This window comes from Chenopodium album, chromosome 2 (genome assembly GCF_948465745.1).
Source record: "Chenopodium album chromosome 2, dcCheAlbu1.1, whole genome shotgun sequence".
NCBI classification, from domain to species: Eukaryota; Viridiplantae; Streptophyta; class Magnoliopsida; order Caryophyllales; family Amaranthaceae; genus Chenopodium; species Chenopodium album.
The window spans coordinates 6,228,644-6,293,217 of NC_137835.1; the positions used below are offsets into that span (position 1 = coordinate 6,228,644).

The window sequence follows — 64,574 nt, forward strand, 5'->3', positions numbered from 1 at the left end:
GTTGATTCGAAAAATAAAAATGATTTAGGAATTAGGTGGGAGACATTATGATATATAAATACTATTTATCTATGGAGTTAACAATGATTAGTTTAATGTGCAATTTGAAGCACTCAATTATATACGTAGATAAGATATAAACTAGTTAGATATAATACAATTTGTTATTAATTGTATCAAAAATTGAAGAAAAATTTTATATACTTACTACACTAGCTAATGTAATACAAAGATTGATTGAAAATACAACAAAACAAAACAAAAAAAAGAATTCAATAGTGTACATACTAGTATATACCAAATTATTAATAATATCTAGCTATATCATCAAATTGAACTAGAAAAATACCCTAATCAAATTCTATAGCTACACCTTAATTATATGATTTGGATTATTGCTAAATATAATGTAATTTAATAACATTGACCTAACACACAATTAAGCTTGTCATGGGGTTGTTACGAGATTTATTTATAAAATTAGTAGTAGTCAACACCAAACAACAATCATTCCTTTGCATGATATACTATATATATGTACCTAAGACATGGCCCTATAGTCAAAGTAGCAATTACTATTTCTAAGAAAGGTAACCATTTTTCTTATAATTATCTTGTTTGTATTAGCTCATTCAATTCGATCCACAAATTTCAAACATAGTGGTACATATAAAGCTACACTCAAAATCCACACTAGTGTTAAGATAACTCGCTATTTTTTTATCTATTGCAATAGCATATTCTTCATGCGTTATCTACTTATCTCCTACCTTCACCTAATTAGTTTCTCCTTTAATTTGGCTTACCCCTCAATGGCTCAATCGTCTTTTCACAATTCATCTTGCTTGACTATATATATGCTAAGATTCTAATGGTTAATTGTTGCAAGCAATTGTGTATTGTACTATGTATATGTTGACATATTGATAATTATCAGTCGTGTGATACATTAAGATATGTATATACCTCGTAGCTACTAGTCACAATGCATAAACTTGTAATGTATGCATTAATATAATGCATGTAGCTCCAATAAATAAAATATGAAAAATATTACGAAAATCCAAATGTAATTTTAAAATCTATCTTCACTTGAGTAATCTTGTACTCCGTATATCTCTTGACCTTAAACTAAACATAGCGCAGCCTAAGCCAGAAGAGGACCTTCCACCGAGGCCATTTGGGCCCCCCCCCCTCCCGGTAAATTATTGTAATTAATTAGTTAATGAAATTAAATAACCTACATTTAATTATAAAAGCCTAAGTTGGGTGTGTACAACTGTACAAGCAAGGGCACAAGTTAATTATGAAAAATTTAAATACTGTACCAAAATATGAAATGCAAGAAATCCAAATTATTTCACAAATCAATCAAATTGATAATTTGGTCAAATATAAATATAATGTCAAATTGTCAATTGTCAAGGCACCATGTCCTGTGATGATCTCTAGGCGTAAAATGGGTGCATCAAATCAAAGTTTGACAATGCAACAATATGTCAAAATCCCAAATTGAAAGGTTAAGAAGAAGATCTTCATTATTCCTTTGGATAAAAGATTCTCCCCAACAAATTACCACTAAATAAGCTGGCAAAAGAACCTCGGTTGTTACGTGACCTTGTCCTATTAATGCATGCATATATAGCGATATAAATACGTATAATTTCTAGTATATATTTTGTATGTATGTACAATATACGGAGTATTTTCTTATTTACTTCGTATATACTCCCTCCGTTTTTAAATACTTGCTCTATTTATCCATATATGGAGTTTTAGGAGAAATTGGAGAAAGTAATAAGATATGGAGGTAATGAGGTAGGTAGAAGAATAAAAAAATTGTAAAAAGCAAAATTAGTGGAGAAAATTGAAGGAGAGAAAACATGAAATTAATAAAAATATAATCCATATGATTAATGGTGGGTCCTCTAGAGGAGAGAAATTAATAAAATATTATAAAAGTTTTTCAAATAAGGAAATGGAGCAAATATTTAAAAACGGCCGAAAAGGAAAGTAGAGCAAGTATTTAAAAACGGATGAAATATTGTGTATCTTTTCCGTCTCATTTTAATTGTCACAAATTATATTTTAAAACATTTTAATTTTAATTATGTAAAACAAACCAATTTTATAATAGGGGCATGCATGTTCTCTTTAGCTTAATTCAATCAGTTCAGTTCAACACTTCATCTCAACTCCAATCAGTTCAGTTCAACTTCTAATTTCTTTTTTAATAAACAATTCATTTCATCTCTATTCAGTTCAATTAAGCTCAGTTCAGTTCAATTGAGCTCAGTTCAGTAAATCAGAATAGCCCTAAGGGGTATTTTCTAGGTCGTAAACACTTTAAAAGTAAGGGAGAAACTGTAAGGAAACCCCAGACCACCTCCATAATGTATCCAATGAGAATTAAACCACCAACCTCAAAATTCAAAATTACAATCTTTTCCATTAGGTTGAGTATAGCATGGTAATATGATAAGATAGTGCTACACATTTATAGTCCCCTTTCTTGTTTTATTTATTTATTTATTTTTATTATCACTTTAACTTTTGCACTATTACATAATGTTTAACTTATTTTTTACTACGGTGTATTATAATTTTTTTTAAGAGAATAAATATTGCTACTCCGTATAAATATGCCAATAATTAAACTGATGCATTAAAAAAAAATGCTATTAATACGAGTAAGGTAAAATCCAAAATAGTTACAGTCCCAGTATCCCACAGTCCACAGAGGCACAGACATATACGAAGTATGTGGTTTATTTTGGAGGAATTTTTTTACAAAAATAGTTTAGGAGGAAATTACAGTAGTCATATAATTAAAACTGACGGCTGTGACGGGTGACTTAACATTACAAATGATAGACATACAGTTGTCTACATTTACTGCAGCAGTCACTCAGGAAGATGTAATGTGTTACTGTCTCTGGTCGGTATTTGTCACCTTATTTATTTCTATAATTTCTACAGTTTATTATTTTAGTTACAATTATCATTGGTCTTTTGTATTTTTTTTTTCTTTTTTAAAAAAAAATATATAAAGAAATTGCACCTGGATACATCAGTAATCCAGTACGGAGTATATGGGACGTTACATGCAAGAATAGTAAAAGCACGTCATCTGTATTTTATAGGTACAACTGTACAATCACATATTCAGTGTCAGTTCTCAGTTTTCCTTTAATTTTTCAAATTAAAGATTGAGATTAATGAGATAATTAAAAATTTATGGGGATGACCTATTACGAGTAAGGGCATGTTTTCATTGACTGAACTGAGCTGAATTGAACTGAAGTGAGCTGAATTGAACTGATTATTTTATAAGAGAAGGAAATTAGGAGCTGAACTGAACTGAGCTGAGCTGAACTGAACTCAACTGAACTGAACTAAACTGAACTGAATTGAGCTGAACTGAACTAAGCTGAACTGAACTGAAATGAATATTTTATAAGAGAAGGAAATTAGGAGTTGAGCTGAACTGAATTGAATTGAACTGAGCTGAACTGAACTGAACTGAATTTCAACGTAAGAGAACAGACCCTAAGTTATAATGAGTATTCTTTTATTAGATTAAAGATTTAGATTAATGAGATAAATTTATAAGGATGACTTGTGTTTTTGTGGCAGAGATTTGGGTTGAATATGGTTACTATGAAGTTTGATTGTCACATAGATTGATGAAAAAGCCCAAATTAAAGCAGCTTATTGAAAACGAGCTTATTTGGTGAAATAAGCCTTTTTAATTAATTAGCTAATCACCAAACATTTAAATTAGTTTGTTTTAACAGTCAATCAACTAATATTGATTAGTAAACTAACGGTGCCCTAATAATCTCTTACCCAAACTCCCTCAAAATGAGTTGAGAAGGCTATAGTCCGTTTTTTTTTTTTTTTTTAGAGATCCACAAGGGTGGGGCGATAATCAATTCTAGGATCTCCTGGAACCGAGAAGGATGTTCTAACCACTTGAGTTATCCTTCACTCTATAGCCTTGTGTTGTCGAGTCAAATAAAATCTACGCATTAAAAATAGTCAAAGTAAGATACAAACATAATTTTGTAAGCATTAGCATTATTGTACGTACTGAATTTGCTATATTGTTCCTAATAATGGAGGCCTTATTGCACTCTTTATTTTGGTAATTTTTAGGAGGCAAGATGAAATAATTGCCTTTAAAATCATCAACAAATTCTAAAAAGCTTTAAATTTATTCTTATGATCTCCTGCCCCCTGGGCTTTACCTGTGTCTGACTTAAAGCAACGAAGCATCTTCTCTTTCTCACTCTCATGTTCAAACCAAGAAAAGCGTTACTTTTTCTCCCCTTAATTAAAATGGACCCACTAATTAACTTCTTCTAAAAGAAGAAAAGCATAGTCTTGGTCCAACTAACAAAGGTACTAAGTAATCTTATTGTATGATTTTATAAACCTTAACAGTTTAATTGCAAGTTTATAACTAAGCATTTATGGCCACATTTTTTAAGTTGAAATTTTTTAAAGCTTTAGTTTTGCTGTTTTTGGTCCGTTCCCTAATCTCAATGTAGATTTGTGTAGGACTTAAGAGGCCCAATATCATGATCACCAACTTGGCAACTTGTATTTGTCTCTCCAATAAACTCTCAATAAATGTGTAATTTCGGTTCAAATAAGATTAATAAATCATTAAAAGTAAAATGTGTAACCAAATATTATTCCCCGATAAAAGTTTAATTTGGATAATACAACTAAAAGTAAATATATCAAATTAAAATGAACATTAATTATCTCGATCGATGCGTGATTTTGTCATACTTTTTAAAATTAATACGGAGTACAACTAGAAAGTATTTTAAATGTTTATGAGTTTATCTAATGTCTCGGGAACGTTTAAAATTCTTATTCTTTTACATTTAGAACTACATGCAAACTTAATAATATCTTCATCGACTACATGTATTTACATATGGATTACGGAGTAGTATGTTTTCTTTCTACTCGGATCCATATCATTTTTTATACTAGTAAGTTAAATTTTAAAAATAGAAAGGGGTTTTTAAGTTTATGTGTATCTTTACTTATTTTAAAAAAAGGAGTATAAGTACAAATGCACTAACCTATTACATGTATTCTAACTTTTACAAAACTTTGCCTTTATCAGTGCTTAAGTGTTAAGAAGGCTAAAAGATCATTCCTATAAGTTTAACTTGTCTTTGGTTGATAACTTTGACTAAACTTTCTTTCATCTTAGTTTATGTTCTTTTACTTATTTAAATTTTAAAAATATATCTTCACAATGTTTATTTTGGTGTTGTGTGTTTGGAAGAACGTCCAAGAACCCCTAAAATTTGAATTATTATGGTGTTATCCAAACTTTGGTTATCTAGCTAGCAAATGTAATTAGTTGGTGGAGTTTGTACTCGTGACCTCAAAGTCACAAAGATAATACAATCAGCATTCTTTAAATGAAATCGAGTACGTATATTTTTTAAAGGAGAGTACATTTATAAGTATTGTAACACAAAATCGATATATAATATTCCATAGTTGAAAACACTTTCACATCGCATACTTGAAATACAAAAAATTCTCCCGGTCTCTTGATTGATCCGTGCGCTAATCATCCAACTAGTACACATACATTAAGCAAAAGAGCATTCAACATATTGTCAAAAACTACTTTGAGAACTTTAACTTAACGTTAGGAATGTTGGGGTTTCATGGGGAACAAAATAAACATATATAAATATGCAACTTTATAAAGGTACGTAGTTTGCCAAAAAGATATTGAGTGATCATGTCTTAAAGTAGAAATCTCAATCCCCAAGCCATTTTATTATGTTTCCTTGTTCCCAAGGTTGTTTTATTTGCTTTGCTTCTTCAATGTGTTTTGTGCTTTGTCTTTGTTCGAGTAATGTAGTCTACAAATAAAAGTATACTTATATACTTAAACTACTATCTTCACCCTTTTGTTTGCCCATCCTATTGAGGTAAGGCAACATTTTTATCTTTTGGTTGGGAACTTGGGACTTGAGAAGAATTGGTGAGAGGGAAACAAAAAAGAATAAAAAAAAAAATCAAGATAATTAACTTGAGAAAAAAAAATATTGAAATGAAATCTAGACAAATAATAAGGAATAATGGAAGTGATACTTTGAGTACAAAAATATTGAATGTGTCAAAAGAAAAGAATTATGTAAAACATAGATTTATAGGAGAATAAGTTAGCTAGACATATAGACTATGGTTAACAACTTGACATTTTTTTTTTTTTTTTTTTTTTGAAGAAGGTTAACAACTTAACATATTGCATGCAATTGTGCAAAGTTTTGATAACAAGTTGACTTGACTCATACTTCATATATGATACCATAAAAATCTACCCTATAAGTAAATTAAACTACGAGTGCCTATTATGTACATTCAGAGTCATTTATGCTCATTTAATCAACATATGAATAAAAGTTATTTGCTCATTTGTTGATTAAATGAGCAAATGACTCCGCGTGTACGGTACACCCGATGTATATATAACAAATTCTGTTACTCGTACTTTATTTATCACAAAGATACAAAGTTAAATCAAGAAGAAGCAAGCATGTTCTCATGAGTCTCATGGTCTTTCATCTCATCTCAGGAAAAAAGAAGAAAAAAAAGAGAGAGAGAGAGAGAAATGGCTTTATTTGTGCACAGATTAGGCCCAACACAAACTATATGCTCAAAAGCCCAAACACACAAATTTCCATCAAGATTTCAAAATTTTCCATCAACTTCTTCCCTATATAAACGTTACCCGAGCTCCCGCCATTCATTTCACCATTCACACAAATCATCATTTTCAGAGAGAAAACTAGAGAGAGAAAGAAAGCTAGAGAGAGAATTCTAAAGAGAGAGAGAGAGATGAGGAAGAGAGGAAGAGCAGCGACGAAGAAGACATCGGCAGCCGATTTCCTAGCATCGCCACCAGAAGGAAATGCAGTGAACACTCGCAAGAAGTCTACCGAATTATCGCCGGAAAAATCCTTCGAATTCAAGCTCAATTCTCCGGCGTCAAACTCTGGAACTCGCCGAAAATCGCCGCTGAAGTCTTCGCCGCAACGCAAATTGGAGGCGTTGTCTTCAATTTCGGAGTTGAAGGAAATGGTGTCGTCTCAATTGGACTCGATCAAGCGACAGGCTGATCGCTCTCACTCTGATATAATCAAGGAGGTTGAATCCACTAATTCTCGCCTTCACAAACGTTTGAAGGTATCTCTCTCAAATTTGTCTCTGAAATTTTTCTCGAGGTTTCGGTTGATATTTTGCTGAATTTTGAATTGAAAGTGAAATAATGAAACACTAAAATTGTGTGCAGTTAGGTTAATTCGTTTCGGAAATTGTTTTTAGGTTTTCGCTGATATTTTGTTCTGAATTTTGAATGTGAATAGATGTAAATTCTAATGAAATGCTGGAATAGTTTGATTTGTTCAAGCGACTAGGTTATTAATTGTGAATTTTGTATTCTTTTGCTGTTAATATGATTGAGATTTGAGTTTGATGCGAAATAATTTGTAGTATTAAGAGAGGATTTAGTGCAATTTTGAACAATCAGCATCTTAATATCAATTAATTGCCTGAATTATTTGATTTGCTCAAATTAGCGATTTGGATACTATTCGACAGTGCTGTATGCTTTTGTTGTTTCCAGCGACTGATATTTCATTAACGGCGAAGTTGTTTATAATATTAATAGCGCCTAAGTTTAATTTTGAATTGTTAGGGCTTGATTTGGTTTTGGACGGTTTGATTTTTTTTTTTTCCCCTATTGATCTAGTATAGATTTTAGGTGCAATATGAAGAATCGCGTAAGGTAAATGTCAATTATTGTGGAATTCTGGATGCTTTTGGCTTTTCATTGAATTTGCTGAGAATCATTGAGAGTCTGAGAATTGGTTTTCTCTTACAATAATAAGCTATGTCGATTCGAATTGAATGATGGAACTCTGCAGTTACAACTCATAAGCTTATATGAATGTGGGTTAAGATTTGAGGAATCAGTGTATCTGCCATCTCCGTAGGTAGTTTAACTGTTGGACACTGATTATCTTGCTTATTCAGTGTCTATACAATTAACTTACAATTTGTGTAAAAGTGGAAATATGGTGTCTAAAATGATTCTGTTAATTTGATCCTCTGAATGTTTTACATAAAGTTTGCTAATATTGTACACGAGCTACTTTGTATCATATATCTTGATCTATGCTGAATTAATTAATCTAATAAGGCTGGAGACTAAAAGAGCTTATATGAGTTTGTGTGTGCAGACAGCACTTGATGCATATTTATCTCATATCTCTGAATCTTGTAGCTCTATTTCAATAAAAATTTCAAACTCATTTGATTATGCAGATTTAAATACGAGATGAGGCAGAGGTCCTTAATGAATGCTATACAAAGACTTTGTATCTGATTGCCTTGAAATCCAAATTTCAATACAATTATGTGCCTCTAAATAGAGTAATGTATGATTTCATTTCTGATATTGAGATTAGCATGGAGTACACTCCATCTAAGACTAGTATCGAAAAGTAAACTGTTTGAGACTTTGTGACTCTATAAAACTATCTATAAAGCTGCTATGTTAATAATTTTGTGTTTATTATTTCTACAGATTCAGGCTCAAGCATGTCAGCAACTCATGGATGAGACAGATAAGGAATTTAAGAAGATGTCTGAAAGGATTGCTGAAAGCTGTGATGCAATGAAGGTATTACACTATTGTTTTATGCAGTAAGTGTTGCTAATGTATTGGAAGATTGGTGTTGTTTGATTGAAGTTAATTGAGATTATTTTATACCCACAGAGTTCATATGCTGAGTTTATCGGGGATGTACAAACCACTGCAACTCGTGGTATGTAACTGACTTTTAATACACTTGAGCGACATTTATTATCTTTGTGATTGTCTTCCATTTTGCGCATGATCTGCTGACGAGAGTATCCTGTGTTTTTATAACAGTACAAAAGTGTATTTTTTTCCTCTGCAGTTTAACTTCTTTCTCTTATTTTTTTTTATAATTGGTGTTTGGGGTAGTTTTTACTTAGGTCTCTGACTTGGATACTGTTTGCTTGCTGTAGGGGATCCTTAGAAATTTGTTATTTTTATAATTATTTCAAGTGTGGTTAAAATAAATTCTGCAATAGGTTTTAAGGTTTTCAATTTTCTCCGGACTGTTTGGAGGATAGGTTATACAAGATATTATAGAGCTCTTGATCAGTAGTGCTTCATGTAAAGTGTATTGCAATTCGACTCAGTCAATGGCAGCGTTAAAGAACTGGTGACACTAGCTTTGTTTCAAGCACATGCAAAGGTGTTGCAGTTCAAAATTTCAAATAAATGATTGCTCAAGATTGAAACCCTGAACTGCTGAAGCATTTTTTTTGGGGGTGGGGGTAGAATTCATTCTTTCCTCTACTTCATGTTCTTTAGACTAAAATAGGCTCTCGATACCATAATCAAAATCAACTCAAACAGACAAGGTTTATAGAACTATAGAAGTCATTCAATTAGGCTTAATTTGCTTATCAGAAATTTGCATGAGACCTATAGAATTGTAGTTAATGAGCGGGAATACCTTTCAATAATGCAGTGCATTGAGCTCTTGTCATCTGTGAGCTTTTAGATTTCATGATACCCTTTTGTTATTGTATGCAGTGTGTAAGACAACCATCCCTGAGAAAGCAGATTTTTATGAGAAAGCTATTAATTCTCTGCGGAACCGCCATGGGATCTTTCCAGCTGCTTAAGCTGCTTTGTGCTGTATCCTGGTGACCTGGTAAGTAGAAACTAGTCAAATCACTGTCACTTAAGTATGCTGCTTATAATTTGGAATACTTGTTTGTGGATCAGTTAGCATTGGCATGACTAAATGGTTCTTTGATCGCCTTGTTGATTCTGTGTATCCACTATTCCACTCTCTATATTGCTTTCTTAGCCTGGTATAGTACAGTCACATTGCTGAGTTTTGAAAGATACCTTAGTTTCATATGATTGTTCCATATACGTTGTGTGCCACAAATTTTAGGCTGTTTGCTTTTTATCCTTCAACTTGAATCAACTCTTCCTACTATGGTATCTTAGGCCTTTTAAAAATAAAAATAGTATCTTCGGTGGAATTTCAGGGACAAGCTGCTGCAAATCTGCAATTCAGACAGTTTGGTGTCAGAAGTATCGAGTGAGAAACTTATGTAGATGCCCTGGCCTATCTAGTCATTAGTGTCAGTACAAAGGATTATAATCACGTAGAGAGCATTCTATTTTAGCAGGTAAATAGGTGAAAAACATATTACTGCAGTAAGTTGTGAAGGAGAAACACATTCATGAGAAAGGGCTATAAGAAAACTAACACAAACTGAGGCTATTCTATATTTCTGGAGCTCTGTTTAAAGTCAGATCAGTGTTCTGTTAGTGTTACTTGAGGTACGAATTATATTCTAATTCTTGCTTTGCTTTATTAGATTTGCTTATTGCATTGTTGTCTTGTCCTGGAACATAAAATAATATTTCTCAAGCCATAGAAATACAGAGTAGCTTAGCAATCTTTGACATGTTATGCATAATTTAAAGTCTGACAAGTTCTTATTATAGAAAACTTAGCTGTCAAAAAAGAAAAAAAAAAAAAAAAGAAAAAAAAAACCTTACTGTCTCAAATTGTTTGATTGTGTTATTGAGCTGATTGGATTGGACTGCAACCCAATAATGTCAGCCCAAATATAGAAACCCAACTAGTGAACGACGATTCTAGCAATGTAGGTGTATTTCCCTAATTTCACGGTCTCACTAAATCTATTTTTAGTAATTTGTCAATGCCTCAGCTATAATAACTAGTAATCCCATAAAATCTGGAATAACAAGTGGGCATGGAATTTATTTGGGTCCTTGCATTGACTTTAGGGATGTCAATGGGGTGGGGCGGATGTTGGCCTTCCCATCCCCATCCCCACCTAATATTTTCATCCCCATCCCTATCCCCATCCCCATCTCCGCGGTGGGTCCAATTTTCATCTCCATCCCCGCCCCACCGGGTACAACTCCAAAACCATCCCCGCCCCACCCCCCACTTGGATATCCATCCCCACCAAAGACCCACCTAATCCCCACCCAAGAAGGCCAAGATCCACCTAATATCCGTATCTCAAATACACAATCTTAAAATCCACCCCCGCCCCATCACCCATGGCGGGTATGGTTTTTATCCCCATCCCCGCCCCACCACCCACCAAACCGAGACCCATCCCCACCCCATTGGGGCGGGGATGGGGCGGGTTTCCTACTTGACCCGCCCCACTGACATCCCTAATTGACTTGCCAAGTATAATACTGTAAGTCTGTAATATGTATGTAATAACTCTTTTAACTTTTTTTATAGACAGCATTAATCATTTTTTTTAAGTTAACAATATACTGAACAAGATGTGCTCAAAATACTCGGAAGGAACCTCCATAGTATCGGGCAAGACCAGCTAATATCAGAAATATCTTAAAACTCTTGGCATGATATGGAACTTTAACTTCAATTTTAATTTATTTATTTTTAAGTTATGGTTTTTTGCACCATTGACGTATGATTGTATAATAACTTGATAATGCTGAGAAACATGGAGTATTTTTTTGTTAAATAATTAACGGAAATGAGATGCACTCAAAATAAGAAGCACCGTAGTTTATGGGCACAGCAAGGCAATTCTTAACTAGAAGTATTTATATCTTCCATGTTGGCATGTTGCATTCATTACAGTATGCTGCTAGATTCAGTTAAACGTGTTGCAAAAAAAATTGCTCAATAACCTTAAGTAAAACTAAATTACTTCATATATACTTGCTTAGTTGCTTGTAATGTACGGAGTAATTTTTTTTCAAAAGTATTAAGATAGGAGATTAGAGTAGTTGGCTATCTCCGTCTTCCAAGCATTTATTTGCACTCGGCAATTCTTTCATGATTTCAGTATTATTATTCTTTTCCAAGTATGCATTGTAAATCAGCGTCATTTTATTCACCTTGGAATGGAAGATTAGGATAAGAGACAGATTTGATTCTAGGTTACAGACAACTCTCTTCTCCAGTTTTTCTATTGAATTAATTGCCTTCCACTTGGCCATAATCTATAATATATATGACGTTTTTATTCAATTTGAATTCCAATTTAATCCTTGTTCATACAATTTGTTAAGAAAAATAATTATTTTTTATTAGCAATACAGCTAACACCGATTTACCTTGCTTAAACCTTGAGCATCATCTTATTCTTTTGTTTTCTTTTAAATAATTTAGATAAGATATGACTGAGCTTAAACTCATCAGGATCATATATGCAAATGAAACTAATTTCTAAACCACTTTTTTTTCTTTTTTTTTTTTTTTATTTATTATTTTTTATTATTTTTTTTTGTTCGTGTTAGAGATAGTTTAGCAATAGTTATGTTCAGGTTCCCATGATTAAGGATACTATATGATTGTGATTGGCTCTTTCTTTGTTGCGAGCATCACTAATCACAACCATATTAAACTACTAAATTAATTTGCAAACAGCCTATAGTATTAAAGATGCATCAAGATTCACAATCATATGTATTAAGCTACCTAATTATATTTTACACAGTCAAATAATTATGCCAACTTGACAATTGCGGAAGAACAGCTACTGTTAATTTCAAGAAAGTATATACATCAAGTTTAGTTGTTTAGATGGTCTAAATATATACACATAAAAATATTACTCTATCAAATGCTTTGAATTAAATAATTATATTTCTATAGATATACTGAACAACTCAGACAGTTGCACAAGAATGACAGCTACTATTACAATAAACAATCTTCATACGAAATGCACTTGCAAGTATAAATGAAACCCACTTTCCCCAGAAACTGGAGTGCAGAAGCCTAAACAATTCCCATTATATCTCCTATTCTCCTAGAAAGGGTTTCCAATCACTAAACCAAATAAAAGAGAGCATACCAAAAAAAAAAAAAAAAAAAAAAAAAAAGGAAACAAAATAAAAGACTCTAAAATGTCCACTGATAATTACAATGGTGGTTGTGCTAGTGCTAGGAGCTTCACAGTACAGCTCCTAGCAGGGCGCTTCTTCATTGTATTTTCTACCCTCATGATCCTCGGCTTTATTGGTGCTGCCTATATCTTTGGTTTATACTCAGGTGACATAAAAACAAGCCTTGGGTATGACCAAACCACTCTTAATCTGCTTAGCTTCTTTAAGGACCTAGGCACTTATGTCAGTGTCCATGCCGGTCTCTTAATGGAGGTGGCTCCACCTTGGGTGGTCCTTTCAGTAGGAGGCGTGGTGAACTTTTTCGGCTACTTCATGATATGGCTTGCAGTCACCAACAAGATCTCCCAGCCCCCAGTTTGGCTGATGTGCCTCTACATCACCATTGGTGCAAATTCTTTGGGGTTTGCCAACACCGGAGGGCTTGTGCCCTGTGTCCAGAACTTCCCTGAGAATCGAGGGGTTGTGATTGGGATCTTAAAGTCATATCTTGGAATAGGTGGGGCTATAATGACCCAATTCTACCATGCTTTGTATGGGGATAACTCTAACACTAGTGGGGTCATCTTGATCATCTCTTGGCTACCAGCAGCTGTTTCGCTGCTCTTTGCGTTTAGTGTTCGAGTCCTTGATGTTGCCGGAAGAAATATCAAAAGAGACAGGAAATTCTTTAACGACGTCCTTTGCATGTCTCTTGGTCTTGCTGGGTTCATCATGGTGATGATCATAGTACAAAAACAGGTTGAGTTCAGCAAAGCTAGTTATAGTGGAACCTTTGCTGTCATTATTGTTCTTCTCATTTTGCCTATCTTTTTAGTCTTCAGAGAAGAATATGCTATTTGGAAAAGCAAGCTTTCTAATGCTTCCAGTACCCTTTCCGAGCTAAAAATCGTGCCTGAAAACCATGTATCTCCTGTAAAAAATCAAGCTTTAGCAACTAATAACTCTCCTGAACACGTAGAATCAGCTTGGAATAAAGATGTGTTCCGTCCTCCAGCTAAGGGGGAAAACCACTCTATCCTACAGGCCACCTTTAGTGTCGACATGCAAATTCTGTTCCTTGCCACAATATGTGGGATAGGAGGGAATTTAACCACCATAGATAACCTAGGACAAATCGGGACTTCATTAGGATACCCAAAGAAAAGCATTAGTGCGTTCGTGTCATTAGTTTCTATATGGCAGTTTCTTGGGCGTGTAATGGGAGGACTAATCTCAGAGCGCTTGTTAGACAAATACAAGTGGCCTAGACCTGCCTGTCTTAGCATCGTTCTCTTCGTATCGTGCATTCCTCACCTTCTCATAGCCTTCAATGTGCCGTATGGCCTCTATGTGGCATCAGTCATCATGGGATTCTGCTTTGGTGCAGAGTGGACTTACCTCTTTACCATAATATCCGAGCTCTTTGGGCTCAAGCATTATGGTACTTTGTACAACTACGGCTCATTGGCCGCTCCACTAGGGTCTTTCATATTCAACGTGAGAATCGCCGGGCATTTGTATGACCGGGAGGGATTAAGACAACTCAAGGCGCAGGGCCTCACTAGGAAGCATGGCGAGGAGCTGCACTGTTATGGAGTCAAGTGCTATCAATTGGCCTACTTCATAATCACCGCGGCTACATTTGTTACCGCGCTCGTGTCTCTGATTCTTGTGGCTAGAACTAGGAAATTCTACAAAGGGGATATATACAAGAGGTACCAAAAAAAGGATTCTGCCTCAACTAATGTGACATTGAGAGGGTATTCAGGGAAGGAAGATGATGAGATGAATTAATAGTTGTACCGGTTTTCATTTGTTATTATCTAAATGCATTAAGTGGAAAAATGTAGTAGCGATTGTATGTAAGTGTGCATTTTTAGTTCATTTTCAGACCAATTTTTTCAAATAAGCCATTCAACCATACGTAATAAAATTACACAGTATGTAATATTATAAGGAATTAAGGATTATTATTAATTTTTGCAATATTAGATTGGTTTATATTTTATCAACTTTAACAAATTAATCTATGCTTTGGATAATCATAAATATATTAATGTCTATAAAGGTCGAATATTCGAATTTCTTTTAATTTGTATGTAGATTTTACCAACATACTTCGTATTAGCTTAGTCATATAACTTTACTATTATTGACTACGGAAGTACGGAGTACTACAAAGCCAAAATATTATTTGTATAGCTGTATGTATATACTCCCCCAGACCCTACCTTATATTAACAAGTAGGAAGATCTAGCCTTGGTCAAATACTTATACAGTTAATGCGTTGACTTTTCCCCATGAAAGACAAAGTAGAACGTGTATTAACAGCTTCATGGCTTAAGGCCTTAATTTAAGCAAATCTTAAGCAATGATTATATTTATTATTATGCGGGTTAAACAATGACCATTATGGCAAGTGATTGGAAACATGCCTTGAAAATTGAATTCAAATGCCACCTTACTCGACAATCAATTCAAGATGCTAAAATAACTTTTTTTTAAAAAAAAAATTATTATTACTGGTTTTATATTACGGAATATTGGTTTTCGAATGATTGTCACTATTTTTTAAAATGATTTGCCTATGTATATGTATTGAAAGATTCTTTATGTATTTAAATTGAAAATAAAATGTAAGTTTAACAAGTGTTCATGAATGCTATTTATAAAAGCTGATTGTCGTCTTTTATGGAGTAATATGCACATAGTATAGTATAGTCTATAGTGTGTTGGTATAGCATGTGAAAACGTATATCCATTATCCATAATGTATATCATGTAAGTTTTATTTTTCTTATAACGTGGTAAACATGACTTCGATAGGTTTGAATTGATCAGTTGATCATCTACTTGATAGCATGCCCTCATAATTTTATACATTTAAATGTATAAAATTATTAGTGTGCAATTCATGGAGATCTTTGTTACTGCCTTTCATGATATGGTGGTTAAAGGAATATTCAATGCTGTATCAATCGCAAAAGATCTGGAATATAGAATCATAATTGAGCATGAATGTTATAATCTTCAGCTTGAATATTCTTGTGGTTTATGCAACGAATTTTGAAGAATGATGATAGTCCAATGTTATGACACGTATATTGATGTGAGTATTATATAGTTTTAGCAAAGATTTGCGTTGAAATGGAAAGATTGCCATGGTATGGGAGTTGCCGTTGTCATCAATATCACCATGTAATCAAAGTAGTAATCTTTAATTTCCAAGTTGCATACATATGTAATGTTGATTGTCACTCTTTTGATGGAGTTGACTTGACATAGTCAACTTGGGGGTTACAAGACTTACAATAGTGATAAATGTATCACTCCTTTAACACAAAACTATGAATGAAGTAATGTTTACCCATATCGTCATTGTTATGTATTAATTACGTAATACCATCAAATAAATAAACCCTTAAAAAATATGAATTTGACTCGACTAAAAGTTTATAATAAGATGTAATACTGTAAGAGTATGTGTTCAAGTGTCAAATATATATGACAATTAAAGGTAGTAGCAACCTAGTAGAATTTTTTGCAAAACAAAATGTATTAATTAACGTTACATCTAGTATGATTGTCAAGTATTCGACACGAGTATTAGGAAAAATAAAGAGTCAGAGTACTCGATAAATATCAAATTGTTTATTGTGATTGTGTCTAAATTTATAATACGAAGTACTATTACTTAATCAGTGGTGTTATAACTGATGTTCACTCTAGAATTTTTTCAGGGGCAGTTGTGATCAAAGTCTTTGTGCTCCCGTGAAAAAAAATACTACCTCCAGTTATGAGTTGGTCTCTTACGTTATGAGCATCACAATTTATGACCAAATTAAACTAACAAATTATATTGTTGATAGTCAATTAGTGATGCCAACTTGAAAGTTGCAGAAAATCTACTACTGGAAGAATTGATAAGAAGAAAAAAAAAAACCATATTAGCCCGTCAAATTTTAAATCGAAATCATTTAATTGTCTGAAATCGACCGAATTAAATGAAAATCGAAAACCGATTAAAGACCAGTTATTTGAAACCGAAAACCAACCCAAACCGTATTATAGTTAACCCAAAACCGAACCAATCAAATGATGTTAAACCATATTAGTACTGAACCCGTTAACAAATCAAACCAACTTTAAACCGAATTGAAATAGCACCAAACTATGAAGGATAAATAAAAAAACGTGAAAGTTGCATAAAATATTTTGACAAAAAATCTACGTAGTACAAAAGAGAATAGAGCTAGTGGGCCTAAAATAGCTCCAAAGATAAGATAAAGCCATAAAGGTGATAAGGGATTATCAAATACTACACCATAATCCATAACTAATTAACTACTTATGATTATGAATGTTAATTAAGAATTTTAGAGCCCGATTCTTAATTGGACCCAGTCCAAACTCGCAAGGATTTTGTTTCATCCGAATTCAACTCCCGCTTGCCATCACACAAAACCCAGGTAAACACAAAAAAGGGAAGAACTTGATTTTGGAGGTGAACTTTGCTTTGATTTTCATCTGCAATTTGAATGGTATCTTACTATGTTTTAACTAATTAACTTGTAATTTTCATGTTGTTTTTTTATTTTTCTCAGTGTTTGTATTGTATGAATTAAGCTCATTTTACACTAGTTTATCTGGGGTTGATGAAGAATGACTAGAGGTTTTCTGGGTATTTATTCAATTTTTAGTTTCATAACCCCATTGTTGTATAAGAATGTTCGATCATTATATAAGTTATACGTAGTGTGACTATGTTTTCCATGCTTTGTACCTTGTTATTTGATGAGCATTTGTATGAAATTTCAATCAGTATTGAGGGTTTTGACTGGCCCCCTATTTTAAAGAATTACCATTCTATCAATTTAAGAATAAGTTATAATCAGCTTGGTATTCTATGATTATTATAACTAAAATTTGAGGATATGTGTGTTTACATGAAAATTGTAAGAGGGGTGGAGATATGGTGTCTTAACCCCACATTGATCCAACATCAGCCGTGTGAGACTACGAGCGCGGTCTCCAGTTCAGCATTTTGCTGTTTATACCAACAATTTCTCTTCTATTTCATGCTTAGATGGGACATTGGGAGAATTCGACGAGTGTTATTACTTGACCTTGCCTTGGGTGGGACTGTGGGAGCCTTGTTAGAGGCACTTTTTTCTTGGTATTGATAATGGTGATTGCTTGTGCACATTAAGTTTGCTTGTGTACACTAGGGTCTTAATCGTGAATAAGCACTATTAGCATTTGCCTGTAAAAACCATTTAAACCACTTTTCTAGACATTCTAGTATGTAGAGTGTACCAATTGCGGGGGGTTGTATAGTGAGTTGTCTTCTATGGGTGTACAGGGAAGAAACCTAAATGATGTGATTTAGAGCAATCACGAACTTCCTTTGGATGGCTTAAAGTGTGATTCCCATGCAATGGCAATGGCTCTACAATCATGAAATGATGATGGCAATGGCACTACAAACCATGGTCATAGTTTGGTTCTAGTTGGAAGTTTGCCTTCTGATGCTTCTTAATGTTTTTTACCATTTCTAAAGTTTTTTTTTACCATAAATGTTAGTGATTGGACATGTAAATGATGTTACATAGCTTGTGTTTTAATATATATTGCTATGAGATTCTTAACTAGTATAGGCAGTAGAGTGACATAGGCATAAATGTGATCATTTATCTACATTCTCAGGTCCTTATGATAATAAAAGGGCTCTTCAGGAGGTATGAGAGATGGAATCCTGTGCATCCAACCCACGGAGCCTTTTGGGGAATGGGAGTAGGGATTGGTTGCGGTGTGGGTTGGGGTCCTGGTTTTGGACCTGAGGTGATTGGATATGTTGGTGCCGGATGTGGAATTGGATTTAGTGTCGGTATTACTCTAGTTGGTTTTGGCATTGGCCTTCCTGTATATACTCTCAACGATGCTCCTAAAGGTAACATCATTGCTGATTACTCAACTGTTATGTACATTAGAATTACCCATCCTACAACTAAATTCAATTACACCTTCATTTTAAAGGAGAAATATTGCTACCTAGGATTATTCAACTTTCATTAAAGCCGTAATTCCTTTTTGTTTACATTTACTTATGGCAGGCGTGATGATAGATAACAAAACGCGAAGTCACTATAGTTTCAAAGATTTGGCAAGGGAGTTGATGTACATGTTGAACCTCATCTAAGTTCTTTAGGTTGTCGGTTTTAAGATATAGATGGCCTTTGCAATAATTTCAATTTGTCTTGAAGCATAATTATGGCATGTTGCCACTTGCCACACCAATGAAATTCTCCTTTTTAAGGGTACCATGCGATGGATCTGGAGGTTGATGCTGTATAGGTCAACTATATTAGGATAATAGGAATAGGAGTTAGGGATGAAGATAAAAAAAGAGCAAGTTGTTATAATTATTATGAGATTATCATGCAAAGACTCACAGATTTAGGTTAAAAGATTGTGACTAAGCAAAGATTGCTGGAACATTCTCATGTCTATGTTTTAATACATGAATCAATTTCAATGGTTGGAAGCACTTGCAATTTTCAAGAGAGCAAGTTTACAACAGTTTAGATGAGACTTTATTAAATATCTGTCCCTTATAAAGAACACTGGCCTATTCAGCTCTGCCTCAAGTGCATTTTTAGTGGTTCTGATGATTGAAGAATGTAACATAATTGGCAAAATGCCGAATTTAGTTTCCTTTGTTTTCTGGTCATGGTGACATTAGCTATATTTCTGATTTTGTACCTCTGTTCTATTCTATTAAGATTTCTTTGATTGCATTTTAAGTGTAAACTTTATTCTTATCTGCTAAGTGGCTGATTTTTTTGGTTGTGAGGAGTTAAAGATGAATTTTCATTGTCTTAGCTAGCCTTAATGTTTACGAATATATGCTGTCTAATTATGCCTTTTCTTTTATTCTCATTTTGGCTGATTGCTGGAGCTTAGATTTTTGAGCTTCCATTTTTGATTGGGAGGTTATGTTTTCAGCTTTAATAGCCACAAAAAGCAATACTTGGGACATTCCATCTCAGTTTCGGAGATTGCAACAGAAGGCAAATGACAGCTTTTCATTCTTGAAGGACTTAGATATTTTGAAAGGGACAGATAAATTCGATGGAGAAAATGCAATATCTTCACAGAGAAAGGCTATTTCTGAAAGTTCTGAAGTATTGAAGGAAAAAAGTTCTGAATCTGATAGAGGTAAGCATATAAAATACATGTTCTTGAGTATTGGAAGGTTGTTCTTTACCTAAATCCCAACTTGTTTTTTAAATTTCATTTAACTGTCTGGATTTATTATTCATCATTAATCTAAAGAATACATTTGAGATCCAAGCTGACTCTTACTCTGTGCTATTCCGGTCATCAAATTGTTTATTCTCATTAGTCCCTCAGAGTTCTTAGCTGCTATAATACAACAAGCTGCTTACTCTACCTTCCAATATCTTCCTTGCAAGATGTAGTGCAATCTTTCCTTCGTTCCATGCCAATATGCCATAGATTCTGTACATTGATTCTGTGTCTCCTCTTTGTCGTAAAAAAACATCTTCACTTATCACAAAATTTATGCTTTCTTTTCTGGATTTAACATATCGTGTTTAGTTGCTGGTGAACTAGGTGAAGAATCCTAGTTTATTAGCCAAATATCTGAGTTTATGCTGTCACTTCACAACTCTCATGTTAGAAAGTTGATGCTCATGATAGAAACAATTACTAGTATTTGTCTATTTGATGATTATGGGCCTTGTGGCTTGCAATTAACTGTCATTAATTTTGTTTTTTAATTTACAAAATTGTGATATTATTACTCTCTGACATGCAGATATCAAAGATTGATACTAGTGAGGCTAGATCATGGCAAGCAAAAGCTACATATGAAGAGCATATTGCACTTTGTAGGTTTGAGTATAGAAAATCCACATTGTAAATCATGGACATCAGGTCTGACATGCTCATATCTAGGACGGAGCTTTGTGAGCCTGAGCTATGTGGAGTGAAGCAAAAACTAATATGAAGAGCATAGTGGGATTAGCTTCGGAAGTGTTAGTATGACACAGCTACCTTGTGGATTATGTCCATTAGATCACCTCCGAATCCAGTATTCAAATTCTTTTTATTCATGTGTGATTGTAGAGCTAAATTTCCTCTTTTGACAGTTTCATGTAATTCCCATTGGCATTTTAATAAATGACATTAGCATGAGGAATCTGGCAATTTTCCAACCTCTTGAATTTATGCGGTACAGCTGAAAAGAACTAAAGAACCTTTGAGCAGCCTCGTAGCAAGCAGCAGTTGAAGAGGTTATGGGTGCATAATTTGAAGGTGCGTTCATAGCCAGCAGTATCAATAGATAATTTGGTATTTGCTGACATCCAATGATGGGCACTCATGACCACTGAGAAGACTGAGCTCTTGGAGGGCCATAGCCTGGTGGTGGAGGTATCATGGAAAGCAGTTGCGAGGTAATACCCTACTTATCTCTCTCAAAAGAAAAATGGTAACGCCCTACTTCAGGCTCTAACTTGATTGGGTAATACCGTAATAGCCCTTGAGAAACTCGCTCCAAGAACGTCATAAGTCTCATAACCACACAAAAGCTTAAGGGGGGAATCAAGGGTCTTTCTTTCCTGTTCTAAAGTCCCAAAGTGTGATAGTGATTTTTTGGTACCAGATGCTGCGGAAGGTCAGTATCAGGGTGGGGAAAAATGACATAGATTTCCTTGTTATCCCCACCGTGCTATAACAATTGATCCAATATGGATGCCCCTCTAGAAGCTAGCTGTGTCCAAGTGTTTACTGAAAGATACAAGGCGATGCGAGCAGGGCAGTTGTCATAGTAATATTACTAAGAAAAGGCCACAACTTTGGCAAACGTTGTGTTCCTTCAACATTTTTACCTGTTGACACTAGTGAATGTATAAGTTGGTACATAGCAAGGCGAGTTTAGGGTCTTTCTCATGCGACCCCCAAAATTCCCAATTAGTATTGAAGACTGAAGTACCATGGTGAAATGAAGCTGATATGAGTTCATGAACTTGGATTATAATTACAAACTCTAACAAAAAGTTTAGGGAAATTCTCACTGGTAATCACGAACTTTTATTTTTTCTCAATGGTAAACCATAAAACTTTTGATTATCAATGGTAACCATGAATTAATATTACTAAATTAATGGTAACTTAAGTTAAACAATTTGTAAATTTCCTTTACCATGGTTTAGCAATCGACCTACAAAAAGACATTAATACCCTTATGCATAACCACTTCTTTCTTCTTCCTTTCTCTTTCCTCCTCCCTGCTGCAACTCCCTTCCCAGCCACCACCGTCATTGTTAAACTACTTGTTAAGGTCAGAATCGGAGCAAACTCGGAGTGACATAGCTTTAGTGTTGTATAACCTATGGCTTGATCATAGCAACCGAGTGAAACACGTGAAACAATTCAAAGACAAACCTCAGGACGCTACCATTCGAGCCGCAAAACCCAGAGAATTCAACGGCAAACCCCGACAAATTCGACCTAAAACTAACAAATTTGGCCCCAAAATCAACGAATTCGACCACTAATTCGACCCCAAATCAACATATTCGGCAAATTTGACCCCAAAATCAACAAATTTGACCCCAAAAATCAACAAATTCAACCTCAAAATCGACAAATTCAACCCCAAAAATCAATCGGGGAAGAAGATCAGAGGGAATCGAGGAAGAGAGGAGAGTGGCTGATTTCGGCTAGGGAGGATGGCTGGTTTCGGCGTCCTCGAGAAGCAGTTTTGGTGGTGATGAGAGGAGAGAGTGTGTGGGTCGGGAACAGGGGAGAAGGTGCTCGTTCTAGGATTAGGGTGTCGGTGGTGGGGTCTCCGGCGGGGGATGGGGTTGAGTCACCGTTAGCCGGACGAGCTGAGCGGCGGGGAGGGGGGTTGCTGGTTGCCTGGTAACTGGGGAGGGGTTCAGATTTATTTTGTTTTTTTTGTTGTTTTTTAAATAATTTGAAGGGTATTAATGTAAATTTATTGTTACTTAACCCAAGATTAACCCTAGTTAATCTTTTAATAATATTAAAATATCATTAATGTTACCATTAGTTTAGTAATATTAATTCATGATTACCATTGATAAACAAAAGTTTTAGGGTTTACCATTGAGAAAAAATAAAAGTTCGTGATTACCAATGAGAATTTCCCAAAAGTTTATGAAACTTTCGCATCCTCTGCTTCGTACACTTCTACTATGTGAATGTGACCGATGAGATAATAGCAGGATTTGAGTTTCAATTCAATGTCCTTTAACTTGTTGCTACAAAATTGCACCATATATGTCATGAATATTTGCAACTTGGAGACAACTCTACTAGTCATTGTTGGTTTCCTAGTTTTTTTCGACTTTAATATGTGATGTTAGATATCTTAGTTGACATTTTTTTTTTCTAATTGCAAGTGTATCGGGTAGATTTTTTTTGTAATTTGACATTTTTTAAACTCATTTTAAGATATAATATGTAAAAATAAAATCGTTAAATGAAGCTTTTGTCATTTTAAGAAATATCAAATGATTCTAGGGCTGCAAACGATCCGGGCCGAGTCGAGTTTTAGTCTGTTCGAGTTAAGCTTGATAAGGAACATTCGTGTTCGAACTATCTCGAGCTTGAACGAGCTTTTTAAAATCTTGTTCGAGCTAGGCTCGTTAAGAATTTGGCTTGTTCGAGCTTTGTTCACGAACGTACTCGTTTGCATTTCGAGTTTAAGTTCGAGCTTGAACGGGTCTAAATCGGGCTTTTCTATAGAATAAGGTAATGACGGAGTTTTCATGCTTTTACATGATGAAATAATCAGTACTTTTTACAAATATGTATGAATAAAAGATATATAAATTTTTCGAATTTTAATTGGGCGTGAAAAAGCTTATAAATTGACTTAAACGAGTTGTTCATGAACATCACCAAGTCGAACATGATGTTCGACTTTGTTCCCCTATTTGCCGAACTTAAGATTTTTGTTCAAGCTTGTTTGTTAGCTTAACAAACGAGTTTTGACCGAGCTTGTTCGCGAGTAGTTCACAAACATATCGGCTCATTTACACCCCTACGTAGAATGTACCCTTAATCTTTAGATACATCTTGCATCTAAGCTTTTAAGGGAATATGTACAATTTTTTTTTCTCGTCTATATTGCTTTCCTTCGTGATCCATCCATTCTTTTGACCCGCAAAGTCGCTAACAAAAATAGGAGTACGGGACACACCTAAAAGCTTCCCATATACGAGTACGTGAAGTAATTAGGAGCATCAATAATGAATTGCTTCATGGCGTGGAAACCCAGCGTTGATCCGCGCCTGGAGTTGTGAATCTGCGCCTTTTCTTCTTGTTCTTACTTTATTATTCCCCATTTTTTTAAATTAAGACAATTTTTGAAGAACAAATCCACCCAATTATACTTTAAACTTTTCCCCAAAATAAAATATAACACCAACTGAAAACAAAAGTGACATTCTTTCTAGAAATTCTCCTTTTTTCTTCTCAATTTTCAAACCCAGAAAATCATTTCTTACTTTCACTCAACTCTCATTACATACACACACTAGATTTCTCTTTCATGTCCTTTTGATTTATGCCCGATTAAAGTTTTAGCCATGAGTCTCTTCGGTCTCGGCAGGTTAGTTTTAATTTTTAATTTTTAATTTTTTTGATTTTATTTCTTTAATTGGATTGTTTGGGATTTTTAATATATATGAGTGATTTTTGAACTGGGTTTATTTTAATTTCTTGTGGGATGAGATTTTATTGATGTAGAATTGTATTAAGATCTGTTTTTGTTGGAGTTGATTCTGGGTTTTGAATGAGTCAATCAGTTTTATGTTGAATTTTGTGGGGTTAATCATCTGGGTTTATGGCAAGAACAAGTTTGAAGGTGTAAAAATTTCAATGTTACTTGCATGCAGATTACAGAATTTTATATGAAATTGCAGCATTTTGATTATTAGAAAGTTTTATATATAGTACTTCATGCTTTAACAAATGATGGTAATTTGTTATTATTCCATTTGTGTAATATGAAAGTGCAGAATTTTGATTCTTAGAATGTTTATAATTTTATACAGTATGTATTGCATCAAATGATGTCTTTTGTTAGTATGATTGTAGTAATTTGTGCAAACAATTACTAGAGATATGATTAGCATTAGGGCAGATGATAACACTAACACCCAGTGTGAACTTTCTTGTTGGCGGATTATTGGGAAATTAAGGTTTACCTAGCATGACCTTACCTTAGGTAGTACTCTCTAAGAAAGTTTGTTGGGTGAAGATTAAGATTTAGGGGGTGTTTGGTTCGTAGGTTTTAGGTATGAGGTATTGGGTTCGAATGAGTAAAAACCATACCTAATTTTTAAACCCTATCTCAAACCCACAAGGTATAGGGTTTCAAAACCCAAGGGGGGAGAGTTGGGTATGGCTCATACCACACCTTTAGGTATCAAATAAAAATAAAAAACTCATTCCTGAATTCTGAACAACAACCAAACACAATGTATTAAGAATCAAGTTCCAACCCCATACCACCCTAATTTCATTCCTAATTCTAAACCCATACCACTTTGTAAACCAAACACCCCCTTAGTGGGTTCCTTTATACTTGTGTTCTCACTGCAATGCTTGATGCGCGAGCATCCTCCTGTAATTTTGGACTTAGGATAATTTCAACTCCACCTTATGCTCTTGAGTTGGAGGCTATAATAGCTTATTTTTTATGGGTTGATCCCTTTTCCATGCTTTCCATCTCAGGAGTTTAGTTTAGTTCTTGTAGTTTGAATGAGCTCTTGGAGAATTTAAAGGATTTAATAGGCTTTGGGATGGATAAGGTTGGAAAACAAATCAAATTTTTTTACAGGTGGTTGTGTTATTATTCAAGTACAAAGACATAGTGGAAAGAAGCACAATCAATGTTGCCCATGGGCATTTGTGCTATTGGACACTATCGTTTGTGGCATTAGGATGCAAGCAACTCAAATTATAGCTTGTCACAGGCACCCTGCACTGTGCAAAGGTGCATGTGTGTACGGCTAATTTAATGCTCAACTTCTCAAAGTCTTTGATCATAGTCCCATATGCTTCTTTAAAAACATTAAATTCCTATATGTTTATTTTGTAAAGAAGGGCTTAGGATTGTCTTAAAGACTTAAACTCTTAATTGGGGCCTAAATTAGTGTTTGAGCCTCTTGATGAATATGTAATCAAGATGAAGGTTGTATTTGGCCCATGTTGATGAATAATGTTGAAATGACTCTTATGTCTAGTCTATGTGGCCTGATATCCTTTGTGGATCACTTGCTCTTTTCTTTCTAGGCTTTGCGACTTCTTTTTGTGCACCTATTGATTTATTTTATAGGGTTAATATATTCATATAAGCTCTGATAAGATAAATTTTAAGGGATTAAGGTTTAATAAGGAGTGCTGGAGCTCAAATTACATCTAAAATAAGTTTACTTTCGTTACTCAAGTGAATAGAATGCACCTCGGTGTGTCTGATTGTTTGTGTTAGTTTATGTGCTGTGAATTTGTGATTGCTTTCTATGCCCAAAATGTTAAACAACGAATTTCATTATCTCTTTGATTGTCTCCTATCATTATTTATTTTGGCTGATTGAATACATAACTCAAAATCTCCTTTATTTTCCCACGAAATCAAACACATCCCTAACAAAATCTACAACTTATTTTGTGGAATTTGTCAATTTGATTCAATATAGTTAGAAGTTCTTTTATTAATAAAAGGGAAAGTTCTCACTGGATAAAAAAAAATAAAAGCATCCTTTCACATATGCACCAACCTTGTGTGATCTTAAATTCTTGTGTATGACACACACACACACACACACACACACACAATATTGTTATGCAAGGCATATTTTTTTAATATTATTTCCTATTGTATTTAATGGAATCCTTATAGAAATATTATATTAGAATCTTATTCCTTCATTACTACACTAGTTCGAACACTTTACTACATGGAGATTTTGAAAATAAGTTGTAGTTGAGTTATCTACCGTCATTTATTTAAATATATGCTCATTGTACAGGACACAAAAATTGTACTTGCACTAGGATTGTTTTCTATTTTAGTTGATAAAGCCATTATGAAAAAAAATATATTAGAATCTTATTTCCTTTCACCCCTCAATAGTTTGAATACCTTAGCGCTGCATCAAGTCTTAGGAGTTTTAGCTTTAATTGTGTTATCTATTGGTATTTACAACAAAGTACATTGTAGTTGTGGTGGGAGTGAGTAGCATATTTGTATGGTAATGTTAATGTAAAAGTGGGTGTGAGGGGAGATTAGGGGTCCAATAGAAAGATGAGAAATACTTCCTCTATTCCATACTGCAATATGAGGGGATTACACTTCCCAAAGAATAAAATTATATAAAGGTTGAAATTATAAAAAGTTGATATCGTGGAGAATGTGAATAATGTCAAAATTTCAAAAGTTGTTAATGAAAGAAGAATAGATAATTTGTAGGACTATAAGAATAGAAGCATTCTGGATAGAAAAGAGTGGAAAGTTTTAGGAAGGATGGAGGGAGTAATGAAACATACATTTTCTTTTGAGATATGTAAAGTAATTACATCCTCATGGCATGCAATTTAAGTCAAAGATTAGAGAAGGTTATTGGACAAATTAATAAAAATGACTTTACAATTGATAAGAAGAAAGGGTTATGGTATTACATTTTAAATTATACTTCCTCCGTTTCTTTAAATGATATATTTCTTTTATCACATGCCTAATTTCAATAAGTAATAGTGAACATAATAAAACTTTGATATTATGAAATAATCGTGACAATTCTAACAAGATCTCTAATTACTATACTTTATCATAACTACAAATCATAAAAGTTTGGGCATGTAAGACGGAGAAGAGTGGGACCATGGAGGGGTTATCAGAGGGAGACCGAAAATGACTTGGTGGGAAGGATTTAGGAAGGATATGAAGTATATGGATTTGCATGAGGATGAAACATTGGATAGAAGGGATAAAAGAGGAAGATTTTTGTCGATGACTACACGGAATAATCAAATTTGGTTCATGTAGCAGACCTCGCTTATGGGATTAAGGTTGTGATTGATTGATATATATAATCATTAAAGTTTGTTAGAGTAGAGTTTTTGAATCGTGTCAAAAATGAAGACGTGTCAACTAAAAAAGAATAAAGGAAGTATTAATTAATAAGTCTTTTCACTTTCTCTATTCACGTCATCTAATTTTATTTCAAAAAAAGATGTGTTGCATGTTATTAAAAGATATTTACTCTTTTTTTTTAAGGAAACAATTCATATATAATCAAATATATTTACAAATTTATTATTTATTATATACTTTATCCTCTCCATTTTACTTGCAACATAAGGACTTTGGAACTATTCATACTCTCACTTATTATATCATATTGTGATTTATATGAAGGAAAAAATATAGTCATGTGAGATTTGGTTTGATTCGTCTCAATTTGTACTTATTAAAATCTAATATCTTATAATTTGTACCAAAACACAACCAAAGATATTAATAGGTTAAATTGTGCTTCTGGCAAGCGTGAAACTCTTAGAGTGTGTTCTATTCACCTGATTTTCACTTATAACTTACTAGAACTTACTAGACTTTATTAGAACTTATTTTAGTTGTAATTTGTTCTTGGCTAAAGTGAACTTATTTGAGCTCATTACACCTAAAATAAGTGAAAATAAGGTGAACAGATAACACCCTTAGTGTTGCAAGTAAAATTGAGTGGAGGAAGTATTATTCTTTTAGTTTTATATATTTTATTATAAATTGAAATCAGGAGAGTATCCATTTGACATCCTATTATAGATTGAAATCAGGAGAGTATCCATTTGACATATGTTTCTTGATCAATTATCATATTATTTCCATATAACTAAATTTTTACAGCACCATTCTTTGCTGGCAGAAACCAAAGGACATTTCGGCCCAAAAAAAGTGCTCCTTCTGGAAGTAAGGTTGGTTTTTAAAAATTTATTTTTATTTTATAATTATATATATGCTTGGAATTTTTTCTTTTGTTATTGCATGACTTCTCCAATACTTGTAAGGAGCTTCTATTGAAGGGGAAGTCAAGGAGGATACTAGTACAGTTTTTAGATCTGTTTATTCTAGGCTCTAGCTATGTATAAGTACTATGACAACTATGAGGTCATCCTACCCTCTTATTGCTTTTCAACTTAGAATTAGCCTTTTAATCTGTTCATGTATTGTTAATCAGTAGCTTCTAGACCACTAAAGTCGATTATTTTGCTGCAATTTATGAAGACCATCAAAAGTATCGACTCAATGTGTCATGTTTTTACTTTTTAGTTTAAGGCATATTGATAACTGAATATGCTGCTAATACCAAATTGAAGTGAATTATTCACTATATCTTTCATTCGCAGGGGGCCCAGCTGAGGCAGCTTATTGATGCGACCCTAGGCAGTGGAAATCTGAGGGAAGCAGTGAGACTTCCGCCAGGGGAGGATTTGAATGAATGGCTTGCCGTGAACAGTATATCTCTTTTCTCTTCCATATATTTTGCACAATTTAAACTATTTTCTGTCTTTGATGTATTATTGCTGCTTTGCCATTGTCAGGCTATAGATCTATTCTGATTGGAAATTTGGAATTGCTGTTGCATTACAATTTCACATTGTTATCCTATAGTTATAAATGACCTATTGTATCTAAGTCTTATTAAGATTGATCTTTTTTTCAGCTGTGGATTTCTTCAACCAGGTGAACCTACTCTATGGTACTCTCACTGAGTTTTGTACACCAGAGAGCTGTCCTACCATGACTGCAGGACCCAAGTAATGCCCTTTAGATCTATTTTCAATAGTTATTTATTGTGTTCATGCAGTAGCATTTACAGATCTCTTGAAATAGGATTATTTATCAAATTTTTTTCTTCAGATATTGAAAGATTGTGCCTCACTACATTCTTGGTCAATATGAATGCTGTTTATTTGCTAGAATTGCATGGTCCACACAGATTCGAAGTTTAGGTGCAAATTTATTGTATCCAGCCCCAAATCCTTGGGAGCTGAACTATGCAGCACGGCAGCACCTTATTGGAAAATTGTTGTTTTTTTTTATTTTCTGTCTTGTTTCTCTAAGTTTGGCAATAGATCAACATTTAGGCGGTATAATTAAGTGGTAATTAATTGGGGATCTTTCCGGCGTGGGATTCTTCTTAGTTTTTGGGATTCTGAGTTAATAATGCCTAAAGAGGATCATGAAATTAATCATGTTCTTTATTAAGTTATTTTTGGCACTTGGGTGAACAGAATCGGAATACTTATGTCATTACCCAGTGGTTTGTGGCATTATGTTATTGCAGGTTTTAATTCTACTTCGAAAAGAATTAAATTAAACAAATATATAAAAACAGATTTAATTTTGGTTTATCTTTCACATAGATAGATCATGGATTAAATGAGTAATCAATGCCTAAAGGGTAAAGTTGAAACTGTGGTGTTTTTTAGCTTCATTGCACAAAGTTGAATGGTTAAGGGAAAAAGTAACAAAAGAATTTGGAAGGTTAAATGGGATTACTTCCAAAAATAGGGGTTTAGTTTCATGGAAAGAAGCTGGTCAGTTTGGATGTTTGCTTCTGCTAATGGATGGATTAAAGTCTTTATTGGGTGCTGGTGGTGATGGCACTGTCTATTGTGTATTCTTGTCCTTGAGGATGCTCATGTAGTTTGTAGATATGATGTGTGAGGTGGTCATATATACTAAGAATTTATAAATATTTGGTTAGACTAAGTTCAAGGTAGAACAACTGAAGGTGATTAAGGCTGCTTACTGCATTGATTGTAGATTGGTAATAGTCTAATTTGATCTTATATGGGTCATGGTTGGGTAAAAGCTTTAAAGGTCTACAAGGATATTAGCCTTTTAGATTAACATGCTGAAGCTGAGAAAAGAGAGAGCCATTGTGATGGTTATTGTTATTATGTGATCCTGGGTTGGCTAAGTTGAATTGAAGGTCTTCATAAGTTTGTGTAGATTCTGTTTACAGCTATAACAGATGCAATTGAGGTGATTTTTCCCAATGTTTCTATTATTTTTTTTCTTTTTTCTTTGTTTTGGAGTGATTAGCTCACTGCTGTTAGTCCAAATAGATGGTTTCACTTTGTTATATGATCTGTCCTTCAGAAGTGATCTGGAGCATCTGTTATAGGCAATATCTGAGTCTTTTTTTTTTTGGATCAAGTGGTCATAGATGCTAGATATCTTGACTCCTGTTGAATGCAGTCTCACTCAACTTTAGGAGCCTCTATCAATCTTCAACCGTCTTGAATTACTCCATTTTGTTTTCTGACTCTTTTCAAAGCTGTCTGTTTCTTGGAATACTCAAAGGAGCAAAATATGAAGATAGATAATTCTCTGTGTAAGATGGTGGAATGGAAGCGAGAAATTTAGATTGGAGAGAGGATTTTAGCAAGTCTAGGAGTCAAAGGGATTGGGTCTTAGATGTCTGAAAACATCTTTAATCCTAAACCAACTTAGGGCATTGTTTTTCTGGGGACCTATCAGAACCTGTTCTTTCTCATATACTGGGATTTTCTAGTTTCTTTGTGACTTCAATTATCACTTGTTTTGTTGATGATTGTCTGTTTTGTATTTGTTGATGATTTTCTAGTTTCTCTTATGCATAATAGTGAGGGCTCATAAGTTCCTCTTTTGCATAATAGTGAGGTCTCTACAGGGGCTAAAAGGACTTCAGTTGTGGGATGCTTGGAGTAGAATAGTCTAATTCTTGCTTATTTTGTATACATTCTTTACGCTTCTGCTTTTTGTACGTAAGGTGTATGAAGCATGAGGTATCTTGATATTACTTTGACAGAACTATTTCGATTAAAGGTCCTTCCTTAGTTCCTTTAGCTTATTTTACTACTATTAGTCTTTCTTATGTAGTTCACAATAGATTGATATTCAGCTCCTAGGAAGTTACTTGCTTGTAAGTTGTAATATGTGTATTGCCTTTTTTGAGATGTTAAATTCTCACTAAATTTGCTTCTGCCTGTTTATGACAAAAAAAAATGTAGTATGTATTTTTCAATATATCGTATGTAACCTGTAAGATGATTGATATGTAAATTTTTACATGCAATCATTGATGTCAACATCATGTTTCTATACTCCGTGTTTACTTTGATTATGCCGTGACAGGTATGAGTATCGATGGGCTGATGGAGTTCAGATAAAAAAACCTATTGAGGTTTCTGCACCGAAATATGTTGAGTATTTGATGGACTGGGTTGAATCGCAATTGGATGATGAATCCCTCTTCCCACAGAAGATTGGTAATCTTTTATCCATTTCACATCTTCCTGCTGTTATTTGTAAAACCAACATGACATCTCTGGATAAAAATACTAGTAAATAATTGCTTTTGACGGAAGCTATTTTGGTTGAAGAGGTGGGCAGGCTTATATATATAGACCCTGTTTGTACCTTAACAGTTTTTTCTTTTGTGGACATTCTCTTTTTTGTAGGGGCACCATTTCCTTCGAACTTTAGGGATGTTGTCAAAACTATCTTCAAGAGGTTGTTTAGGGTGTATGCTCATATTTATCACTCTCACTTCCAGAAGATAGTGAGTCTCAAGGAAGAGGCCCACTTGAATACTTGTTTCAAGCATTTCATATTATTCACATTTGTAAGTCTCTCTGCTTTTTTTTTAGTTGTATAGAACCAACACATGGTTGATAGATATTTGATCCTATTATTTGAATTCCCTGAGTTGAATAAGGGTTTCTCCTTTTAGAATTGGAATTTTGTTATGTTTAGGAGTTAATTTATTTAAACGATATAAGCTGCCTTCTCATAGTCACCTCCTTCAGGATCTGATGAAACTGTCGTTATTTGTGCAGGAGTTTGGGTTGATTGAGAAGAAGGAACTGGCTCCTCTTCATGAACTTATAGAATCTATTGTTCCTTACTGAAGTATCACCGTTTTAATTACATATCCTGGATTGTGGGTTTAATCACATAGTTGAATCTAATAAAGGAATCATAGGAACTCATCACAGTTTTTAGACTCCGTGTGCCCCTCTTTGCTCTTGTGCCTTAATTTTATCATTTGTATATGCTTCAATTTCCATATATGAATGTGTTTTGTTATTACAAGTATATGATATAAACTGTGGAAATGATTGTTGCCATCTTGTATGTGCAAATTCTCAGTGGCCTCTCCTTTCTGATAGCTAAATGCTTAGCAGATCACTTGGCGAGCGTTGGATATGATGCAATGTAGTGATTTATAAGCCAACTTTGTTTGAATCCATGCATATGGAAGAGGACATCTTTGTTTTTCTTGATTGGGCAGAATAATAATAGCTTGAGCAGCTATTGTTTGCTCTTGGACCATTATCTGAAAATTCCTGAGATGTTACAAGTACACCCTTTTGTCGTCTGTGATGTTATACGTACACCCTTTTTTTAACCGGAGTTTGAGCAGGTTTTACCGCAATTGTGATGCATCTTTGATGGTCTGAATTGCACATCTTAGGTCTGAAGTCGTAACTTCTGTCCTGCTTTATGCTCAAAGTGATTTATGTAAAAATAAACTGCTAAGCAGTACTTTGCTATTATTTTTCTGGACAATTAGTTTAACATCAACTACTTTTCGTGTACGGGCAGTCTGGTATTATATGATTACCATCTTTAAGAGGTACGACAACTACATCTCAAAATGGCAAAATCATTCAATATCAAGTGTTTTCTTCTAAAAGTAGCTCCCACTTAACCAAGGAAACTACAAGTTTCCCCTATTTCAAAGAACATTACAATATGTCCTTGGGGTAGAGTATTTTCTCCCATGTCTAAGATGAATTGGTTTATCGTTCCTCAAAATCGTATACAATTTGCTCTACTCCCATTTATAGCTCTCAATGAACCAAAATACTCCGCAAAATAGACAATCACGATTATTGAATCATGTTGAAGATAAGTGCAACACAAATGTGTCACTACCCCTAAGAAAAGAATATGTAGCACTCACATGATCCCCTTAAGCAAATTCTTAAGAACTATAAGAGTACTACGTCTACACGTATATAAATCAATGAAATACTGCACAATCAAGAAAATTTGCTCCGCAAATGGTTCACTGCATCCTTGAAATGTCTTGGTTGACTTGACTACCCTTGCTGTAATTGCCACCTTCAACTTTGTATGAAAAATCCCTGTTGCACCTCAGAAAAGATATATCAGGAACAGTGAAAGAAACTGGCAAACTACCTCCGTCAAGATTAAAGTTGTCACACTGCTGGTTCAATCCATCAAAGTGACAATAAAATCTAGACAGAGGGAGTAGGCTTTTTAAATGAAATATACTCGTTAACATCAATGTTATTTTATACATACTGATATCTGTGGGCGTTGGTTGATCAACTTTGCATAAGACAATACTTTCTATGCTTTAGCAAACAAAAATGCTAGAAGAAATCAAATTAAGAAGTATAGCAGGGAATATGACATACCTACTTATAATATCTACAAATCACCGTCAGCTGTCTGCAAGCTCTCCTGACTAGAATGTCCATAAGTTGAAGTAGCAAAACTATAGAACACAGAGATTACACCAAAAACACCAATAACCATTGAAAATAGCTGGAAATTTGCAAGCATCTCCCCTCTGATTAGACTCTCTGTTGAGTGACATACAATGTCATCTTCTTTAAGTAGACAACCATCCGGCATCATGGGGCCGTACAGGGTGAAGGCAGTCTGATAGAACCAAAGGCCTTGTAGAGTTATGGCAATGCTGTTAGATAAATCAAGTGGGAAACTTGATGGGACAAGAGTGCCAACAACACTAGTTAGAACACACAAGCCTATTAATACAACTAGGATATAGTGATAATAGCCTTCCAGGCCTTTGTGATTTGTAGAATGGAAATAGAACAGCAGGTACTCTGAAGAGAATGCTGACGCAGCAATCAAAGTAAGTGCTCCATCTGGCAAGGGAAGAATGCTGAACAATGCAAAACACGATGAGATTAGTCATATTTTCAGAAATTAGTGTCAAGCAGATGTTAAAAGAGGCACAATAAAAAAAAAAAAAAAAAAAATTTAAAAGCTTTGAATATGATTACAAGAACCAAGTTCAGCTAGCCAGGGTAGGAATACAGAAGCTACGTACTCTCTATCGTTCAAAATAGCAGAATCCATGTTTCACAACCAAATACCCCCCCCCCCCCGGGTCCCACAATTGAGTTAACACCCACTTTCCACATGGAGTTTTAAAGAGTGGAGAGCACATTTAAAGACCAATAATAGTTCTAAAATCAGCAGCAACTATCTCAAGAAATAGTTGCAAACATCATGTTGAACTTTCTCCATGGCTACAAGTCTATATGACTAACAAACAGATTATATACACCAGTGTAGACAAAGCACAAAGCCTAACTAGTTATAGTAGCTTATAACTAAGGCTGCTACTCATGGCATGAAATGAAAACTCTAATAAACACTGATTTCGTTCCCTAGTTTAGCTGGATTCTGTAAGATTAATGAGTAACTGAAACAACAGCAGCATTCACTTACAAGCTGAAGGACACTCAATGACTCTTTGAGGGACAATATGAACTAGCGTTTGATTGAATAAGATGAAAACTTAATATTTCACATGAAACTACTATGCAGTATGCCCAAACGGCCAAACCATGAAACTGCAGACAGTCCTTTGGATTTTAATTTGTTACCAGAAAGGATCCCAGAGAAAAATAAGAGAGAAGGTAGTATAATGGTTACAAGTAACGATATCAAGCACTGAATTTTTTTTAAAAAAAAATTTTAAAAAAAAAACCTTAATAATAGTAGATCTACCCAAGTACCCATTATAAGTTTATAACGCAAACAAGAAGAGGTATAGATAAAGATAAATAAGCCTAATTAAGAATTTTAGCCAAGCAACTAATAAAACTCTACAGCAGACCACAGACCAGAGGTCTGCAAATAATATATAGCCACACAAATTACTGCTCAACAGATTATTTACAGGGGAACCCCACCATCCTTATACCTTAGGCCTAGCCAGCATCCACAATATCCAGCACAAGACATTACTAGATTATGTGTTGACAACTGACCAAAGTTAGACAATTTCCACCCATTTCAGGTATCTTGCACCTATTTTGGATGCCACACTCCAAATTCCACTTTCCTCTCTAATACGAACTAAACTTTTGTCAATCTATCAAAAGCATAAGCTCAAGGCTTCCCAACATAATTATGATTGATCTAAAGTGGGAGTTTAAATGTCTAATATTGTCAGCTTCAATTATACAATGGTTGTTTAAAAGCCTGTCACAGATTTTCCAACTAAAAAAGCCTTTAAACCATACAATTTCTTCCTTTCATATATGTCTTTGATAAAAAAAAAATTACCCCATCTCTAAATGTTCTTCTTGATTAAACAGCAATTGTCTCACAAAATAAGTAAATACAGAAAAAACTTTTACAGACGGGGGGAGTACTTTTCAGCATTAATAAACATAAACAATTTCAAGGTTGAAATATATCATGCCTTAGTAGCTACTCAAGGAGATCTATATATTATCATAACAAACAAACAGTGAGCATGTTGAAATATTAAGTCCAGAACAAGCAAAATTTAAGAGCCAAACCATGTACAAAAGCTAAACCTGGCCTACATAGTGCCCTTTCTTTTTTTCTTCTTACGATTACAAGCTTAGCACTTATTGCAAACTAATAAAGAAATAACATTTGCTTTATGAAATTACTGAAGTCAAAATGGAACAACAGCAATAGAATAAAAGTATAAAACTCATATTAACAGATCACTAAATGCTATAGTAGTTTTCAGCGCCATAATTTTCTGTTTACTAGATGAAGAGTATAAAGGTACAGTTTTTAATAGAATTCGCAAAACCAGGCAGAAAACCTTGGGAAGTCGTAGCAGGGAAATCAAGAGACTCGTGATCTTGGCATTCGCCACCAGCACCTGAGTCACTTTAACTGTTGATTGGGGGATTAATTGAACCAATTATTCGATTGTAAGAGCTACCAAGCTCAACAATTGCTAAACTAACTTTTGTACCCAACAATCACTTGATTAGCCCTACCAAAACAAATCCATTCATGACCAATAAAAGCTGATATAGTTATACCTCGAAGCTCCTAACAATACTTCACAGAAGTATACTAGTTTTTGAGATTTTGACATGCTAGTCAATTCCAACAATTATATCGTATACTATCCACCTTTTTTTTACTGAAAATATAAACAATTACTTGATGCAATAATATAAAGCAAAAGGGGTAAGAAAGGAGGACAAACCTAGTCTTTACTGATATGAGAGTGACGAGGCCGAAGATGAAGAACATGATCAGCATACCAGAGTGCTCAAAATTATTCATATGAGAAGGATTCAACACCCCATTTACAAAGTACTTAAGATGAGGTGCATACACAAGCTCTATGCACAAATCAATAAAAGCACCAATCACCACCAAATACAATTCCAAGTACTTTAGCCTCCCATCAAAACCCGGCACCGGGTTCCATACCCGCATCCGAAACGAATTCGGACTCCTCACATATCTGTACACACTACACCACATATGCCATAAACCCACCACCAAAAACAGTGTCCCTGGCACTACATGACCTTTAAATGACCCCATCTCTTCAATTAAACAAAATTATCACCCAATTCTTTCATTAACTCCCTTCTATGCCCCCCAATTACACCTTTTGCACCTGCATACCCTAAAAACAACAGGTAAAAAAACACAATTTCATATCAAACTTTTCTATCTTTAAAGAATCATATTCTATACACCCTTTTAACCATAAAGTTCATACAAAAATCATACAATATTCCTAAATTCACAAAAATGAAAACGCAATTTCAAGAACCTTCATTACACCTTCAATCAACAAAATATCCACCTTTTACAAGTCAAAAGTGGATGATGCAACTAAAAGTCACAATTGGTGGGTTTGAAAAAGACTTCAGATTCCAAATTTCTAATATTGGAAAAATTACAAATAACATAAATCCTTTTATTCATAATATTCATGTATAAAATAGTAATAATTACAATGCATTGAAACCCAGAAAACCCACAAAAATCTAAAAACAACCCATAAATATAATTATAAGCAAATTCGCAAATAAAGAACATTACAAGTAAATAGTTATGGCTTCCAAGAAATGGATGAACTTACATAGAAACAGTTGAATATTGTATAACTTTGGAAAAAAATAAAATTGATGAGAAGTGATTAGTGAATGATTAGGATCCAAAAGGCAAAAGGTTGACCAACTACCCTAAAAAAAAAGATGGAAATCTAAGAATCACTGTAATTTGTGCGTAATTATTTGTGAGAAAGAGGAGATATAAAGGAAGAAAGTGTACATCTGGAAAAATGGACCGCTTTATTATGAAATCATAATGAAATCATTTATATTTTCACCCTTCGTAATTTTGTATGGACCCTCATGATTTGGCTTGCAAACGTTGACTTCATCGTGATCGTCAATTTTTTTATTTTGACTACGAGATCTTTGTACTAATCGTAGCAATCTAGCATTATGGAAAGGTGAATGGATTAGAGGATTTAGGATGGAGTGAAATTGGCACTAGTACATTAGGGTACAGGCAGTCAGACACAACACGACATAACATGTTACTGTGTGTGTTAGGTCGTAAATGCGCTTTAGATTAACTATACTCCGTATTATTTTATACAAATACAACAAGATATTACATGATATGATCCAACAACACAAAATCACGTTATAATATGTGTTTTTTTGGCTTAAGCATGCAATTGTGGCACAATATAAAGATATGTGAGATTGAATTGTCCTTCTAAAAGTTTTGATATGGCAATACTAGAGTTACAAATATTGATGAATAGAAGGTCAAAAGAGAACAATTCAAACAGGTTCATTTGTGCATGTGAGATGATGGACAAAAAATGTGTTGGTACGAAAAGAAGATAGTGCGGATTAGAAAAAGAAGAACTAGCTTTGGTTTCGGATGGAGAAGGTCAAGAATAATATAAAGAATTAGGTTTACAATTTGCATATCTCACTTGATAATAATATGGATTAGAGAGAGGATTTATGACAACTATCAAATAAATAACATATTTATTTGTGAAGTCGACCCTATTTGTTGAAATAAATCTTTATTATTATTGTTATCAAACTAAGTAGGTCATTTCCAAGGTGGCCTCGAATGATTTGGTGTCGTTTTTTTTATTGGAGGTCCTTAGCTACGTGGCGCTTCCTTGACAAGTGCTTTATAATAAATGTTTGTTGTTTTTTTTTTGTTGGATTAAATGCGCCGGCTTCCAGGGGGAGCTCGTCCCCATTAATCTCAGGGATAAACGAATATTGTTTATCTCGTAGTTGTTGGCCCACTTATCTTTGACACATGTGCGAAAATGCTGAATGGACCTTCACAGTAGGAATTGTGGTCTCAGTTCTGAAATTGACGCCCGTTTATTTCCGTTATTTGTACTTGTTAACCATGGTTAGAAATTATTTTTGAATTTCTTTATGAAATTCGATCTGTTTGTGTCACAGTCGTTTCCTCAATTTATCGTGGCTGGTTTCCCCGCATTCTCTTGAAGAACCTTGCTGGTGATGAGTTGCCCATCTGTGGCGACCGCTTCTTAATTAAGGTGTACGTCATTTATTCTCTCTCCTTCTGCTTATGTATGTTAAATTCCATGGCTGTGTGGTCGTGTTAATGGGGGATCTAGTTCAATTATCTGGGGTTTTTAGGGTTTGTTGCAATTTACAGTAATTGCCTAATTATTTCGTAATTGTTTGGTTATACTTATTAGGTTTTGTTAGTGTTTGTCTTTGGTTTTTTGAATCCGAATTGTCAAACCTTTGAAGTTGTTTGCTTTTTCACATTGTCAATTAAAATGTAATTCATTTGCCTTGATTAATATGAGTAACTTAATTTTATTTGATTATGTTGATTAATTTGATTAATTTGCTGTTTCATTAGAAGGAATGAATAATTTGATTATAGATGTAGTATACGATCTCTAATTATGTCACGTATATTTGCGCATTTGGCCTTTTGGATAGCATATATTAAAGTTTGTTATTTATGTGTCCTGTTGTAATTCTCAGATACTGGATACTCCGATTGAGTTTGTTGCCGTATTTGATCTGTTACTTTAATTAAGTTGTTATTATGAGTGGAATAAGTGGTTATGATGATGAGTGCTCTCCTAATGGGCAGTGTGCTGAGGTGGTTCCATCTATTTCCCCGGGAGTAGTTGGGGGGGGGTTGTGTAGATGGTAGCCGAGTTTGTTATAGAACGCCAGTTAGGACTGTTGAGATTGTCCACACTGTTGTTTCCAGTAACAAGGTTACTGTTGTGTCTTATGTGGAACCTGTTTTGGGTGTTTTTGTCCCTCGGGAGAGTTACAACACGAAGACTGATCCGGGATGAGCTGTACCTGCAAAACAAACGGAGACACCTGTTGGGTGGTGCTCCGCCTCCGACGATCAAGTTAGTAACTTGAAAAGGAATAAAGAGTACGGAAATTTAGGTGGGTATTTGCTCGGATTCCAAGCTCAGGTGTTTCTCTGATGTAAGAGAAATGCAGGTATATTAAATGGTAAAACGTGCCCTCAAAATGAGGGATATCTCCCTATTTATAGGGTCTTTGGGAATTGTGCCCCTGATTAGGTCACTGAACCCTAATCATTGGTGGGCTGCGCCGTTTTTCGGCATTCTCGAGATTTGGGCCTGAAGGCCGCCTTTTCCCTTGATTTCTGGAATGACACGTGTCAAGCAGGGATTGGTCCATTTTAGACCAATCTGGGGCTGACACGTGTCACCTTCTGATTGGGCCACGTGGCAGGGTAAAATTACCCTAAACATTTGCCCCTCACAGATGTGATGTGGCACGCCACGTGGCATCTGTGACACATGTCATGCTTCGGTTGGCGGTAATTTTACCGTTACAGAGTAACCGTTCACCTTCCGGGTAAATTACGGAAATGCCCCCATATTTACCCTCTATATATGTCGTTTTACCCTCATAATTTTGTACGTTTACAAAAATTTCCTAGAGAAAAACTTTGAGAGAGCAGAAGTCATCCGTTTGAGTCAGACGCGAGCAAGAAAGTTTGTTCTTCAGCGATCCAGCCGGTCCCGCCTACTTTCAGATACCAAATCAAAAGGTACCGTCTCTGTCTCTCTCAGCTCTTTTCTTTTTTCACCGCTTGTACATATTTCTTGCAATAAATGGATGCATCACCAACACACACGGCACAGCCTAGGTTAGAGTCCAGCCGGTCACCAGGGACGGCTGAGTCTAGGACCGGGAGTGCCGGCTCGGGGTGTTGGGACCACCCTTTGCCATGGATTCCGACCAGTTATGTGTCTGTGCAGGACACCATGGCTCGGACAATGCAGACAGCCACTGATCCAAATTACAGAGGCGAAGGCTCAGGCGGCCAAACGCCTGAGGGAGAAACGTCTGGTCAGGGAGACCAGTCGGCTCTGGAGAGATCCCCTCCGCGCGCCCCTTCAACCCCTGCTGACTCTTTCTTGGAAGAGTGTGACCAAGGCGGCGACGAGGCCCCCTCTGCCCCCATGGACCAAAGTGAGGGGGAGACGGAGAGTGACAGCTCCGCCTCTACCTCTGAGAGCAGCGATGACTTGCCCCCTCTTCCGGATAGCGAGGAGGAAGAAAGGAAAAAGTGGAATGAGAAGGACGATCCCTTCAGCATCCACGTCTCCTCCAAGGACCGGATCCAAATGGGGGAGAACTTAGAGAATTTTAAGAAAATGCACCCGCTAGGAGACGAGTATAAGATCCGGGTGCCTCCTGAGCTGGGCACCATCGCCTGGGGGGATGATCAAGAGAACGCCAACAACTATTTTGGCTGTTATGAGGCGGCGTTCAAAGCCGGCCTTCGCTTCCCTCTTCACCAGGCGGTGAAGGCAATTTTGAGAGGCTACGGCCTTGGGGTCTGGCAACTTACCCCCAACTCCTGGACCAACATTCTGGGGTATGTTGCCGCCTGCGAGTTCCAAGGGCTTAACCCCGGCTGGGAGGCCTTTGCAAGCATGCATTACCTCAGCAGAAGCCCAGGCGGCTGGAGGGCGTGGTATACTCTAACCACACAGCCGCAATACATGATGACCTTGGACAAGGTCTCCAAGTTCGATGGCTGGAAGCACAGGTTCTACCTGATGTCAGCCCCAACCAGACGGGAAAATTATGAATTCCGTCTGTACAATAAGAAGCCCGACTTGTTGGGCAGGAAGTGCGCTCTTCCCCGGATCCCAGAGGAAGACTTTGACAAAATAATCGAGGCAGACTTTTTCGGCCTCACAGACGCAACTCTGTCAACCGGGGAAACAATAAAAGTCCCTAAGAATTGGATTCCCAAGAGCGCCTGGTTCAGGGATGAATGTTTCCTAGCCGCCTGCGGGCTAGGGCACATGTTTAATAAACGTATGCACCTGAGTTCATACCGTCTGTAGTATTTTTCTATCGGAATTGATTTATGATTTTGACCAATTTCTTTCTTTTTGCAGAAGAAGCACTAAACATGCTGCAGACGGAGAAAACTCCCAAGCGGTCTTCTGCGGCCATCCGCAAAGAGCTTGCGGAGAAAGCTGCGGCCGAGCTCAGGGCCAAGGTATTGAGCGCCTGACCCTTTCTTAAGTTTATTTTAAAAACTATCTTGTCCGGATGCTAACCCTGACTTGTTTATTTTTCGCAGGGTGGAGAGGTTGGGAAACCGTTTGAGAAAAATCTCAAACGGGCTAAGGAGGAGGCCCTGGCCGTTCTCAACAAGATAAAAAAGTCTGCCTCTGCATCAACTCCTGGCGCCTCAGCCGGGCATCAGCAGATGCGGATAGCGGATAGCGGGGCGAAACGAGTAGATAGGCGGCAGCTTATGCCTTGACCTCGTTAACCCCGTTACAGCAACCGGGGGGTTCTCCACGCCTGCAAGCGGTACCCGCTTGGTTGGCTCTGAAGGTAAGAACCCTTTTGAATCCCCGCTTGAGCTGGGGTGGCCTTTGCGGGTGAAATCCCACTCCCAACAGACGTCATCCTCAGACGGCCGACTACAAATAGGTGCCGCCTTAGTTTCGCACTCACCACCTATTGATTGTGGTGCAGATCAATCTCCCCGCTGGCCGTCCGGAAGCATGCTGGAGGCCGTCCGGAAGAGGGATAAGGACAATATCCCTGGGATAGAGATGTTCAACCTTGAACGCATTCTATCCCTTCTGGCTGAGGTAAGAAACTTATCAACTCAACTTTATTTTTTCCAAGTGTTTTATCCCGCCTGCATTACTTATACCGCCTGCTTTTTTGCAGGCCATGCTGCGGGTGGACGGGCTCAAACGTCCTTATTCCCGCAAACGGGAAGAGGTAAAAAGGGCCAAGAAGTCCGCCATAGACGCTGATAATATTTCTTTCCACTCGACTATCGTAAATGAACTTGAAACTAAAGCAATAATTATGACACAGGCGTCTAAAATCCAGCATCTGGAGCTAGATCTGAAGGCGGCCGACCAGCGGGCAACGGATGCTGAGACGGCCAAGAAGGGGGCGGAGGAGGCCCAGAAGAAGGCAGACGAGAGCGCCAAACAGACTGATGAGGCGCTCAAAAAGTCTCAGGCGGACCTTGGCAAACTGAAGACCAAGGTTGAGAGGCTGGAGAAGGATGCTGCTCAAGCTCAGAAAAACTTCGCAGCAACCCTGGAGGCGGAGAAAAACCGCCTTGTTGCTGAGAGTGATGCTGACAACGACGCCCGTATGAAGATTGCTTGGGCTACCTTATACCCAGACGTAGATTATAGCATCTGGGCAATGGCACACAGCTATGCCGAGTACGTGGTGTACTTGAGAGAGCAAGGCGAGCCAGAGCCTGCCTCCTTCGAAGCCTGGCTCAACAACAATGAGCCGACCGCGCCTGAGCTTCCTGGATCTGGTGAAGTGCACCAAATTCCCTCAGATGGTGAGGAGAAGGAGGAGAACCAGGAAGCTCTGTCTGCAGGCCAGAAGTGACCCCTCAGCGGCAGTATGCCAATCTTTGCTTTATTTTAATTCTTTTTATTCAGCGGCTATATGCCAAGACTTGCTTTTTCCGGCCTGCGTGCCGAGTATCTGTGTATTTACCGGCTGTGGAGCCGGGTTAATTAACAATTTCTTTCTCCCGGACGGGGTCCGGTTAACATTTGACCCATTACAACCGTTTGGTTGGATGAACTTTTATGAATTGCACCGACTAAGTCGGTTTTGATTATTTTGCATTTGAATTTTTAATTTTTGCCTATCTTATGAAAAGCATGCGGCGATTTTTTGCCTAACTAGTCAATAGTTTGGCTGTCCTTGCACCTGGACGGCTGTGTGATTGGTTTCAATTTGAGCTGGTTGATTGACTTGAAAACGTATGATGCTGCAAAGAGCATGATATGTTTGTAAGTCAATCAATCACAGTAGTGATTGCCCCAAACCAAGTGCATAGCCGTACACCAACAGGCGTTTCGGTCACTACCCAGACGGCTTATGCCCGTCTTGGTAGAGATTTCATAGCCATTGAACTCTTGCCCCAATTGGGGTGAGGTGCAATTTTGGAATAAATAACCTAAGTGAGAACTTCAGCCGGTGACCGACTGATGCCTATGAGCATCCGATATTTAGGAACTTATTCGTTCTTCATAGGTTATTTCGGTCAGACGGTTATGAGTTGACCAATTTGGTCGTTCAATTTTTGCCGTCTGCATGGATACGTAGAACCGACAGATAATCTGTTCTCTGCGACGATTGCACCAGGAGGGGTGTCGCCAGACGCCTTTGTCCATGTTGGGACAGGCGATTTTATAAAAAGAGCAACCATCCGGCCATTTTAGCCTCTGGTCTGGTTTGAGACCGGTTGTGTAGCCACTAAACGTTTTTGTGCTTAGTTTCTTAATCAGTGTTGAATTTACACTAAGTATCGAACTTAGTTTTTTAAGCAAACGAGTCTGTCTGGGTATTACCCAAACGGACAGGCAAATATTTGATCATGCTAAGTATCAAACTTAGTTAGATAAATGGAGAATCCGTCTGAGTATTACCCAGGCGGATAGTCAAGCAGTTGAATAAACAAAGTATCCAACTTAAATTGGAGAATCCGTCTGAGTATTACCCAGGCGGATAGTCAAGCAGTTGAATAAACAAGGGATCCGAGCATTACCCACGCGGATAAACAAATGTAACCTTCACTAAGTATCGAACTTAGTTAGGTAGATGGGGAATCCGCCTGGATATTACCCGGATGGATAATCAAACGATAACTCCATTTTGCAAACAAAGACTGAATCTTCAATAATTGACTCATTGTTTACAAAAAGTTACATTCTCAGAAGTAGTACTTTTTTAGACTGTCTACATTCCAAATTCTAGGCAGGCGCCTGCCGTCTGGGTCTTCCAGGCGGTAGGTGCCGTCCCTTACTTCTTCATAGATCCGGTAGGGGCCTTCCCAATTTGGTGTTAGCTTTCCCAACTCATTGGCCCTACCCGTTGCCTCCATTTTTCGCAACACTAAGTCGTCAACTTTCAAAGGACGCTTGTGTACTTTTTTGTTGTAGGCTCTAGTCATTCTCAGATGGTAAATCTCATGACGCAAGGCGGCATTGCCCCGGCGTTCTGGGAGTGAATCCAATGCCAGACGCATTGCTTCCCAGTTTGCCTCTTCATCATACAGCATGACTCTGAGAGTCGGCTCATAATGTTCGATGGGCAAGACGGCTTCAGCACCGTAAACCATGAGAAATGGGGTTTCACCGGTTGCCCCTTTTTCCGTTGTCCGGATGGCCCATAGGACATGGATCAACTCTTCTGCCCACAAGCCACCGGCTCTTTCTATTTTCTTCTTAATTCCGTCTGAGATGAGTTTGTTGAAGGCTTCAACTTGGCCGTTTGCTTGGGGCCGGCCAAGAGATGCAAAATAACTTGAGATCCCCTGATCTCCTAACCAAGTTTTTAGCTGAGGCGTCTCAAACCGAGGACCATTATCAAATACCATAGACATAGGTACCCCATACCGGGTGATAATGTTCTTCCAAACGAAGGAAATTACGTCTGAGGTCTTGATGTTTTTAACCGCCTCAGCCTCCACCCACTTGGTGAAGTAATCCACAGCCACCAAGATGTAGCGCTTTCCGCCTGGAGCAGGCGTGTAAGGACCTAGAATGTCCATGCCCCATTTTGCAAACGGGATTAGGCTGTGGATGGCCGTCAGATCAGTAGCCGGACGGTGAATGAGTTTGCCAAATTTTTGGCACTTGTCACATTTCTTCACCAACTCCTTGGCGTCTGCCTCAAGAGTGGGCCAAAAGTAATGTCGTCTGGCTCTGACGGCTAGGGACCTGCCGCCTATGTGAGAGGCGCAGAATCCCGAGTGCAAGTCTTCGAGAACTTCTTTCCCCTTTTCTGGGGTGACACACTTCAACAAAGGCTTCAGAAACCCCGCCTTGAAGAGTTCTCCATTTTTCAACTCGAATCTTGCAGCTCGCTTTTTCAGGACGGCTGCTTCCTATGGCGAATCAGGAAGTGTGCCATCTGAGAGATAGGCCCGGATGCCATCCATCCAGGTAGAGCTTCGGTCCAGAATTCCAACGGGATCCTCATAGATGCTTCTCTTTTCAAGAACTTCCCAGAAGACTGACCGAGGCGTATCATGGCAGGCGGAAGATGCCAGCTTTGACAATGCATCCGCCTGGTTGTTTTCCGACCTAGGCACCTGATTCAGCCGGAATTCCTCAAGTGCCTTGGTCTCTTCTTTGATTGCCTGAAGATATTTAATCATAGCCGGATGGGTAGCCTCATAACTTCCCTCATACTAGCTAACAACCAATTGAGAATCAGAGTAGGCGTCAATTTTCATGGCCCCTGCCGCCTTACACATGCGTATGCCAACTAGCAGGGCTTCATATTCCGCCTCATTGTTAGAGGCCTGAAACTTGAAGCGTAGTGCATATTCAAATCTGTCTCCTTCAGGAGACTCATAAATTACGCCTGCACCACAGCCGGTCTTCGTAGAACTCCCGTCTACATACACTTTCCAAACCTGATCATGGTTATCCGGAGCCACCGGACGAGTCATTTCTACAATGAAGTCGGCAAACGCCTGACCTTTCACTGCCTTTCTTGGTTCGTAAGTGATTTCAAGGCTTTGCATTTCAATAGCCCATTTCAACATTCTCCCGGATGAGTCCAAGGTAGACATCGGCCGCTTGAGTGGCTGGTCCGTGTAGACAACCACCGGATGTGCCAAAAAGTAAGGCTTCAGTTTTTTGAATGTCATATACAAAGCAAGGCCAAAATTTTCAATCATGGGGTACCGGAGTTCAGCATTTTTTAGAACATGGCTAATGAAGTAAACCGGGAGCTGCACGCCGTCTCGCTCAGTAAGGAGAACGACACTGAGGGCATGGTCTGAGACGGCTAAGTACATGTACAACGTCTCCCTAGGCAAAGGACTGACCAACCTAGGCAGAGAGTGCAAATGCTCTTTCAACCTCTGGAACGCCGCCTCAGCATCATCCCCCCATTCAAATCTGGTCTTCTTCCTGATTGCTTGGAAGAAGTAAAGGCATTTGTCGCCTGACCGGCTGAGGAACCTCCCCAAGGCGGCCAGACAACCGGTGAGTCTCTGGACTTCCTTGACAGAACGGGGTGACTTCATGTCTATCACCGCCTGTATCTTTTCAAGGTTAGCCTCTATCCCCCTTTGATCAATCAGGAATCCGAGAAACTTCCCAGACTCAATACCAAAGACGCATTTCTTAGGATTTAACATAACCTTATGTCGCCTGAAGGTGGTGAATGTTTCTCGGAGATCAGCAAGGTGATCCGTCTGCTGTTTGGATTTGACTATCATGTCATTAATGTACGCCTCCACATTCCTCCCAATCTAATTAATGAAGACCGTATTAATCATCCGTTGGAAAGTGGCAGGCGCATTTTTCAAGCCAAACGGCATCACAGTATAACAGAATAGCCCCTGATCAGTGACGAAGGCCGTCTTCTCTTGATCTTTCTTCCACAGGGGTATCTGATGGAAGCCGGAGTAGGCATCCATAAAGCTCATCAAGGCGTGACCGGCTGTAGAATCGACTAGACTGTCGATCTTTGGAAGCGGGTAACAGTCCTTTGGACACGCCTTGTTGAGGTCTGTGTAATCAACACACATGCGCCAGGTCCCATTCGGTTTCTTAACAAGGACCACATTGGCCACCCAGTCGGGAAAATTACAAGGCCGGATGAACCTGACGTCTAGCAGTTTTTTGACTTCGGCAGCTGCCGCCTGACTTCTTTCCTCGCCGTGATTTCTTTTCTTTTGCCGGATGGGCTTCCTTTTGGGGTCCACGGCGAGTTTGTGGACAGCAAGATCCGGGCTGATGCCTGGCATCTCTTCCACTTCAAAGGCAAAAATGTCTTTGAATTCTTTCAGAAGAAGGTGCAAGTCTGCACCCAAAGTAGCATGAGCAACCGTCCCAACCTTTATAGTACATTCCGGACGGCTGTCATCCAGAACAAGATCAAAGCTTTCACCAGCCGGTTGGGGACGAAGCTCATCTGACCGTTCACCGGTCAGTGATTGCTGTTTTTTCTGTTTCTTCACCTCCACCAGCATAGGAGCCTTTCTTTTCTTTCCGGCTGCTGGTGGGGCAGGAACTGGGTCGGCATCCTTGACATTGTCAAGGTCTATGGGTTCCTGACCGCCTGGGGCCACGGTATCTCGGACGGCTGAGAGATAACACTCTCGGGCCGTCTTCTGATCCCCATTCAGGGAACCCACAGTGCCGTCATCCTTCTCATACTTGATGAGCATGAGAGATGGAATGATTACTGCCTTGGCTACGTTGAGGGTCGGCCGGCCAAGGATAATGTTGTAGGCGGTCAACTCCTCAACAACCAAGAATCTGACGACAATATGTCGTCCTTGGCCCTTCTCTCCCAGCCGGATGGGTAAGTCAATCTTTCGAAGATGGCTCTTGGTGCCCCGGATGGTAGGGCCACCACATGAGAACCCGCCTGCTATAGTGTAGACCGGCTCCTTGTCGGTATCCGAACTACTAGCAGGCTGGGGGGTAGTCTTGGAGGACTGACCCTTGTTTTTCTTTTTTGCCCCGGCTGGGGACTTAGAAATGTAGGACTTCAACAGCCCTTTGTCAGCCAGACGGTCCAACGCACGCTGAAGACTGAAGCAGTCGTTGGTGTCATGGACGACCTCCTCATGGAACTGACAGAATTTATTCTTGTTCCGTGACTGGACAGAACTCTTCATAGGATTCGGCTTCTCAATGGACAGCCGGTCCTTTACCTCCATGAGGATGGAGTTGCAGTCTTTGTTAAACTCGTACTTGGGGACGTACGGTTTAAACTCTTTCTTTTTCTTCTGGGACGGCTAGTCAGAGTCAGTAACCGCCCAGACTTCTTTTCTTTTCTTGCTCTCTTCTTTGTTTTTGGCCGGCTGAGCTGACCGACTGTCTTTCTGTTTGTCGGACTTCTTAGAGTCCGACTGGCTACCAGGCGAGCAGAGGTCGGTAGCTTGAATGTAGCTTTCCGTCTCCCTCAGGGCCGCCTGTAGGGTGAAATCCCCTTTTCTAACGAGGTCAAACTTAAAGATCGACCCGTCTCTCAGACCCTTGAAAAAGTCTGTAAAAGCTACCTCGTCAGACAGTCCTTGAATCTGAATTCTTATCAGATTGAACCGCCTGACATATGAGCGCAACCCTTCTTTCTCTCCCTGCTTAACAGTGCTCAAATCAATGCTTGTTTTCTTAGCAGGGATGTTCATTGAGAAGTTGGAAGCAAACAGGAAGGCAAGCTTCCTGAAGCTGTCTATGGACCCGGCTGGCAGGTTGCCAAACCATTGTTGGGCAATGCCCTTCAATGTAGCCGGGAAGCATCGAAACCAAGCGGCATCATCCAACCCCTGCAGATACATGAGGTTGGTGTAAGCCATGAGGTGGTCTTCCGGATTGGTGGTGCCATCATAGGTACCAACCAACACATTCTTAACCTTGGACGGCTGTGCCGCCTCGGTTATCTCCCGAGTGAACGCAGAAGGTTGTTCACCTAGGCGCAGCAGACGAAGCTGTCAGTCCAATGGTTGGACATTTGGATATGCCGCCTGACCCCCAAAGAAGGCCAGCTGCATGAAGTGAGGAGAATACTGCCCGTAAGCCTGAGTAGGCACATACGGGACAGCTCCAATCATATGAGGGCCAGAATGGACGGTATTACCGCCTGTCTGACTCTCATGCAAGGAGGGTGCATTCCCGGCAGAGGTGTTGCTGAAGCTGTCTGGAAAGTTCGACGTTGAAGCCGACTCAGACAGCGATTGGTTTCTCTTCCGGTTAATAATCTCCCGGGCATCAAGAGTTGATTTTTTACTTCTCACCGGCTGTTGAGGCCGGCGAGTGTTATTTGTGTTCCTCCCAGGAAGGAGAATCTTCGACCAATCAATGGTCCCGGCTGCCTTCTCCTTTGGGTGAGGAGTGGGCTGCCGGTTTCTGACTGACTTCCCCTTCTCTGGAGGAGTCTTCTTCGCCGACTGACCTTTACTTGGGCCAGCCCGACTTTTGGTGACCAGCTCTGTAATTTCACCCTTGAAACTCGTCATGAACCTCATGAGTTCGTCTCGGGTGACAGGGGCTGATCCAGCTGCCGTTTGGGTTGCCCCTTCCGGCTGCCCAGTGGGTCTGCTCCGCTCCAGAGTCTCTCTGGGCCGGATGCGCTTAACTCTGAGAGAGCCGTCTTCGGCTGTGGAGGTTTCGACCTGAGGATCCTCATCCTCCTCATGATCTGTAAAGACTTCCGGGTCTTCGCCCAGACGGTTAAAGGGTGGTACAGACTCTTGAACCATCTTCGAGGTACTCTCCCCACAGACGGCGCCAAATGTTTTGGGTGTTTTTGTCCCTCGGGAGAGTTACAACACGAAGACTGATCCGGGATGAGCTGTACCTGCAAAACAAACGGAGACACCTGTTGGGTGGTGCTCCGCCTCCGACGATCAAGTTAGTAACTTGAAAAGGAATAAAGAGTACGGAAATTTAGGTGGGTATTTGCTCGGATTCCAAGCTCAGGTGTTTCTCTGATGTAAGAGAAATGCAGGTATATTAAATGGTAAAACGTGCCCTCAAAATGAGGGATATCTCCCTATTTATAGGGTCTTTGGGAATTGTGCCCCTGATTAGGTCACTGAACCCTAATCATTGGTGGGCTGCGCCGTTTTTCGGCATTCTCGAGATTTGGGCCTGAAGGCCGCCTTTTCCCTTGATTTCTGGAATGACACGTGTCAAGCAGGGATTGGTCCATTTTAGACCAATCTGGGGCTGACACGTGTCACCTTCTGATTGGGCCACGTGGCAGGGTAAAATTACCCTAAACAGAACCCCCTGGGAGGGAATAGTATTTAAAACATGGCAGGATGTTGAAGCTTATTACAAGGAATATGCCGAGCAGACAGGTTTTGGGGTAAGCAAGGTGCAGGGTTCATACACCAAAGAAAAGGAACGTAGGGCGATGACTTGGCGTTGTGAGTGTTGGGGTAGGCCTGATATGAGGGCAGTTAGGGAGGCTAAAAAGAGAGCAAAAAACATGCAAGTCTGTGGTACTGGTGATGTTGTTGGTGGTGTAATTGGGGAAGATGAGCTAAGCCGTTGTAAGAGAAAATCTAAGAAGTGCGAGTGTGAGGCTAGGATTTATGCAAGTTTGAATGGGGAGGGTTTGTGGGAGATTAAGACTGTAGAGTTAGAACATAAACACAAAACAAGTCCAGGTAAAGCTAAATTGGTTAAGGAGTACAGAATGAAGAATTACACATCGAATGTTAGGAAGAAGTTAATTAATTATTATGAGGAGGGTGTTCCAGTTGGTAAGATTCATGGTTGTCTTGGGACTGAAATGGAAGAAAACTTGACTATGAATGTGAAAGATTTACAGCATGAAGTATATAAGGAGCGCAAATCTAAGATGCAAGGCGGTGACTCGGCCGCTATGATGGCCTATTTTGAGTTTATGATGGCCGATAATCAGAATTTTTACCATGTTAACAGGGTTGATGGTGAGGGCCGTTTGAAAGATGTTTTATGGGTTGATGCCCGAAGTAGGGCTGCCTACGAGTGCTTTGGTGATATAGTTTGTTTCGATGCTACCTACCTCACTAACGAGTACGAGTTGCCCTTTCTTAATTTTGTCGGGGTGAACCACCACGGACAATCTATATTGCTTGGGTGTGCACTTGTTTCTCACGAGGATTCTGAAACTTTTCGTTGGGTCTTCCGGCAATGGCTGACTTGCATGGGTGGCAAAGCACCTGCTGGTTTTCTAACTGATCAAGCTGCCGCGATGCGCAAACCTTTGGCTGAATTGATGCCTAATACCAGACACAGGTGGTGTATTTGGCATATACTCTCTAAATTTCCAGACAAATTGGGGAAATTACCTTTGTAAGTGTTTGGCTCAACTTTTTTTTTTTTAATACCTTACGATATTCCTGAAGTGCTCACCTCTTTGCTTTTATTTTAGAAACTTGAAGCTTGATTTTGCATTTGATGTATTTGGCATATGATGTGATCTTTAAGGTTTATTGTTTAACTTTTCACATATTATTTGGCCTACATTTTTAACAGGTATAACGAGTTTAAGAACAAGCTCAAATCTGTTGTGTATGAGAGTTTCACGACTGATGAATTTGAAAGGAACTGGACTGCTACAATTAAGCAGTACGATCTAGAAAGCAATGAATGGTTGTGTGGTTTGTATGAAGAAAGGCACATGTGGGTGCCTTCATTCATGAAGGAGCATTTTTGGGCGGGCATGAAAACTACGCAGAGAGTGGAGAGTATAAACAGTTTTTTCGATGGATTTGTAAATCGGAAAACCAAGCTGTTTGAGTTCCCAAGGCAATACACTCGAGCTATGACGAAGCGCGTGAAAGATGAGGTTGATGCTGATGATAACTGCTCCAAATATCTTAGAAGGTTGATAAGTGGATTTAAGGTGGAGAAGGTATTTCAAAGGTTGTATACTGACACAAAATTTCAAGAGGTTCAGACTGAATTATCTAGGCTGATGTATTGCTATTGCCGAGATGAACGGAGGTTATCAGATACTATTGTGCAGTACCTGCTTGAGGATTGGGTGTGGATAGTTCCACCAGGGCATAGTCATGAGGTTCTTACTGACAGGAGAAGGTTTTATCGTGTTACCTTCGACACTACTACAAAAGAGGTAGAGTGTGACTGTCGTAAGTTTGAGACTTTTGGCATAATGTGTAAGCACAATATGCGTATTCTGGATCAGAACCTTGTGTTTTAGGTTCCTGAGAAATATATCCTAACTCGTTGGCGTAAGGACGTTCTGCGTAGGCACACCAGGGTTAAAGTACCATATCATGACCCTTCCCTGTCTTTGACAGTGAAGCGGTGTAATAAGATGCTTAATGCCTTTGAGCCAGTTTCTGAATTGGCCTCAACGGTTGATGATGAAGCTGTTCAGCTTGTTCTACAAGGGGTTGCAACATTGAAGGGTCAAATTAAGAAGCTTAAACAGAAGAAAGATGAACTGAATCCACTTAAAGAAGTTGTTGCTTTCCCAACTAGGCCTGATACTTCCCAACCCAAGTCAGTAGCTGCAGCTGTGACTATGTCTTCTGTTCAAAATTTACCAAACGATGAAGTTCAGGATTACCAGCAAGCCTCTGTAGAGGAAAGTGCTGGGATGGAGTACTTGTTTGATGAGAACAATCAACCCGCAGTTGATCTCTCAGCTAATGATGATGTAGACCATCTTGTTGATCTCCCAGCGGTTGATCTGCCAATAGAACATTCTCCTGAAGTGAAAAAGCGTAGAGGGCGACCTCCAAAGTCTGCAAAATCTGTTACTAAGTCCAAGGACATAACTGCGGTGATTCCCAATCAAGTTATTGAAGAAACACCAGCCAAGCCAACACAGAAGCGCAGGGGACGCCCGCCAAAGGCACTGTCTAACTTGGTCACAGATGAAGCTGACCCTGTTGTTGCTGCCAGTTGCACCATTCTTGATCCACTTAAACCCAAAAGGCGTAGGGGAAGGCCAAAGGGTGGCCGCAATAAAACATTGGCGGAGAAAGGGTACAAGAAGAACGTGTCAGGCCAGAAACGCAATGATGTAAGTTCCAAGTACAATTCTTTTTTTATCCTTAATGTGAACTATGTGTTACTGATATGTATTGATATGGTTTGTGTACAGCCTGCCACTCAGTATATACTGGATACATTCTACCCGTCCTCATTCAATGGTTCAAACGTCGTAAGGAGATATTTGGATTTTTAACACCCTATTACCTTATTTCATGGAACTATCGTATCAAGTACAATTATTTTTAACCCCTTAATTTGAACTATGTGACTGATATGGTTCAAACTTTTGGTTGTTGTTGCAGTCCAAAAGACGGTGCTTGCGTTCTAATGTTGCTGACAAGGACGAGCCCTTTGACTTAGAGTTGCAGCAACAAGGTGGCCATATTCATACAGGAGAGTTTAGCAAGTCTATAGAGTTCTAATGGTATTCCGTCCATAATTATATTTTTCGAATCTGTGTTGCCACCAATTGACTTAGTACTTAATTCTCGTTTGGTTGTTAACTCATGTATTAAGATTGTATCAGCCTTGTTCAGCCTTGTACTGACTGTGTACTAGTATATTACTGTCTTGCTGAGTTTCTTTAAAAGGGTGATCTAGTTTCGTTCATAAAATATTCCAGGCCATAATGGACATATAATGATATCTGAGTAACGCTTAAACTTGTTAAACACGTAATTTTTTTATGGTACACCGTAATGGACCTATAAGGATATTTGTGTTGCCGAGGACCAAATCATCAGGGCCCAATTACTTTTGATAAATTGTTTTGTGTCCAGAAAATGGGCCTCTTATCTTTACTTGCTGAAAACTGGGCCTCTTATGTTTATGTGCCAAATCTCTCTTGACAATAGAACCTAAAATAATAGGTGAAATCCTTTATAAAAATAGATTCTAACATGTCCAATTATTAACATGTGGACTACTTAACATCCAATCTTTGACATGTTTGTTAGTTAATTTTACTGTCTTAACTCTAATTAAAATAAGTGTAGTAGTGAATTAATTTTCCTACCATGGCCATTTACTTCTAGTGTTGGCACCAATTTTTAAATATCTGAACTCAATTTAAAGCATGTTTGATACTTCTAATCCATTTTTCAACATAATTTCAAACATGTTTACATGCTTTCACCTTGATAGACTTTCATAATATATTACACGATTTGGCTCATACGCCACAAAAGAAAGGTAAACATGATTCTACTCTAAATCACCTATGCCCAACCACTAATTTTCTTCAGCATAAGGCTATTTCTAAATTTGATGTCACCACAACCATCACCATCAAATTAAAACCAGATCTACTAACGAAATTCACAAAAGGCCTTTGCTGCATCAAACGTTATGCTTACACCTTATCAACCATGGAAGCTTACACATTATCAAAACAAAGCCACTGCCAAAAAAGCCAAAAGGAGGGATATCTTCCTCAAAAGTTCTCATTCACAATTGAGACTGGCAATGCGAAGACCTCGTACTTGTTCTTTATTTTTGCTTCCCCCACTGTCTGAATGCTTGTAAGAACCTCATTCTCATACATGACTACCAACTTTGCCTTATCTTCATTGACTGTGGCTCCCCACATGATGTAAAGCCTGCGGAGAGGAGTGATCAATTTTGCTGAAACCATTTTCTTCCTTGGAGTTGTCATCACATCTCGTACCCAGAAAAGTTTACGCCTCACATTCATGTTGTCTTCAGGTTCCTTGAAATGGGAAAACAAGGGAGACATTACGGACTTTTTCATACTTTATCTTGGTTAAATGTTAGGACAACAAATAAAAACAACAATAAACAAAGGGGGTGCAAAATCATACCTTCCCATACACAATGAGAACATCATTGTCGACAATACCCACTTCAATTGGAGTGCAACAAGGCGGTATAGGAACATTCTTCTTTTTGATGGTCAGATCATTCTTGTTCTTGTAGTCCACCCTCACAGCGTAATCTTCGTAAATAGCTTCGAATGTTTGACTCTCCCTTATGTTGTACTTAACCCCAACGTCTCTTAATGAGTCACTCTTCACTATTACGGTGAAGACATCCTCAGTTGACATGTAGCCAGGCTTGATGCCCTCCAAGTCTATATCTACCTCGATATCAGAATCATCATCCTCTTCGTCGGAGTAGTCTAGGTACAAAACCTCTGAATCAACAACAGGATTTTGTAGTTTTAGAAACTGCTGTAAAGTAATGGTTCCTAGTTTTATAGAACCAGACATAAGCAGTTGTTGCAAGGTAAGATTCCCCCATGCTTGAAGGGCAGCAGAGAAAATTTGGTTGAGGTTTATGTCACCCCATGCGAACTTTACAGCACACGCAGGACTAGAGGTACCTTCACCCTCGTCTGGGAAAACAGCTGTTAGCCGTAGAGGCTATTCATTCAATCGCCGAGAATTTGGCATCTCCACCACTGTGCTTTCATGTGCAGCCCTAGGTGGAGGTACATACATTCCCATCTGCTTTGAGAGTCTCCTTGCTATTTTTTTGGGTGAAATTTCAGCACGGTAGTATTTGATTTTGGCTGTGTGGTGAAACACTCTTTTGCACTTGCTGTTGTTAGGCTGCTTGTGTTTGGGAGGGTCATTGCGGTGGTGGTTTGTGGTGTTTTTGGAAGGGTTGCTAGCACAAGAACTGACTTCATTATTTTTAGAGGAAGCCATTGTAAAATAGCAAGTAAAAGTACGGGATGCACTCGGTATAACCCTTATGGTGACTGACTGTATATATAACAAGAAATGTTTTGAGTGAACACATTTACATGAAAGTAAAAGTGCTACGTGTCCTTATTTGTTTGGACTCTTATCCTTCTCCAATAAAAGAAATAATATTATTAAATTATGCATTTCAAGTATTTTTAGCGTACTACTTCCTTACACTAGTGATGAAGTTTTGTTTATAAAATGAAAGAGAGTTAATTGTCCAAAAAATATATGTTAAGGGTGATTATGAGATAAAAAGTAATTATTTTAAGCATATAATCTTAATTTTTTTAATAGATAGGACTGTGTAATTACTTCACGTGCGCGTTTTAACCTTTGACATTGGGCAAGATAAGTTTGCGGGCAAATCAATACTAATAATTATAGAGGAAATTCAAGTTTATACCAGGGACAATTATATCCCTAATTGTGTTGTTCAATTATAAAATGGCTAAGGACCTTTTAAAAAATGATAACGTAACTCAGTCAGTGGAATACGAATAATGTGACATTTTAAATTGATAACAAGGATTAATTTAAATAAAAAGACACACATACATAAGCACACCGCCACATAAGCATAAGCATAATATGCATATTACTAACTTAGCACAAAAATAAGATAATTGTGGCTCATTCGAGTACATTAGATACACTAATTAAGCATCCAAATAAACGCAACGGCCATCATAATCAGGGACATTAGAAAGCATCTGGTTATTAATTTGGTCCGGATTTCACCCATGGTTTCTTCTTCGCTCTGCTCTGCCGCCCTATGAAGCACACCATCGGCCACTTCGAAGTGGTGAGGGCCTAGCCACATGAAAAATCCACAATTGATGCAGCTGAAGTATGCTCGCCTGGGGTTCATACCGGAACCAGATACTCGGAGATCTGGGAATCGTGGTGGTTTGCAACCGCATAGGGGGGAGTGCACCACCACCGGAGGGAATTCTGCTTTATTTTGTTTCTTATTCTTTTTGGGGAACATGTTATGGTGATGTGTATTTCTTATGAAATGGTGAAAATGAGCATTGGTTTTATTTTTTCATGCATGTTAAAGTATGTGGGTAGGGACCCTCTTAGGAAAATGAACACGTGTCATACTATCTTTGGTTAGGGACTTTTTCTATTTAAAATTTATTTAGCTAGTAAATTGAAAAATGAAAAATAGTTAATACTTTAATGTCTCTAATTAATTGTCACGTAGCATAATAAGAAGTAGTAATTGTAATTAGTGCGTGCTTCGATGTTTCGGGTGTATTTAATCACAAATTAGTTTAGTACCGTCTATAGTTGTAGACACCCATTTGTGTCTCCCCAAAACCAAACCCAGTGATGAGTGTCTTTCACGTCGAATCATAATCGAATGAAACGAAAGTGTGGAAAGGTTTAGTGTTGCGGAAAGTTTTATTTCTTTTTTCTCTTCTTCCTGTTTTTGAAAACTTTATTTTAAAGAAAACAGCCAACCCAGTTTGGTTGGTCCATGATATGGGTACAATAGTGGTATAGTTGGATGGGGTTTGCAAAGACCTTTCCAACGATATATTATAAGCCCAATTCCGATGAATATTGAGGAAGTTATGGCCAATTTACTAAACTGGGCCCGGTTTGAGCTTTAAGTACGGCCTAATGATCTAGGGGAGGGCCTAATATAATTTATCATTCCTAATGTAATTAGGAATGGTTTTAGTCTTCTAGAACATTCTAGAAGGTCTTATCATTCCTAATTCAATTAGGACTCTTCAGAGTTTTAATCAAGATCAAATAGCATTTTCGATGGAAATTATATTATTTTATCTTCCAGTACGGGAAATTTATCAGATTTTTGAAAACGCGTTGAAAACTGCTTTGGCGTCCAACCCCAGGCCTTGGCGCCTGGAATCAGGCTTGGCGCCAGGCGCTAGCCATTGGCGCCTGGCGCTAGCCACCGGTTATGGCGCCAATTAGCCAGGGCTGGCGCCAATGTGTTTATGCGATCTTCAGACTCTGTTTTGTTAAATTATCTTTTTTGGATGATTTTCTCTATAAATATCGTATCAAAAACTCCGTTTTGATTCACGAAGAATCATCAATTCTCTTCTTCATTCATTCTCTTCATTCACAAATCATTCATCAATTCTTTTCATTCATTATTCATTCGTTCATCTCTTTCGTTAGAATTCTTTTCTTTTATCTCTTTTCTAAACTTTGCTTTTCTCACACAAAATTCCGCATTCACAAGATCTAGAAACACCTAGCCATATTCGAAGTTGTCTTCGCCCTAGACGTGAAAGGTTTTAATTTCTGAGGGTTTGGTCCCAAATCTCTCTTTCAATTATTTAATTTAATTGTTTTGATTATTATTTTTCCTTGAAGTTACTAACGTGTGTATTTTGTTATTAGAAAGAGGTACGAGGCATCCAAGTAAGTACATTAATTGATTTATGATGTAGATATCATGCTTAGATTGTTATTTTGATTCCTAGTATCATGTTTAGGGTAATTTTAATTTTAAGTATGATTAAAAGTACGATGCTTCCTATGTTCTTCCTAATGTTGATTCATGTTAGTATCATGTTAGGGTTAAAGATTTGATTTTTATTCCTTAATGACATGCTAGGGTTTGTTATTAATCTTGTTAGTATCATGCCTATGATCTTGCTATTTTTACTATGCTTTAACATGATCATGATTATTATTAATTATGATTGATATTATTATTATTAATGATGTTGATTATTTATTATGTTGCTTGATATATATTATTTATTCTTTATTGCTTGATCACCTTTTGTTGCATGCTTAAAGGGAATTTGTACTTGCAATCACGCTTAATAAGATAATTGATAATCTTGTTAGGTTAATTGTGATTATAATTCAAGTGATCGCCAATAATAGATTTGTTTGTGCATTAAATTCAACCAACATAGATTAAACAGGTTTAGGGTTAATCCTATTGATTGCATGTTAGTCAGAAAGCGCACATGAATACGAGCAGAATAAAGTAGAGGCCTATTATTAGGGCAGATTCAATCTCTTTTAGGTTGGATTTGTACCATCATCCCCGAACCCTTATTTGGTTCATGACCTTATGGAGTTGACGATCTCTTGGATCGTTAAGGGGTGTAACCTTCACCTCGTGAACGGTTTACAAGTTCCTTAAAAACTTGTTGGCGACTCTTTTGCTCTATCTTCTTCCCTTTTGGACGCCACCGTACTTTAGTGTATGATCACGGTGGGGTTCAAGCTAGTGGGATTTTAAAGGCTTGAAATTATTCCCTACAGTAGTATGAGGTTTTGTTCTAATTTTTGTTTAATTTTTTAGGGTGCTATTACATTACGAATTAGAAATTAATCTACTATGTCCAATTATTTGGTCACATTTCAAAACAAAAATTAATACTTGTAATTCGTGTCAGATTGGAATTTTCGGGTGTATAGTTTATAATAAATTTGTTACATATAATCTAAGCTATGACTATATAATTTCAATTAACAATTTTTTTTCACACTTCTTTTCTTACATAATTACTAAACATAAAAGGTAAATGGTCCTTTCCGGGTTTTGAGTTACATTGCAGTGGTAAAGTAAAAATACAAGGGTGTTGCAGTGTTCCTGCATGAAAAACTGATGTTGTGGACTGTAAAAGAAGGGTATTTAAAGTATGCTATTTCGTTTTGTGTGGTGGGGATTAAATTGATCATAGGGATGATGAAAAAGGGTGTTTACTTTTCAGGATGTAATTTAAAATTCAATTCTTGGAAATGAAATGAAGTATGACCACAAGCAACAGGCTACACTATCTAGTCCTCTCTCCATTTTTTACAGCTAAAACTGAGTGGCGTGTAGAAAACTTGTTGATGTATACAGTCTGCATTGTAATAAATGCTCATTGGTTATCTCTCCTCTGACGGTCCCCACCCATACCCATTACTATTTATTTATTATAACTTTTCAATAAACTATTAACCCCACTATCATTCTTTAACAATTTTTTAATACTCCCCAATAAACTATTAACCCCACTCACCTTTTTTTTTTATTTAAGTCAATTGTAGCGCTTAAAAAAAGGAAATGTATCACTTATAAAAGACCGGTAATGGAAAAGGTATCACTTTATAAAAAATATACATACGAACCTAGATATTGTTGAACTCACTAGATTGCAAACTGAAGTGAACTGCTTATTACAAAAAAAAAAAAAACGGAGACGGGTTTTAGGGCCTTGCTTGATATTTTTACCGACTCCAATTAAAGAGACGGGTTGTAATACGGTAAACAACCCAAATTATAAACTCCGATTAGCAATTATTATGTCGACATAGGGTGACCTCTTTTGAGATACAACAAACAAATTAAGTTTTGAGCGACATTTACTATTAATCCACCAAACCTGAAGACGCGATGTTGAAAGCACAACGACGGCCATTGAGATTAGTGTTCGTACTGTTAAGCACCATCCAATCACGGTACCATGTTTCAGTGTTTGGATTGAATTGCCTTGAAATAAACATTCGGTTCGGCATCAAACCTTCCCATACCAATCCTAAAGACGATCTAACTAACCGTCCAGAGGTAAAGGTTAGATTGGGACTTTCCGATCTGGTCGCCATATCACATACATCTGCCACCTCGTTGACCACTATAAACGCAAGGTTATACTTATTCGCAATTTGCTTAATTTTCCTAGCAACTGCAACGAGTAGCCGTTTCCGTTCAGAGAACCCCTTGGAAGTTTGGTCGTGCGCATGCCTGAACAGATAAGCTATTGAATCCAACACAACGAATCGTGTGTGCCTGCAACCTTCATGGGATCCCAAGACCATAAGCTCCACTTGGTTCAATACTAGAAAAATTTCATTAGGAGTATCTATCTTCCTAACATGAACCAAGCTCAGTGGATTCTCCTGAACCACATACTTTTCAGTTAAGTGTGCACATATCTAATGCAGTCTATTAGCCGGGAACACGGGACATGCTTGTATGTAGATGGATGAGCCATATAACCCTCCGTCCTCAGGTAGCAACGAACAAGTTAAAAGTAGCTGAAGACATATTTGGGTCTTCCCTACTCCGCTTTCCCCAAAGATTTCAGTGACTTCACCGGCACGTAAACCACCTTCTAACATGTAGTCTATTCGTCCGCATTTGGTGACAATTTTTTGGTTTAAGTCCATTTTGCAAGTAAATGTGAAGTACTAACTACAGGGTTGTGGTTTAGATTTTTGGTCACAACTATATATTTACGCGTAAACCTGTCCAGCTAAGCCGTTCGATCAGCCCACTAGATTACATGTCGTTTAGATTTTTCACCACGTGGATTTCGATATCCAATACTGTAGTTGATAATCCCCTAAAGAGAAGATAACATTATCCATAGTACATGAAATATCCCCTGCATCGATCTATTGTTTTTTAAATACTAGATTATTTTCTAATAGTTTACCCTCTAACCCGGGACATTTGACGATGGACTTTGCCCAATTATGAAGAATGTCTTTAGTGGAAAATGGATCTACCAATCTTTCTAAAGGTTTAATTGCAATTGGGCTGGCGACACAACACACAGTAGTTTCAAATTGATCAAACAGTCTTTCTAAGGTTATCATGCAATTAGTCATGAGAAAAGACACACACCAAACGAAATGGATCGAAGAATCTTTCTAAGGTTTATTTGCAATTGGGCAGGTGACACAGCCCCATGCTAGTTTCAAATTAAGTTATGAATCTTTCTAAGGTTATCATGCAATTAGTCATGAGAAAAGACACACACCAAACGAAATGGATCGAAGAATCTATCTTTCTAAGGTTTATTTGCAATTGGGCAGGTGACACAGCCCCACGCTAGTTTCAAATTAAGTTATGAATCTTTCTAAGGTTATCATGCAATTAGTCATGAGAAAAGACACACACCAAACGAAATGGATCGAAGAATCTATCTTTCTAAGGTTTATTTGCAATTGGGCAGGTGACACAGCCCCACGCTAGTTTCAAATTAAGTTATGAATCTTTCTAAGGTTATCATGAAATTAGTCATGAGAAACGACACACACCAAACGAAATGGATCGAAGAATATTTCTAAGGTTTATTTGCAATTGGGCAGGTGACACAGCACACCGCTAGTTTCAAATTGATCGAACAATCTTTCTAGGTTTGAGCCGTACTCGATTTAAGATCCCAAGTAATTAGCAATCTATAACATGGACATTTTAAAACCTCCTTAATGATGACTCACCACCAATGACTATGTTCGGGACATACGTAATGGAGTATCCCATGTAATTAGCAATCTATAACATGGATACCTTTAAACCTCGTTAATAATGACTCACGACCATTTAGTCTCAGCCCGAAAATGACCGGAATGAGCTGGTAAAAATATCGTTCCGTGAAAGTATCACAATTTGTTAGCCGTGATTAGCCAATACAATACATTAGGCCTGTCACAATCCTAACAATATGTTCACCCGGGATTAGAGGTGTCAATTCGGATAACCGAATGGAGTTTGGGTCGGGTCTGTTCGGGTCGGATATGTTCGGATCAAAACTATCCTTTTAACTCGGATCGGGTCGGATTGGGTCAAATTCGAGTCGGGTTAAATTCGGGTCATGGTCTATCGACTCCGGGTCGGATATGGGTCGGGTCAACCCCAGATCGGTTCACTTTCGGTTCGGACAAATTTGGATCGGGTTTAAAACGGGTTTCAACGGCTAACTTTGGGTCGGATGGATTTGGGTCGGGTTGATTTCGGTTTGGATGATTTCGGTTCGGTCAAGTTCGGTTTGATTAAGATAAGGTTGATCCGTTGATTCATTAAATGGTCAGTTTCAATACAATTCCTTTTTGTGTTTGGCTGGATTTTGGTAGAGCTGATCAAATTCATATCCAAATAAGGTTATTTTTAATCTACATATATTATTAAGTTTTTACCTTATTATTAAGTCTTGATCAAATATATAGCATAAGAACTTGAATATAAAGGTCAATAATCAATTAAGGTCGAGTTAAATTCAGATCGGGTCAAAATCAAATCGAGTTAAAATCGGGTCAGGTTAATATCATTTCGGGTCAAAACAGATCGGATCTTATCGGTTATTTTTCGTGTCAATTTCGGATCGGGTTGAGCTCAGATTGGATCAAATCGGTTCGGTTTGAGTTTGACACCTCTACCCGGGATCCAAATACACTAGGACCTTCTAAATCAATAGTAGCCCGACTATTTTAGGGAAACAATTTATTTGAATAAATATTTTGCAATTAAACCATCGCACATGTTGGAAATAAATTTATTAATCTAAGAAATTCCTATATATAAATACCAACCAAAGCAATTCCATTAATCTCACAACATAAAACTTTCTCCTTTCTCTGAACTAACTAAAACAAAAACCTCTCCTTCCCAAATTTTTTCTCCTGCTCTTGTTAATGGCTTCCTTCGACCCAAACAACCCCATTTTCCCCAGTGGTTGCTACCTTGCGACAACCACTGATGAAATGACTTTTTGGGAACCAAACTGGAACACAATTACTGAGCTTGATTTCAACTCTTACAAGTACTATGTGGAAAAGGAAAATGGGCTGCTGTTGCGGTTGAAGGATGAAGTGCTCCGTGACATATTCAGGTCCCCTGA

The 64,574-nt window shown here is 37.6% G+C and overlaps 5 protein-coding genes across 9 annotated transcripts; 4 read left to right on the top strand and 1 right to left on the bottom strand.

Annotated features, from left to right (window-relative positions):
• Nucleotides 1-6,477: 6,477 nt before the first annotated feature.
• On the top strand, nucleotides 6,478-10,776 carry LOC145581095 (uncharacterized). The gene is made up of 5 exons (XM_081638164.1): nucleotides 6,478-7,233; nucleotides 8,636-8,731; nucleotides 8,828-8,876; nucleotides 9,680-9,800; nucleotides 10,147-10,776. The coding sequence occupies exons 1-4, from the start codon at nucleotides 6,886-6,888 to the stop codon at nucleotides 9,769-9,771; spliced, it is 585 nt and encodes a 194-aa protein (XP_081494290.1). The 5' UTR covers nucleotides 6,478-6,885; the 3' UTR covers nucleotides 9,772-9,800; nucleotides 10,147-10,776.
• A 2,248-nt stretch (nucleotides 10,777-13,024) lies between these two features.
• Nucleotides 13,025-14,835, top strand: LOC145581101 (protein NUCLEAR FUSION DEFECTIVE 4-like). Its single transcript, XM_081638170.1, has one exon. The coding sequence runs from the start codon at nucleotides 13,037-13,039 to the stop codon at nucleotides 14,807-14,809; it is 1,773 nt and encodes a 590-aa protein (XP_081494296.1). The 5' UTR covers nucleotides 13,025-13,036; the 3' UTR covers nucleotides 14,810-14,835.
• Nucleotides 14,836-17,274: 2,439 nt separating this feature from the next.
• LOC145581109 (cadmium-induced protein AS8-like) lies at nucleotides 17,275-21,236 on the top strand. Of its 3 annotated transcripts, none has more exons than XM_081638176.1 (4): nucleotides 17,275-17,520; nucleotides 18,723-18,966; nucleotides 20,022-20,234; nucleotides 20,857-21,236. In XM_081638176.1, exons 1-4 carry the CDS (start codon nucleotides 17,377-17,379, stop codon nucleotides 20,868-20,870), a joined length of 615 nt encoding a protein of 204 aa, XP_081494302.1. In that variant the 5' UTR covers nucleotides 17,275-17,376; the 3' UTR covers nucleotides 20,871-21,236. The 3 variants fall into 3 exon arrangements, with proteins under 3 accessions (XP_081494302.1, XP_081494309.1, XP_081494313.1); XM_081638183.1 differs by having other exon boundaries at nucleotides 17,282-17,557; XM_081638187.1 differs by having other exon boundaries at nucleotides 17,286-17,485.
• A 3,121-nt stretch (nucleotides 21,237-24,357) lies between these two features.
• On the top strand, nucleotides 24,358-33,257 carry LOC145594437 (MOB kinase activator-like 1A). The gene is made up of 7 exons (XM_081650750.1): nucleotides 24,358-24,684; nucleotides 29,003-29,051; nucleotides 29,484-29,592; nucleotides 29,801-29,894; nucleotides 32,263-32,396; nucleotides 32,589-32,752; nucleotides 32,967-33,257. The coding sequence occupies exons 1-7, from the start codon at nucleotides 24,662-24,664 to the stop codon at nucleotides 33,036-33,038; spliced, it is 645 nt and encodes a 214-aa protein (XP_081506876.1). The 5' UTR covers nucleotides 24,358-24,661; the 3' UTR covers nucleotides 33,039-33,257.
• Nucleotides 33,258-33,776: 519 nt separating this feature from the next.
• LOC145594418 (uncharacterized) lies at nucleotides 33,777-38,483 on the bottom strand. 3 transcript variants are annotated; one of them, XM_081650737.1, is made up of 4 exons: nucleotides 38,294-38,483; nucleotides 37,400-37,822; nucleotides 34,578-35,071; nucleotides 33,777-34,280 (listed from the first exon to the last, which is right to left on the bottom strand). In XM_081650737.1, exons 2-3 carry the CDS (start codon nucleotides 37,744-37,746, stop codon nucleotides 34,591-34,593), a joined length of 828 nt encoding a protein of 275 aa, XP_081506863.1. In that variant the 5' UTR covers nucleotides 37,747-37,822; nucleotides 38,294-38,483; the 3' UTR covers nucleotides 33,777-34,280; nucleotides 34,578-34,590. The 3 variants fall into 3 exon arrangements, with proteins under 3 accessions (XP_081506863.1, XP_081506867.1, XP_081506858.1); XM_081650741.1 differs by having other exon boundaries at nucleotides 34,582-35,071; nucleotides 37,400-37,831; XM_081650732.1 differs by having other exon boundaries at nucleotides 37,400-37,831.
• Nucleotides 38,484-64,574: the final 26,091 nt, after the last annotated feature.

What these genes read in the sequence shown, in the direction of transcription:
- LOC145581095 (XM_081638164.1), top strand. Translation starts at nt 6,886, where the DNA reads ATGAGGAAGAGAGGAAGAGCAGCGACGAAGAAGACATCGGCAGCCGAT. An exon ending in GCCTTCACAAACGTTTGAAG is followed by an intron (nt 7,234 to 8,635) that starts GTATCTCTCTCA and finishes TTATTTCTACAG; the next exon opens with ATTCAGGCTCAAGCATGTCA. An exon ending in AAAGCTGTGATGCAATGAAG is followed by an intron (nt 8,732 to 8,827) that starts GTATTACACTAT and finishes TTATACCCACAG; the next exon opens with AGTTCATATGCTGAGTTTAT.
- LOC145581101 (XM_081638170.1), top strand. Translation starts at nt 13,037, where the DNA reads ATGTCCACTGATAATTACAATGGTGGTTGTGCTAGTGCTAGGAGCTTC.
- LOC145581109 (XM_081638176.1), top strand. Translation starts at nt 17,377, where the DNA reads ATGTTAATTAAGAATTTTAGAGCCCGATTCTTAATTGGACCCAGTCCA. An exon ending in GGAAGAACTTGATTTTGGAG is followed by an intron (nt 17,521 to 18,722) that starts GTGAACTTTGCT and finishes CTACATTCTCAG; the next exon opens with GTCCTTATGATAATAAAAGG. An exon ending in TCTCAACGATGCTCCTAAAG is followed by an intron (nt 18,967 to 20,021) that starts GTAACATCATTG and finishes TTATGTTTTCAG; the next exon opens with CTTTAATAGCCACAAAAAGC.
- LOC145594437 (XM_081650750.1), top strand. Translation starts at nt 24,662, where the DNA reads ATGAGTCTCTTCGGTCTCGGCAG. An exon ending in GTGCTCCTTCTGGAAGTAAG is followed by an intron (nt 29,052 to 29,483) that starts GTTGGTTTTTAA and finishes TTTCATTCGCAG; the next exon opens with GGGGCCCAGCTGAGGCAGCT. An exon ending in CCTCTTCCCACAGAAGATTG is followed by an intron (nt 32,397 to 32,588) that starts GTAATCTTTTAT and finishes TCTTTTTTGTAG; the next exon opens with GGGCACCATTTCCTTCGAAC.
- LOC145594418 (XM_081650737.1), bottom strand. Translation starts at nt 37,746, where the DNA reads ATGGGGTCATTTAAAGGTCATGTAGTGCCAGGGACACTGTTTTTGGTG. An exon ending in CTCATATCAGTAAAGACTAG is followed by an intron (nt 35,072 to 37,399) that starts GTTTGTCCTCCT and finishes TGCATTGTTCAG; the next exon opens with CATTCTTCCCTTGCCAGATG.